The sequence below is a fragment of the Eucalyptus grandis genome, chromosome 3, assembly GCF_016545825.1.
Source record: "Eucalyptus grandis isolate ANBG69807.140 chromosome 3, ASM1654582v1, whole genome shotgun sequence".
Lineage (NCBI taxonomy): Eukaryota > Viridiplantae > Streptophyta > Magnoliopsida > Myrtales > Myrtaceae > Eucalyptus > Eucalyptus grandis.
In genome coordinates this window covers 2,319,339-2,387,585 of record NC_052614.1, presented here as the reverse complement: position 1 = coordinate 2,387,585, position 68,247 = coordinate 2,319,339, and the positions used below count along the sequence as shown (strand labels likewise).

Genomic DNA, 68,247 nt, shown 5'->3' with positions numbered 1-68,247 from the left:
ATGACGTCTTTCATGTGTTGATGTTGAGGACATAAGAGCCTGACACGACCCACGTGCTAAATCTTGAAAAATTAGGCGTGGACGATAGAGTGTCGTACATGAAAAGTTCGGTTCAGCTTATGGATCAGAAAGATCAAATTCGGTGTATCAAGAAGGTCCCTTTGGTCAAAGTGGTCTAACAATGCCACGGACCAAGAAACAACCAGGAAAGTGAGAGACTAGATGAGACGAGGATACCTCCACCTTTTTGTTTAAAGGATTGGTAAAGGTTTAAATTTTGAGAACGAAATTTTTATAAGAGGGGAAAAGTTTTGAGATCCCAGATTTTTAACCCTGTTTTCTACTGAATAAATCGGGCATTTCGTTGACGCATCTATAGGGCTGTTCTCAGAATTGATCATTTTAGAGATAACTAGATTATCTAGGGAAACCATTAAGGATTTTAAGGCAAATAGACTTGAGAACTTGACCAGGAATCGGCTTCTCGACCGTGCTCATCTGTCGAGATCATTATGGCACATATATAAATTGATTTGAGATTAGATACAGGTTGGTTCGATTGAGATGTGTGGCTAATCGTGTGTGACACCACTAAATTGGAAAATTCTCGTCGACCAACACTAGGGACGATTTTCTTATCGTTTTGACCCCACTGTGTTCGTACTTGAATTCTCGAGATTTTCATGACAATCGAAAGTCGCCAATGAGTCGAGTGGATTCATAGTGGCTCGAAGAAAATCGATCACGGGCCATTTGCATTGAAAAGTTCTTAAAGTTACCCAGTGGTCTAGGTCACGCTAAAAACACGTCGAATGGAAATTAACCGTTAATTCAAACCCGATTTCAGAAATTGAAAGTTCTGGTGTCACAAGCTATTCTAGGAACGTCGACTCGTCTCAAAAGCTTTTTAGAGATTCCGAGATTTTTATGGAAAAATTGAGTACGGACGTCAAAAATTAATGAAAATTCGGATGGACTCATTTGAAAGAAATTTGGACTTCCATACTTTTGGCTATGTCTGATAGGGATTTGTATAAATTCTATGGGCTTTTCCACGATGAAATGGACGTCGATTTGAGAAAATTCATGAAGATTTGAAGGCTCAAATTGTGAAATTCGTATGATAAGATGAGGGGCGAGCAATTTTGGACTTTAAATTGGTTTATTTGTGAGTTAATCAGCTTGAAAGTGATGGGGGGGACAAAGAGGATAACATTGTGGGTTTGTGGGGCCAAAGTATTAATGTATTGGTAGGATTGAAGATTTTTATTTCATCTTAGCTGGCTTCCTTCCATCGCACGCCCGTCCACCGTCTCCCTCCATTCGTGCGACTCTCTTGCTTCTGCCTCACTTTTCTTTTCATCTCGTCAAAGCAAACAGCTCCGGTTCCACAATCATTTCCTCTCCATCTCTTCTACCATCTACCGAAGCCTCCATATCCTCTGCATCTCCACGTTTCTCTACCCAAGCTTCGGTTTGTTGACCGAAGCTACCTGCCGCATCTTCGTGCAGCCACACGCCCACGGAAGAAGAAGCCCCATGTGTTCAGTCAAGGCCGCAAGACCCAACTTGCCGTTTGTTGATTGAAGCTCCTCACTGCTTCGTGCGTCCAGCGAAGCCACAATCCACTGAAGCCAGCCGATTTCCTATTTTGTTGACCTTGTGGCCGCGTGTCTTCAGCTCCATTGAACTCAACTGCAGCGACGTCCAAGCCTCCGCACGTCCGCGCCACTTGTCCTTGCACCGCGATTCTTTGGTCAATAGCCGCAAGTTGCTCCCATTTGGTTGACCACCGAGCGAAGTCGAAGCAGCTCCGTTCTTCACGGCATCTTCTTCAGCTTGTGCGAAGCGACCCAACCCAGCAACTTCACGTGCAACACCTCCTGCCGTTACCTCGAGCAGCACCGTTGGAAGACCACCCACCAGCTGCTTCCTCGTCCGTTGATCTTCGTGAAGCGGGCTCAACATCTTAGAGAATTCTAGCGCTCGCATGCCCTGATCCCAACTGCCAGCAATTGCGCGAAGCTGCACGCGTGCAATCGAGCGGCCCATCAGCCCAGCGTCTTCAGATTTCGGCCTAGCTCCTTCAGTCTCGCGGGCCCAAAGAATTGAGTCCATCCAGCCCATAAATCAGTGAAGTCAGTCCAAATTTGGCCCATCAATCCAGCAGCAAGTCTTTGAGGCCCAATTCAACAGCCCATTCTTGAAGCCCAAGCCCGCGAAGCAAGTCAGCCCAACTCAGGCCCAAGTTCAGTCTAGGCCTAGAATTTTCTGTGGGCTTTCGAGGCTTTTAGGCCCGGTCCGTGTGCTGTCGATGTCACCGAACACCCGAGTTTCGGCTGCTGTCGCGTTGCCATCGTGGTGATTCGGTCTCCGCTTTTACCAAGTGAGTTTTACTTACTAAAGCTTTCTTAGTTTGCTAATTATACTTAAGGTTGGTTAGATTTAATTAAATGCAATTAGGTGATTAGATTAGTTTAGATCAATGAAATTAGAGACTTAATGATGCATGTTAGGTGGTTAGAAATAAACATTAGCAAGTAGACATGCCATGTTATTTATGGGACGAGTCTCGGAAATTTTCCGGGCTCGTCTCGGCGTCAGTCGGCATTACGAAGCATAAATTGGATTTTTTATAATTATTTATTTAATTATTTATTTTTCTGGAAATTCAACCGGGATGGCCGGTGACCGGAATTTTATGCTGACTGTCGTGGTGCAGTCTGTTTATTTAATTGAGCTTTATTTCGTGCGGAAATGATTTATTTGTGAATTTAGGATTCATTCCCTAATTTCAATAATCTTGGAAAATTAATTGGAAATTAACCGGGCATTAGTTAATGATACCAAAACTGCTTTAGTGGACTACAGAAAATGGTGGGATTTATAAAAAGGAAATTATTATATTTTGGTTAAGGTCGATTGTGTACCCACACACGTCATTTTATCGGAAATGATAAAATTAGTTATTTGATTGTTTGCTTGGAATGGCATGTATACCGACTCGATGACTCCACGGAGCATCTTGAGACAGGACGATATGATCTACCGGCTCGATGACTCTACAGAGCATCTTGAGACAGTACGGTATGATAAATTGTATGATCTATCGGCTCGATGACTCTACGGAGCATTTGGAGACAGTATGGTATGATAAATTGTGTGTATACTGGCTCGGTAACTTTATATGTCATCTTGAGACAGGACGGTATGATATACCGGCTCGGTGACTCTATAGATTATCTTGAGATAGTACAATATGATATACCGGCTCGATAATCCTATAGATCATCTTGAGACAGTACGGTATGATTTGACAGCTCGATGACTCTATATGTCGTCTGGGGATTAGATAACATACTAGCTATATATCACTTAGGGTGAGTAGTCTTGGATGTTGATCAGACTCATAGAAAGTATGGAAGGGGTCGATCAAGAGATAATTTGGATGACATGTAATCGACTAGGTCGATTGATCGATGATTCGATCTGATTGGGTGAGGTGATGTGATGATGTATATTTGATATATATACTAACTTGCAGGAAGGAGCTGAGGCTAAGGTAAGTCCTTTGACTCGTGATATGCTTAAGCAGCTTAAGGTGTATTAGTTTACTAATCGAGTCTTAAGGGGTAGGACTCGCTGAGACGTGGTCTCATTGGTTATTGAATAACCATTTCAGGACCCTAAGGAGAAGCTGAGGAAGAGGAACCTTAAGGGAAGAAAGACTTTTGAAGAAGAAGATGATCCAAAGAGGGATTTTGAGTATAACCCGAATGTGGATTGAGATCCCATCCCTTTTGTAAACCCTGTCTTGGTGTAGATAGGTGTAAGACAAGTATGTTGTGAATAGTATTGTAAATATACTATAAGTGTTGTTAATAAAAGTGTGGTTGTGAATTTCAATATGAAAAATATGGCATGCTATACTATCCCATTATTTTATTGTGTGGGGATTTATAACTACTTTCGCATGCATAATAAAAAGAAAGGGTCGGCGATACTTAGTCCTAGGATATCGCACTTAAAAATCGACCAGGTAGAAGGATGGGCGCGTCCCCGAGGATCGGGGCTTGACACTGTTAACATTCTCAAATAGAACTAGAACAGATTTTAGAGAATCTTTATCAGCCCAATGCCTCCTTAAATTTTCAATCTCTTCTTGTCTACAATAAAAATGAATTTCATCAAGTTGCTTAACAGGGTTCTGGCATCGAAGATTTACTTAATGTCGTATGGACATCATTATCAGTCATGCAAAAGCAATGCGCTAATGCCATGAACATATTTCATGAGAAGTTTGATTTGTTGTGAAGCCTTATTAATGACCATGGTTAATGGTCCTGTTAATACATAGCAATAGATGGCTTTCAATTGTTCTTCATTTGACCGTTTCTGTTTGCTTATCTGGTTCTTGACTCTTCTCCTCAGGAGGAATTTTTTAGTCTTCTCAATGGTGCTAGTACTAGTCCTGCAGTCCATCAGTTTTCTTTGGGTGAAGTTGTATGGCTGCTTTTTTAAGCTCTGATGATGCTATAGGACTCTAGCTTTTTTGGTTGGTTTTTATGATCTTAGTCTGCTACTTTGTTCAATGATAGGGTATGAAGTGTGTATCAAAAGTTGTCTGCAGTGCGGGAAAACAACTTCAGCTGGTTGTCCTCGATCATCTGCAGGTGCACGTTATTACCTTTGCATTTGGCCTTTCTATCGGATAAATTTTTTATTTTTAAGCATCGCATGGAACAGTCTAGGAGGGTGATCAGATAGATATAGGAATTTGTTATAGTAAGTTATGCTTCACACATTATGAGACGCCATTTCTTTCAGAACATGCTGATATAAATTCTTATACAAACCTATCGTATGCAATGATATGGATTACTAATATTATATGGCTGGAAAGGGTGAGGTAAAATCTGATTTGATTCTAATTTAACAAGTTGGCAATCTCTACTATAAGCGTATAATTGAAATTATAGGTCATAATCATTGGTTTGAATCTAAACTTGATCCAAGTTTGGGCTTTCAGAATACTATAATTGGAGGTATGGATATCTCTCGTACGGTGGATGGTCACCAGATATCAAATAAGATAGAATTGTGTTGAGTTTTATATGTACGAGCAACCAAATGACGGGCATGAAACTTGCGAAACATATTTTGACAGGCCTCGAGAAGATTTGGGTTCTTCCGAAACGAATGCCCCTTAACAGGTATTATCATGCCCGGGAATTGAGTTAAATCCTTCTTTTCTTGCGGCACCGTAGACGAATGCCCTGCCAAGCGAGTTCTTGCTCCATAAAAGCTCCAATTACCCAAAGATCATTCGGTGCAAGCATCGAAAATTGTGCAAACCATTCTTGTCCATAAACGGGGAGGAGGAGATGCCGCACTGATTCTGCCTCCTCTCGCTGAGGAAACGTCTTTTTACCAGTATTTTGCGTTTGTTTTAGGTTATCTGAAGTGAAGATGATCACATTGCCTTTTCCAAATTACAATTTCAACAACTAATCCACCACCACATTCGCATCAATGTGATGTCCCATGAGTCCTCCGATGCTTCCGTACCAGCTCTGCTGGAACAGAGCCAAGCCTCCTCCTGTCAGACCACTTTATTTTGTTGGGGGTGTGCAAAGTTATTACAGTAGAACGTATTGACCTCAATTAAGCAATATTGTTTTTGCAAAGGATTTCAGCTGGCAATCCAATACGGATCACTATGCCGGAATTGATATTGGCTTTATCTTTTCAATTGGAAACTGAGTGATGGACATGTATAACCCTCACCAGTAAACAAAAGTGCAGCGGTTTGATCTGTCGTAGACCTTGGGTGTGTTTGGTTGGACTTTTGGAGAAAGTCTTTGGGAAAATGCAAAGAACCTTAAGTTAAAGGAGTTTTCTAAAATGTAAATTGCGTTTGGTAAGTTATAATCTAAAAGTCCATTGTGAAGTACCTTTAAGCAAAATAGTGTTTGAAAAAATTTACAATTACAAAGAACTTTTGTAATAATCTTTACCAAAAAAAAAAGAACTTTTGTAATAAAAAACAAGGAAAAATAAATGGTTGGCCGGCAAAGGGCAAGGGCCTGGCGATTGAAATTTGTCGCCGGTGGCCGACGTCTCAAGTTGCAAGACCTCACGTGGCCGCTGGAGACCACAAGTCCTTCTCCTTCATCTGTGGCTCCATCCACCGCCGTCGAGTCTCACCCCAACACCGCCACCCTCGACCTCTCCCTTTGCCCCTGCCTCACCGATGCGCCCTCACTGTCGTCGTCGTCGTCGCTTGCGGGAACGCCCTCTGCTACTGAGTTGCTGGGTTGCGGCAACTCTGGCGACCCAGTAATCGAAGATCGCGTGCAGCCTCGTAGTGACCCAGATTTGATTCGCCGGAGGTCGGGAGACCCAGAGATCCGGGTCGCCGCAACTCGAGACGACCCAGATCTGGGTCTTGGCGACTCAGGTGACCTAGAGTCGAAGGTCACACGACCTCACTGCGACCGAGATCTGGGTCGCCTGAGTCACTGTAACCCAGATCTGGGTCGCGAGACATCCGGCGACCCAGATCTGGGTTGCGCGACCTTTGGTGACCCAGATCTATGTTGCCAGAGGTTATGCGAACTCACCGCGACTCGTGGGGGTCACCGAGGTCATGCCACTAGCCGGCGACGGTTGCCGTGACTAGGTCGGCCTCACCCCGACCTCTGTTGAGCCCATCGTCGAGCTCGTCGTCGGCCCCTTGCAATCTTGCTTGCCAATCTCAACAAAGAAGAAGGTGAACAGTTATGAGGGAAAAACTAGAAAAACAAAATGTTAGTGAGGATATTTATGGGAGAAAATTTGTCATTTGTTGGCCTCTCAGCCTTCCAAAGGCCTGTTTTGCCTCAATCATCGTTGCAAAATAATTTCCCAAACACCAATTTTTAGCCCAAAGTGGCTTGGCAAAGCCACTCCTTGTATGATCTCAACATGCAAGCATACATGTGGACCATATGCAATATGGTGATGGAATATGAATGGGCAGACCACTCGATCCGCACTTTATCTTATAGATTTTCCTCTTTTCCTCTCAGTCAACAACAACGTATGTTAGTGTGCAAAAAGTGCATCGTTTTGTCGACAACAACAGAACCAAAAAAAAAAAAATGTAGAAAGCGGTAGGATTTCCACGAAATGCCTAGACACTTACTAAGCGACTATACAAAGGAAATTTACTTTCACTTTCATTTTTTCATTAGCTTTTCTTTTCGTGTTGCTGTGCTGCTCTGGTTGGATTTTTTTTTTTTTGGTTAATTTTGAAACTTTAACGAATTTATTTCTGGATAATTTGTAGAGCAATTAACGAAACAGGACTTGATGCTGGGGATCGCGGATCTTCATACCCCTGAAGCAGTAGCAGCTGCAGAATCTGCAGTGGCAAGTTGTTGACCTCTGAATCCGTTAGCTTCTAGCACTGGCGAAACAAACTCAGAAGATACTACCGGTGACGAGGATGACGATGAGCACGGTAATTGTCAAGCGGGAGTTCCCACTAAGCACGCAATGTCCGAGTCTGGCGAAGAGGATTCGTATGGAGGGATCAGAAACAAACAGTCGAAAAAGAAACCGAGAAAGCGTACCGAGATTGTTGAGTTATGATGATTTGAGTTTTGTTGTGTGACTTTCTATATGATAACAATAGAAATGCAAAGGCAGGAACTTCTTGGCAGGAAGTGTCGTCTGGTGACAGTAGACTTACGATATGTATGTCTCAAATAGGGAGTGGTGTGGTTTTGTAGAATCGTCTGAATCATAAGAGATTATTCAGAACTTATATAGACCGTTCAATACAGCCGCTCGCCGTCCATAATTGCTGGGAGGATCGTAGACCACCGCCAGTTATTGCACTTCACTCTAGCGCATCCTAGACGAACCGAGTTGCGCCCCTTGACTTGAGTGTAGTGTGGGCACTCGCCTCCCACGCACGAGTTCGAGCAGTAGTCGTAGTTGTCCTTCTCTCCCACCCACATCTTCACCGAGTCTCTGCTGCGCAGGACACCATAGCCCTTGACTAGGTTCTTGCCGTAGGGCCCTCCGGAGTGCTCGAGGTCGCAGTCACCTCTAGGCTCGTCCGCGTACTTTTGAGCGTAAGCCGCAACCGTACGACTCCAGGTTATTGGGCCGACCCCTACTTCAGCACGAGCAGCGGTTTGCCCGTCGATGAAGTCTTGGCAAGAGTCTTGCGCTGCCAAGACAACGGCGAGGGCACAGATTAGACCAATGATGGTTAGAAAATCCAATAGTATATGAAGAAAATTTACGATTTTTTTCAATGCACTGCTTTTTTCTTTCAATTTTTCGTCTTCCTTTTTTTTTTTTTTTCCTTTTTCGTGTTGCTGAGCTACTCTGTTTGGAGTTTTTCTTTTATTTTGTTCATTTTAAGAATTTTTGCGATTTTATTTCCGGATAATTTGTAGAGCAATTAACAAAAGTTGATATCGGGTATAAGCAACGCAAAACTAAATGAACGAAAGATAGACGATGACGTGTTCGTAGCATATGGTTTAGTCTCATCAGTCTTCATGTGCTCAGCAAAATGGAGACAAGGTAAAAAGGAATACCTCGATTCCATTGTTTTTGTAATGAATTTCAAAGAAGAAACCATTAGATACCCTTAACAAATTACCGACCATCAATTCAACCAATCTTTATCGTATCAAACATTACAAACTTTTTCCACCAGAACAACAAAAATTATAACAAAATTTGGTATTTTTCGAAACTAATTGGCAAATGTCATACGCGTTCTAAAGAACTCATGATCCATTTAACACGATAAAATTGAAGGTACAAAATAGAGAAAGGGAACGGAAAAATAAAATGAAATCAATAGGGGAATAGAGTCGAACGAGAGTTTATTTATTTCGCATTTGGCTGTGATTGTGAAAATTAACCTATTAATTAAGAAGATTCTTTACCACTAAATAAATAAAAAATCAAAATCAAAAGATTGATATTCCAATGTGAAATGAAACACATCCTTAAAATAAGCAAAAGAGAGGGAAAAGGAAAAGGATATTTCAATTTTCAATTTTCAATTTTCCAAAAAAAAAAAGGAAAAGATCTGCCCCTGCCCCTTTCCACCAGCTCTGTTCCAACAGCGCGCGCTTTCGTTTCAGCTTCAAGTTCCGACAGACCGCTTTGGCTTCTCAGGTTCGGCTCCCTTTCGGGCTTTCTTTCTGCGACCTCCAAATGGGCGGTGGCAATTCAATTGTTTTCCGATTCAGTTTTGTGAGGTTGTTGCTCGATTTCCTCCGATTGGCAGGTGAGGGTGGTGGAGTGGAATTTGGAGGAGGATTTGTTCTCGATTGTTTAAGGCTGCTTAGTTTTCTTTTCTTTTGGTAAAGAAAGGCTGCTTAGTTTTCGTCTTCATAGAAACTGTTTTCGATTTTATTTTATTTTTGACAAAATATTTATCAAGTGAAAATGATATATGTCATTAGGGATGAAAATTGAGAGAATATGCTCGGGTCACGTCACATTCCAAAAACAGGCTTAGTTATTCCAAATCTCCATGTTTGCATTTGGAATGAGAATACTAAAAAGTCATCTTCAGTTTGTGATTTTGATTCTGAGAATAGTTTTCCTTTTTATTCATCAGCTGCTTTCGGAGTGTCACCAAATGCATTTTATGGTTTGTGTTAAAATAACTAACTTTGGAGAATTTTTATTAGCCGAATGCCTCCTTAGATTATCAATCTCTCTGTCTGCAGAAAAAATAAACTTCATGAAGTTGCTCAACTGGCTTTGAACATTGAAGATTTTACTTCATGTCATCCGGACATCATTATTAGTCATGCATAAGCAGTGGGCTGATGCCATTAGCATATTCCATGAGAAGTTTGATTTGTTGTCAAACCTTATTAGTGACCATGGCAAGTGGTACAGTTAACACAAAGCATATGGCGTTTCAAATTTCTTCATTTAAGTGTTTTCGTCTTCTCATCTAGGTCTTGACGCTTCTTCTCAGAGGGAATTTTGAGTCTTCTTGATGGTGCTAGGACCAGTCCTGCAGGTTTCTTGTTAATTCTTTGGGTGAAGTGTTATGGCTCATTTTTGAAGCTTTGATGATGTTATAGCACTTTGGCTTTTTTGGTTGGCTTTTATAGTCTTAGTCAGTTAGTTTGTTCAGTGATAGGGTATGAAGCGTGTACCAAAAAGTTGTTTGTGGTGCTGGAAAAGAACTTCAGTTGGTCCTCAATTATTGTAGGTGCACATTATTATCTCGCATTTGGCCCTTTTCCCAAATAATTAAGTTTCATGCATCTCAGAGAATAGTCTTGGAGGTGATCAGAGAGAGATAGGAATTTGTTACAGGAAGTTATGCTTTTGCACATCTTGAAACACACCACATTTTTCATAACATCCTGATGTTGATTCTTCATATGAACATATTATATGCAATGATATGAATTACCAACATTAAGTGGCTGGAAAAGGTGAAGTAAATGAGAAGAAATCGAAGATAGAACAAGATCTATATATGAAAGAGGTTTAGATCTTGAACAATCAATGAAAATACCTCAGCTTTGATATATTTCTTCTTCAGAACTTCAAGTTCATCCTTTACACGATTTCACCATTTCCGGATACACAAGTAAGAGAGGAAGCTCAAGATGAATCAAGGAAAACCAGAGATTGAAAACCAAAAAATGAACTTCACTCTATCTTCTCTCATTCTCTTTTCCTTTTATACTCAATCACTAGCTCAACTGTTTCTGTTACAAAATTGTTACAACAGAATAATATGAAAACACACGTGCATTTCTTCTGGCTGTGCAGCTCCTTTAATTTGCTTGATCAGCTTCTGTGTTTCAGGTTTTGATGTCACAAATCGCCAGCTCATCAGTTCAATTGGATCGCCATCTCACGACCTTCCTCTGTTCCAGCTTCCTCTGCCTCAGTTACTTCTTCAAGTTTGGCTTTTCTACTTTCACTGACTTCTATGTGCATCTGTTCTTTTAATACCTGTTTAATTTCTCTAACATCCCCCCTCAAATTGGGAATGGAGAGAGTACAGATTCCCAATTTGGTTCGCATAGAAGAGTGTGCTTTTCTTGTCAATTGGTTTCTAAAAATATCAGCTAATTGATAAGAACTTGGAATGTATCTAACATGTAATGATCCTGAGGATACTTTTTCTCGAACAAAGTGAAAATCTACTTCAATATGTTTGGTTCGAGCGTGTAAGATAGGATTCAGAGTAAGAGAGATTGCTGACTTATTATCACAGTACAAATGAATAGGAGGAGTAAGAAAACAACCTATATCACGTAATACAAAACTGACCCATGTAAGATCGGCAGTGGCTGATGCAAGAGCACGGTATTCAGCTTCAGTGGAGGATCTGCTCACTGTAGGCTGTTTCTTTGCTGCCCAGGATATAAGATTGGATCCAATGTATATATAAAAACCAGTTGTTGATCTTCTAGTTTCTACACATCCTACCCAGTTTGCATATGAGTAACCATAGAGATGCATGGTACTGTGAGAGTGAAGAAATAGGCCAAGCTTTATAGTACCCTTTATATATCATAAGACTCTTTTTAATCTGTTGAAGTCTGCAATTGTGGGTTGCTGCATTCTTTAGCAGAGTATATTTGTGGCATAAGCAATGTCTGTTCTGGTTAATATGAGGTATTGCAGACCTCCAACTAGGCTTTTGTACTCAGTAGGATTGTTCAAAGGTAGAGAGTCATTGACTAAAATAGATGGTTTTAATGAAAGAGGAATTGAAAGTGGTTTGGAGTTTAGCATATGAGCTCAAGTGAGAAGGTCTAGAGCATATTTGGTTTGACAAAGGAATAGGTAATCCGAGGTTCGTGTAGCTTCAATGCTAAGAAAATAGTGTAAGGAACCTAGATCCTTCATATGAAAATGAATACTCAGTGAAGTAATAAGACTAGAAAGCATTTGAGGTGAACTTCCAGTGAGAATGATATCATCTACATACAGTAATAAGAGAATAGTTGATGTTTCAGTATGTAGGATGAATAGGGAAGGATCAGTAGAGCTACAGAAAAATCCATATTCAAGCAGGAAGCTGCTAAACCTATCAAACCAGGCTCGAGGAGCTTGTCGAAGTCCATAAAGAGATCTTCGAAGGAGACAAACATGGTGAGGCTTTTGTGAGTCTTTAAACCCTGGAGGCTGCTCCATATACACTGTTTCACTTAAGGTTCCATGTAAGAAGGCATTTTTGACATCTAATTGATGGATTTTCCATTGTTTCATCATAGCTACTGATAGGATTATTCGAATTGTTGCATGTTTCACTACAGGGCTGAAGGTTTCTGTGAAATCAAGACCTTCTTCTTGATGGAAGCCTTTAGCTACAAGCCTAGCTTTAAGTCTATCCAAGCTCCCATCAGGTGCGAGTTTTGTCTTGAACACCCATTTGCACCCGATTACATTCATGTGATCATCTCTAGGAACTAATTCCCAGGTTAGATTCTGATATAAGGCATCCATTTCTTCTTGCATTGCTTGATACCATCCTCGGTCTGCTAAGGCAGACTTTATTGATTTTGGTTCAACAAGAATCTTATACTCAACTAGACATGCATATTTAGGATTTGCTTTAACAATTCCAGATCGAAGTCTAGTTTGCATAGGATGAGTTGAAGATGTACCTTGTATATTTTCAGTTTCAGAACGGATTTGTATTTGTCCTGTATTAGAATTTGATGTTGAGACAGGCTCTTGATTTGTAGGTATTTGTTCCTCTATGTTTGGAGATGACTGATGTGATTCAATACTACTAGAGACATTATGAACATCACTCTGTATCTCAGCATCAGGTAACATCTGTATATGTGATCGACCTGCAGGATTACCTATACTGAGCTCATTGTCCTGTATTTCTGGAGCTATTTGAGTGAATCTGGTATGCGACAAATATCCCTTCGATATATTGTCTTGTGATTGAGCCTGCTTAATAGAGTTGGAACTAGAGGATAGTACTCCTTTTATCCACTATTTGTATAGGTCAGATCCCTGCTGATATTCAGTATTTAGTGTATGAGTAAAGGGAAAGACTTTCTCATCAAATATTACATGTCTGCTGATGTAGACTCTTCCATTTGTAGGCAAGAGACACCTGTATCCTTTATGCTTCTCACTATATCCAAGAAAGATACATGTGAGAGATCTTGGATCAAATTTATGCTTTGTGTAGTGCCTGAGACATGGATAACAGGCTGATCCAAAAACTCGAAGATAAGAATAGTCTGGTGTCTTATTGTAGAGCTTATAATGGGGTGAATGCATATGTAGTTTTGTTGTGGGAAGAAGATTGATAACATAAACTGTTGTTTTGAATGCATCTACCCAGTATTTCAGTGGTACTTTAGCATGATACATCATTGCTAGACCTAATTCAATCACATGTCGATGTTTTCTCTCCGAGACACCATTTTGCTCTGGTGTGTGAGGACAAGAGATATATTGCTTAATTCCACACTTTTGTAGATGGAGTTGGAGTTTATTACTAGTGAACTCACCCCCTCCATCACTCTGGAAGATTTTGATCTTGTGATTAAGCTGATTTTCTATAAGTCTTTGAAACATAACGAATATCTCATAGACTTCTGACTTCTGTCTCATTGGATATATCCAGCTATACCGAGAAAAATCATCCACAAAAATGACATAGTAGGAGAATTTCTGAACAGATTGAATTGGTGAAGGTCCCCATACATCACAATGTATTCTTTCTAATGGAACATTAGAGATATGGTCTGAAAAATGAAAAGATAAAGCTGAGCTTTTAGCAACTTGACAGCTGCTACATATATTCTGAGTCTTGGAACTAAACTGAATGAGATTTTGTTTCTGCAGAATCTTCACTGTTTTAAGATTGGTGTGAGCAAGTCTTTGATGCCAGATATCTTCTCCTACTTCTTGTTGAGTCTGTGTGAAGAAGGCTTCTGCAACTTTAGGTTCCACCTGGTATAGCCCCTTGACTTTCCTTCCTAGCTTCACTGTTGTATGATTGTGATTGTCCTTCATATATACCCCATGTTTATCAAAAATAAAAGAGCAGGGATAATCATTTGTTAGTTTTGATACAGATAGAAGATTCTTTTTGATTTCAGGGACTATTAATACATCATTCAGAGGTAATTTGCTATTTTATGTATTCAATATTCCATTACCAATGCATGAGATTGACAAATGAGATCCATCTCCTATCATGACAGTGTCATTACCACTATATGTATTGTAGTTTCGAATCATACCAGGTTCTGAGGTAATGTGTGATGTAGCCCCTGTATCTAGATACCATTTTGAACCATAGGGTTCTTCAATGTGTACTGCTGCCAATGCAGTTGGTATTTCATCTACCTGGTACGAGTTATCAAACCTATACCAACATCTAAGTGCTGTGTGACCTGATTTCTTACAAATCTGACATTGCAGAGGGCCATTACTTATAGGCTTTGTGATCTGTGTTTGTCTATCACCATTTGAACTTTGTGGTGGATAAGACCTAACACTTTGATACCTCTGTGCAGGATTTGAATATGGTCGAAATCCTTGTCCATAGTTAGACCAATTATCCTTATTAACCTGACCTTGCTGAGTTGGATTCAGGTTATTCATTTTATTTTGTTGATTCCTTCCTGCTTTCGCAAAATTATTTCCATATTCCCTTCTAATGAAAGATTGACCTCTGCCATAGCTAACTTCTCCTCGAAAATTTTCTCTTTGATTTCTGGGATTGACTCTTTGCTGACTTGTTCCAGCTCTTCTTTGCCCATAATAGGCCAAGTTAGGATTATACTCATTCACAGAATATGTTTGTAATCGGGTTTCAAACCTCTCAAGTTGTGAGATAACCTCATCATACTCTGGCTGAGGCTTAAGACAATACATGGTTGTCCTGAAAGTTTCATATTCAGAACCTAGCCCTTCAAGTATGCCAAACATTCTTGTTATATCATCAATAGGCTTTCTAATTGCATTTAATTGATCACAAATGGTTTTGAACTCTCGAAGATATTCGCTTAGTGATCTGTTTCTTTTCTTGCAGGCTTGAAGTTTTCCTCTTAACTCAAACTCCTTTGCAACGGATTTCTGTGTAAACCTATTTGTGAGAGCCTACCATACTTCGAGTGAGGTTTTCTAAGCCAATTATCAGACTTAGAATATTTTCTGATACTGCACCACTTATCCAAGAAGATATAAGCTGATCGGTTTTTATCCAATCCAGATGATCAGGGTTCATCATTTCTCCTGTCTCGGTTTGTATCATTCGATTTGGTGGTAATGTTTCACCATTAATAAAACCAATTAGATCTTGGATTTTCATAAATCTGTTGAATTGAGCTTGCCATAACAGAAAGTTTTCTTCATTCAACTTGATGGTAACGAAGTTAGCTATATTCACATGAATAGGGAAAGGGTACTTCTGCACTCTAGTTGCCATTCTTCTATGTTCAGAGACTTTGAAGATTCGAAGATAATCCAGTAAACTTTGAAGGTAAGCTACCTAAGAAATACCAGGATCTTTATAATATGTTGCAGTAAGAACATATCAGATCTATTATTCCCAGGCAATATGGCTCTGATACCATGAGAAGAAATCGAAGATAGAACAAGATCTATATATGAAAGAGGTTTAGATCTTGAACAATCAATGAAAATACCTCAGCTTTGATATATTTCTTCTTCAGAACTTCAAGTTCATCCTTTACACGATTTCACCATTTCCGAATACAGAAGTAAGAGAGGAAGCTCAAGATGAATCAAGGAAAACCAGAGATTGAAAACCAAAAAATGAACTTCACTCTATCTTCTCTCATTCTCTTTTCCTTTTATACTCAATCACTAGCTCAATCAAGCTTCATTACAATTGTTACAACAGAATAATATGAAAACACACGTGCATTTCTTCTGGCTGTGCAGCTCCTTTAATTTGCTTGATCGGCTTCGTGTTTCAGGTTTTGATGTCACGGATCGCCAGCTCATCAGTTCAATTGGATCGCCAGCTCACGACCTTCCTCTGCCTCAGTTACTTCTTCAAGTTTGGCTTTTCTACTATCACTGACTTCTATGTGCATCTGTTCTTTTAATACCTGTTTAATTTCTCTAACAGTAAAATTTGATTTGAGTCTGATCAACAAGTTGGCAATATCTTCTATAAGCTTATAATGGAAATTGTAGGTCATTAGTCATTGGTTTGAACTTGAACTTGATCTAAGTTTGAGATTTAAGTGTACTGTACATGGAGATTTGGATATAGAATGTTTATACAGTCACATTATAATTAGCAGGTGTAGAGATATGTTCTCAGTTTAAAAGGAAAGAGTTTATTGCCTGCTTTGATCTTAGCATATATCCCCTCATAATTGCGACAGTCAATTTTTGTACCAAATAATCATATTCAAATCTTTGTACCCATTGATATTACTATTGGAGCCTAAGGGAAGTTAGACTTATTTATATTTCCAAATTCCACTCATTGAACTCAATGTAGTTAGCGAAACTCTTATTTCCTGTGTTATGTTTACGGTCAACAAGCTAAGGATGAGAATGAAAACTCAGATCTTTGAAGAAAATGAGTAGAAAACTAACTGGTGGGTGCTCGGATGACAGTGAATCGAGCCTACATGGATCTAATCTGTGATGCTAACCATGGTTATGAGAGCCTTTGTTCACAATCATTTGTTTAGTACTTAGATGTGAGAATTGATTATTTTATATTATTTGTTTTATCATATCTTTAGATCACAATTTTATATCAACTCTTTTTTGGCAGAATAATACTGAGGATATTAAGTCCTAGTGTTGAGAATGGTTTTACTAAATCGCATGCCAAATAGATTCGTATTAGGTGTTTGTGACCTTCCGCATTATTTGCATTTTTCCTCTTCAAATGAGTTTTGTATACTACTCTTAGTCCCCAATATTGCTCCTTTTTGGTAGTGTGTTGGTAGCTCATTGGATCCAAAGTTTCTCTTGAACTTTTTTTATTTTGACTTTCAGTAGTAATGGCACCCTTTAGTCACGATGATGTTACTCACAAAGGGAATTACAACTGTGAGTTAATATAGTGTTTTTGGCTGATTAGCGCAAAATCATATGTGAGATGTTGATGTTGGTACTTGAAACTATATGATTAGATAACATGTGTTGGAATAAAGGGTAATTGGAACAACTTGAAATCCTCAGAAAAGTGTAAGTTTCTTTTTATAGATTATATAGTTCACCACTAGGGCACCAAGGGGGTGCAACCCATATAAAAAGGAGCCCAATTAACTATAGCCATATATGAAACAACTCCCAAAACCAAAAGGGAGCTCAAATACCAGATAAATCATTGACTGATCACCCATGGTATTTACATCCTTATGCAAGTTTGCACCATACCAAAAGTGTGTGACTTTAAGCCAAATTTCAATAAAATAGAATGGAAAATTTCTCTCCATCAAAAGCTCTCTCATTCCGCTCCTTCCAAATCAGCCAAAAGACACGGGGGAATTGAGTTTTTCCTACTTGTTGTGCTGTAAACGAGTGCCCTGCCATGCCCAAATTTCTTGCCCAATAAAACCTCTGATAACCCAAGATAACATGGTGAAAGCATAGGAAACTGTCCGAACCCTTCTTGTCCAAGAACAATGAAGGAGGAGTTGCTGCATTGCCTCCTTTTGCTGATAAAACACCTGTTAACCAGTATTTTGCCTCATTTCTAAATGAAGTATTTTTTTTCCGAGGTTGCTTTCCAAGCAAAAAGAGAAACTCTAATTGGAATCCTCACTTTCCAAATCGATTTTTGAGGAAAATCTGTTCTACCACGAATCTCCCTATCAAGTAGCTTGCAGTAATACTTTACTAAAGATATTACAAAAGGATCCTTAAACGCAACAAAAACCTTTGAATTATGCAAGACATTAAAGAAGGCAGGCAAAAGCTTCGAACTCCTAATGTTGGCTTGGTTCATGAACTCAATATCCCAAATGACCATTTAGTTGTTTAAATGTAAACAATCTGCTGCCAAAGATTCATTGGTTCTTAACATTTCACTCAAATGCTTACACATATAACACCAATATGTGAATCAAATTCCATTACTTGGGAGTGTAAGTTTTGTAGTAAATGCACACCCAATTAGAATAAGATTCTTACAATTGAGAATCTCAGGAAATGGAATTTGTTTTTCATAGAATGGTGTTGTGTGTGAGAGCATTTGAGGGAAAGTGTTGATATCTCTTTCTTCTTTCTGACTTCGCGCCCAAGCTTTTACATCAAAGTTCTGGCTTGTCTAAGGTGGTTTGGTTCTTGCCAAAAACATGCCATCCGGTTTTTTACTTGTTGGAATGCCTAATTAGGAGGATCAATTTCTAAGAAGTCCTGAAGCACAGCACCTTTGTCTCATGTGGTGCCTTAGGAAAGAAAGCAACAAAATGTAAGGTCTGGAATCTTTGGTTGCTTCTGCATTGTACATTTTAACTGGCTTTGAGCATCATGTACTGATTCTATATACTCTTCTAATGCTTCATTTTTGTTTGTTGTTCTTTTGTTTTGTTCTCATATATACGGATATACTGAAAATTTTTCTCTCAACAAAATCCTTTACTATCTAGAGAAAATATATTACCAGTTTATCCCCTTGCCGAATCTCTCTCTATTTATGTGGCCATTTTTGTGTGTGGTGAACATTTGCTTTGGCATGCACATGCATGTGATCATGTGCTTGCACAGGTGTGCAAGGGCTGTTGTCAATTAGATCAGATTCTGTGCTTCTCCTTGGTATAGTGACTCATGTACACGCTTCCTATTCTTCTTGATTACTACTATAGTGAGAAATGATGTTTCTAGTTACATTCTTTAAGATTATAGACTCTCCTGTTTTCTTTTTTTGAAAAGTGAGTCTGTCTATTAAGGAGCACCAAGGGGATGCCTCCTATTTACAAATTACCACCTATAAGCTCATATTTACCTTAAAAACTGAAAAAAAAAAAAAAAGACTTGGTGTCCAAAGAAGTGCCACCACAGTTGGAAAGCCAAATATCTTTTACAGCACCTATAGGATTTTCCCCATTTTTAAAAGCCTGCCTATTTCTTTATTACCAAGGCTTATGAACTTTCTTTAAGTCCATGGTACTGCCGATCAATGCTTTCGGGCTCCTTTCTCCTTTTATCTATTCAAAATGTGCATTCACGACGGTGTAGAATTTTGTGGAACAATTACCAAGTGATAAAAAAAGTAAGCTTTGAAATAAAGATGAGGTATACTATTTAACTGTTATAATAATCTGCCTCTCTTGTAAGCTGGGACTTCGCCTTAGATTGCAGTGTAAACGTTTGATAATTAGGGAGGTAAATAGGTAATAGGGAGAGTTTTTAATCAAGTACCTCCTACTCTGGAGATGCGGTCTGATATTTGAATGTTGTAAAGAAGTTACCCTTACCCAAGCTGTTGTATAGAGATGCGGATTGATATTTGAATATTGTAAAGAAGTTGCCCTTCCCCAAGCTAACAGTCGAAGGGCTAGGGCTTTGTCTCCTTGAAAACACTAGCATTTCCTGCCAATATTGTGCTTATAGCCCACAACTATCACATAAATGGCCTCTCTCTCTCTCTCTCTCTCTCTCTCTCTCTCTCTCGGTGACTTTGTGGCAGGACTTGATAATTTACATGAACATTCCAAACTCCTATCCTGCTTGCATGAATTGGATGGCAGAATAGGCTCCATTTCTTTAATGAATTTTCCAGCATAACTTTTATTTGTCAGAGACTCTAGAGTATGTTGTTTAGTTCAAACACAGTTTGCAGAGGATGAAGATGGCTTGTAATGACAATTTACTTTGTAAGACATTTTCTTTTGTAAACTTTTAACTTCGATGGTTCCAACAAGTAACTTATGTGGTCAATGCTATTTTTGTCCCTCATGAGTGTGTGTCAGTTTTCTTAATAAGAGATGATATTTGAATTATGGGGTTAAGTGATTTAAGTATTGTTATTTACTTAACAGCCTGCTGTAGAAATTATCGGCTTTAGAATGGGTGAGCTCAGGGGTCTTTCAAGATGGCGTTGTTGTTATCTAGTTATAGGTTTGGATGAGACACTGGTGGATAATCCAGTAGAAAAGGCTAGAATGCTGCTTGTACAGGTTGAGTGATTGATAAGGGTGCTCTCCTTTGTTGTGAAGCCAGTATGCCTGTTACAATCTTTCTTGTGATTTCTCTACCTTTCTTGATATATTCTGTTTGCAAATATTGTAATATCTTGCTTGTCTTTCATCATGTATGGTATCATGTATTTAGTGACACTAAATTACCAAATTTTAGACATGAAGTTGAACTATTTGTGGATAAGACATGATATGGGGTGCTTAGAATGACATATAGATGTAAGTCAAATGGCGTTTTAATTATTTTTGAAATGAGCTTGTTATCGACACTGTAAAGGAGTCATTGTTAGATGGTGGGCCTTTACACATGACTTGAACCTCTCCAACAAAGGTCCATTTAGTACCTGTTAAGTTCATTTAGGAATACTGACAATCACACATTGTTGTTTTGTTGATATCTGATATGACTAGTATAATTACCTAGAGGGGGGTGAATAGATATAAAAATATTTTTCTCGATAATTCCACAATACTAGACAGTTGATGGATTTGAGACAAACAATAATCAACGTAACACTGAGAGAAGGAAAGAGAAAATTAAACACGCGGATTATAGTGGTTCGGCTTATTTCAAGCCTACGTCCACTCTTCTGCACTGACAGCCTATTGGCTGGATTCCACTATGAACAAAGAGATGTTACAGCGTTGATCTTCCTTGATTTCTTGGTGTAAATGATCTACCACACTTGCTCAAGGTCTCACTAAGTATAAACACTCTTTGTGTATACAATTTCGCTTAGAATGTATCGACTAATAATCAAGGTGCTTCAGACTCTGGAATTTCTCTATCGATCACGCCCTAAAACAACTAAATCGTCTTCCTTTATACTCCTTTATGCCTTCATACCCGTTGGCACTTACCAAAGGAATTCCTCCAATCTACCCGTTGGACGGAATCAATTAAGAAGATCATTCGAGCTATTAAAGGAACCTGACGATAGCCCATCAATCTTGTTCGACCATACAATCAGGATCTTGGTTTCCAAGAATAGAACATTCCAAGTATATTTCGTCGACCATCGGATCTTCAAACGATCTAGATTACATATAAAAGAATCCGTCATTTTCTTTATCCAGCCAAGAGATCTTCTCCAGAGGATAGGATTAAATTCTCAACCATATACTTCGGCTCTGGATTTCCTTCGTCACTGGATTAGAAAGACTCTCAATGAGAATAGTCTTGAGTCTTGAGTCTTGAGTCTGGTGATCAGAAAGTCTTCAGACTCTAAATATCCAGACTAGACTGATAGAAACGTTTTGTTAGCTTCAAAATATTCTGGAAGATTTCTTCAACAATATCATCATGCTTTTGAAGGAGCAAAAAGAGAAATCACATGACTTTTTTGTATCTTTGCTTCCCATGCCTCGCACAACTTGGGGTTTGTCTGTAACTTTTCAATTCTCGCATGCTACCCTGAAGAAATGCAGTCTTATTAGTTTCAAAATGAAAAAAATTATAGTGTGATTGCTAAAATCTAGAGCAAGATCATAATATTGGTAGGATCCTATGGAATCCAACATCCTTGGCATGCTTGTGGTATTTGCCTTAGGGGTCCAAAGCATTTTGTATTGGTTAATAATGTGCATGTTGCTGAAGCTTTTGCTTTCATCTCTCTTTCAGTTTGCAAATTTCTTCGGATGGCTTCTGAAACGCATAAAGCGATTTATGTCAGAGCCAAGTGATCAACTTTGAAAATACAATAGATTTTGTCAATGAGGGTCCTTCCTTATGGTGCATTCCGATGGTAAACTTGTTGTCATGTATTTTTGCTAACTAGCTCTAGGTCATAATTATACATCCTTTACAATATGGCACCTGGAACCCCAGAATCTTTAGTTGTTATTTGTTCATACCTGATGGAGGTACCAAGTGGAATGTTTGGCATAACAATGTATAAAAAGCTTCCAGTAGAAATTCCTTGTGTATTTATCTTGAAAGTTAAACTTTTTCCTGTCATTGCAATTCACATATACATTTACTTGGGCTGAGTTGTGACATGTCATTATTGTTGATAGAATGACTAACCATTGAATAATAATTTTTTTCTCTTTGTGAACCATATGTGAGTTTTGCTCCTCCTTGGTTTTCTTAATGAATTTCATTCGGCTAATAAGAAAAGGTCAACCTGGCCCTAGTTATAGAATCATATGTATCATCCAGAGACATGAAGTGAGACGGGATTCATAGTTTATTCATAAGATGACCATATAATTCCAAGGGTGGTGGGTCATCTCTTCATCCTTTGTACCTGAAATTTGGTGAGGGCGGCTTGAATACTGCGAGGTTTGGTCAGCTTAGTATTGCCTTCATGTACTCTAGCGGCTAATTTTGTTGGCCTTTGCTAGGTTGTCCAATCCATTTATGTAGCAGAGAATTAGAATATAAGGGTGTAATGGAAATTGGTCATGCTTTAAATGTCAGAATGATATGCTGTCAAGCCTAGTATTGTTTTCATGTGCTCTAGCGGCTGACTCATGGTTTGAGGCAATGTACCAAATTAGTTGCCAAAACTAAGGATATGAAATTGCAAATGAACTGCTGGTTTGGGGGTTAGTTCTTCATTTCAGGTCATCTTGCCATCATCTTCATCTATATTCATATTTGAACCCACCAAAGCACGAAACCCAGGATCCTTCCCACAATAATACCTACAGGTTCTCCCAATTATGTTCCACGACTGGAACAAAAAATACTTAAGAGCACTTCCACTAGATGATGTTGACTTGAGCTAGGGTGGTTTGCTGGGCTTCAACCATGGTTATTGTTGGTCCAGCACTATTTTAAGTAACCACACACTAACAAGAGTTGAAATTGACGAGTTGATTGTTGTTTCTCATTGGATTGGAAGGTCTCATGTATCAAATGCAATTCCTTGTGCTTTTCTGCCATGAGATATCTTGTCAGGTTAGTAAGATGTCTTACCCTCATTATTGTCTCAGAGAAACAATGCAGAGAGTTAGAGAATTACTGCAGTTTGGAGGATTTGGGGGACACCAAATATTTGCGAAGGGCTCTTGTGAAGAAATTTCAATAGATGGAACGTAGTTATTAGCAAAAGAAAGAATCGTGTTCGTGTATAGGAGTTCTTACTTTAATATATTTTTTATTGCTTTTTCATTTTAAATTCTTCACATTAATGCTATATCTACTTTTTCCATTTATAAATGTTTTACACATGCTATAGTGGGAAAATATTAACTATGGGACAAATCATTGCTATCATCTGTTGTTTGAAGTGATTGCTTTTCTCCCCTTCAAGTCTGGTCCTCATTACTGATATGTGTACCAAATGTGAATTTGTGGACCTCTTTGTATGCATAACAGGAGTTTGCGTATGATACTTGGGCTAAAAAATTGGTTTATGTAAACATTGCAATCCTTTAGTTGAAAGCTTGTGCTTTTCGTTTTACCCAACTCATCAATTATTTGAGCTGAAATATTCATTTCTTGTTTAGCTGATTCGGGACTTTTGTTAATGGGGTTTGTCTGTAGATATTTCTATCCATATGCCTATTACCATGAATTTGCGCCTATATTTTCATTTCCTTGTCTGAGTGGCCAGAACCTTGAGACTATAATGAGAGGAGAGAAAAAAAAAAGGAAACCTTTGTGGGTTAGGGGTTGTCTTCTGGAGGTTGTCCTTAACAATGGTTTTTCATTTACCCTCTGTCTAATAATCTATTTTTTCGTATTTGATCTCAGGTTTAATTACTTGATAATATCTGTTCAAAAAAAAAAATACTTGATAATATACATGGAAGCTTTAGTTGGGTGATCTTATCGAACTGGGCTCTATGTTTAGCTTATGATCCTTGTGTATGGTAATGTCGTATCTCATGTTTCCTGATTAGGAGCTAATTTGATCATCAAATTTTCAAGGAAGCTGCCCAGATGCCTTTCTCTTCTATTTTGAAAAAGATACTTTGTAAGAATTTATTTGTACAATTCCCTCTTACGTCAATTTCGGCATCCACTAGATACATATTCCCAATTCACTATCCTTCTATGGGGTATATACCTATAATATGAAACTACAAATATTATCCAGAGATCCACATATGCAGAGGACAACTACTTTTTCATGCTAATCATTTCTCTGTATGGTATTGCAGGATGACTCTGAATTTGCTTCAGATTATGTTTCCTTTCAAATACCTGATGAATCTTTTTAAGATGCAACAAAGTATTACGGTGGTAATTGGACTTATGAATAATTCAAGCAATGTGAAGCAGGTAAGACCTTTGGAAGGATCTTGTTGTGCATGCTTCCTGGTCACTGTTGTGTAGATTTGGCTCTATTGAGGTAAAAGCTTTGTATATCATATTTTGTAGCCCAAATTGGCCAATGTGGCTAATATATTCTGTTGGAAATGGGAACATCAAATTGTTATGTTGCTAAATAAGATGAATGGCAGTTGTGAAAACTGTGGAGATGCTAGGATGACGATCCTATAGGCTAGTGACCTTCCATTTGTGCATATTGCAGGAACCACTTGTGCAAATAACTGGGATTTGTACCAATGGAAGGTAACTCATGGATATGGAGCTTGCATATTGATTTCTTACTCATGATATCTAGAGTTATATTCTGATCATGTCAATTCACTATTTATGACATTGACGGCAAAAGGAAAAGACTCGCATATTGTGCTTTTCTGTCGACTCCTATTCTTTCCACAGTTTTAAGAGGTGGCTCTAGCTAGACTGGTAACCAGACCTGTCCAGTCTGGTTTCTCAGCAGAAACAGTATTGGTCAAGAACTGGTGGTATTGAGCCTATTCAACTAGTAACCAGGTGTACCTATCAACTGGTACCCAGCAAACCTGTCAACTAGTCTGGACCAGCTCTGGGCCTTTTAAAGGAGAATTGTTGGACTTGGGTTGGGGTTTGACACTCCAGCTTCTTGTAACTAACAGGCATGCTAGCCATTTGCTCCAGTGTCTTTTTGCTACACTTTGTGGTGGATAACTTATACATCAACCGTGTTGGCCTAATCTATCGAAAATTGAGCAGGATGCTATTAAGATGACGTCAAGCTTGTGTAATATATTAAGATGCTATGGTGTCTGCTGACTCACTAGCTTCTTTCTTTTTGAAAGTGTGTAATCTAATATGTGCAAAGTATTCTATCAGATTATGTCACATGAAATTGGTTCAATTGGTCGAACTGGTGGAGCACGGTTCTACTAGTTTGTCCTGTTGAACCACTGGTCCGGTTTGAAAAACGTTTGTTCTTTTATTGTTCCTTTTTATTGTTTATCTGCTCTTCTCATTAGCATGAGTAGCAGCAGCTTAGTTTTTCCTCCTATGTGCATAATGCATATACATGCCATTATATGCTTGTGGTTTCAAAGGATGTTTTCCTTTCTTCCTTACTGTAACTGCAAAAGTGCCAACATATCTTGACAGCTGGAGCCTTGTACTTGTAGGTTAAGAAATGTGCATTTGATGGCCCCCAATGGGTTACTAGTGCCCTTTTTGCTTCTATTTTGTGAGGACATTTTGCTTGATTATATTATTCTCACATATGAAATGCTAACCAGTGAAACTACACATCTAGGACCCTATCTTACACCTGGAGATGGAGAATGAGAAGCTTTGCAGCATTCCCCATACTGTAGTTCCTCTATTGTCAGTTAGTGGTAAGAACATTTTGACACGGTCATACTATCAAGCTAAGGATCAATTCATGCTACGCCATCATTTGTATATTTTTGAAGATCTTTTCTTTGAGCTTCTTACTATGTCCATTGGCAGTGTTAGATGTCTGGAAACTTATTGTTGCCCACACTCTTTCCTTTGTTATCAATGTTCGATAAAATAGCCAATTTCAGTAACAAATTTATCTTGTTGGTGTATGGTGGAACTGAATTAATCATGTCCATGCTCCTTGCTACATTTCCATTTAGAACCTACTATTAAGTTTAAATGTGACTGGCATAGGTACGTTGTGCCTCTTCAATCGACCACTTCATGTTTGTTCCTACAGATTGAAGAAGTGCAAAAGTTTGCTTCAAAGAAGATTATGTTTTCAGTCGAATACTGAAGTATTAGTTTTTCCCCTAAATTTTTAATAAATTGAGAGGACAAAGTTCGAAAAGGATGAATCTATGGTCCCCAGACAAATATGAAAAGAAAAATCATCCTCTTATGGTAGGTGCATAGCAGTCTGAGTAACTGACTGAGAACTGCTATGTACAAGTTCATGATGATAGATACTATCATTGTTTCTAGTATAGCAAGATACTGGAGAGCATTGATAGTTACATGCATGCCATAGTCTCTTTAGGCACACAAGGATTACTTCGCACCTGTATTTTAGCATAATGCATGTGTTGTGCTTTTACTTTTACCCAACAAGGGTATCTAAACATCACGTTGGTTATGACCATATCCAAGGAATACCCGACTGAAATCAAGTTGATGCGTTTCTGGCAACAGCAAATAGAGGTGTGGCTTGTATTTTTTAGCTGCAAGAAAGCAGGCCCTGGTCTACATACTGGACGAGGATGAAGATGAAATCATTGATTCAGAATGACCGTCTGTTCAAGAATTTTGGTGGGTATGCTTGGGTGGCTGCTATGGGTGGACCTTTACTTCTTGAAGCTGCAGACGTAAGTGTGAGAAGCAATGCATGTGTACTTTCTGACTGAAGCTCTTCGACTCCACCCTTCTTGGAGAAGTCTTAATCTATACCTGCCATGTGATTTTTTTCTGCTGGGCGAGCATATGTCGAAGAAAAAAGTGGAGTAAAAGGTAACGATTTATCTATTGAGTATTGACCGAAAGATGCTGAGTCATGGCTACTATTTGGTGGTAACCGTCTTCATTGCATTGTTTTAAGCGCCAAGACCTGCTCGATAGTGCCAAGCTTTGGCTTCATATGTATATGTTCATTATTTTCATGTGTAAGAACCAAATATTTGGTTTGCATTATCTATACTTTGGGTTGAATGGTTCAGGCAGTGTACTTGACTGACGAACTCTCCATTTGAATATTGAAATCTCTCACCCGAGATTGACTTGCTTCTCCATATGTCATTGTTAAGTGATACATTCGATCTGATGTATAAAATACATTCTTGTGTGGAACATGATTAGCTAGATATATGGTTCAAGGTGGCAATAAAGAACATAAGCTATGCAGAGATTTGGAATCCTCAAATAAATGGTTGGTTTAAGATTGAGAGATTATGTATACAATATCATTAATGGATTTCGTATCCTTAATAAGGAGTGTCATGTGGTGTTTTAACTTAATGATGTACAAACATTCATGAATCTAAAATTGTTTAATTGCATTATTCTTTCTCCTGGAATTATTGCCAATCTCGAGGAGAGAATAAACAATGTAACATGTGCATGTGCGATACTTATTTTCTTTTCTTATGTTTATTATTTGTCGTAATGGTAGCTTTCTGTGAACTATAGCTAAATTTACTCCAAAATAAAATCCTTCTTTATTTGTCGCCCTTCCAAATATTCACGTCTTCAATGTATTCCCTCCCCCCCCACCCCGGGGGCCGGGCTCTCGTTAAAAAGAAGAAAAAACATGTATTCTTGCCTTATGCAAGTGTAGAAAATAGTGACAACGAACATTAATTGTAAGATGAGATAATAATATTATCAACAAAATAAATTATTCTTATCAGGGCCACTGTCAGTGGAAACTTCATATAAATTTTAAACTCCATGAGCCGCTTTACACAAGCTCGTTTTGGAGAAATTGCAATTAAAAGTTTTGAGGACCAAGAAAACAAGAAGAGAAAAATAGGAAAACAAATATGACTAGAGAAAATGGGGAGAAGCTTTACTATTGATATGGAAATGTCTAGAAGATGATGTGTGTCTATCGCACCAAACACCTTTGGCTAAACCCTCTATTTATAGCCGTTTAGAGCCTTATAAAATGTACTTCTGCTACTACATGGCGAATTGGATAAAGTGTATTGAATGATGCTCATTTTGAACTATCACAACTTATAAAATATATATTTTCATGTATAATTAGCATTAGATATTTAATGTTATCCACATTGCATGTCCTTATAGGTCATTGTGATGCTTCAACTCTTTTATTTCCCCAGTGTCCAATTTGAAATTGTATCTCATAAACTAAACCTTGATAAAAATGTAAGTACTTGAGAATGCCCTTTTGCCTTTGTACAGATAATCTATTAGATTACTACTTTCGGTAGCAGTCCGCAATAATCTAATCCTCTTGTTTGTTCATAATCAGTTATAACTGTTTCTCAGTATTTTCAGATGCAAGTTCAATTTAAGGACAGGTGGAATAAATGTGACATGAGGCAACAGTTTGGGATGTCCTAATATCAAACACAATTAATATAAACAATGTTAAGATGGATCATATGCCTCCTAATATCAAGCAAGAAACCAATTTAAAAGCAAACGATACATGTTTTTCTATGATTACAAAAAGGAGAGAGCATAGTTCATTTGTAGAATAGGCCTTCTTCAAAATTCCAAATCGATTAGCCTTGCTCGATTTGTAGGAAAAAATACACTCAATATTTAATTTGATTTGTCAATTGACCAGCTCTACTCAGCTTTTCAACATATGACGAAGCCCTCATCATCGCCGCCTCATGGATGGGTTAGTTAGAGGTCCAAAAAACCGTACAAGGATTTAAACTCTCATTTAAAATGCGACAAGTGTCGCACTACCAGAAGCAAAAACTCAGTCGAGCAATAATAAAGAACGAGCTGGGAACCCAGCAATCAATCACCAAACATCTTTGTTTAACTCTTTGATGCTAGTAGCTAGACCTTGATCTTAATAATAGTTAAAGACAACCAAGCTTTTTCAAAAACAATTCAGTATGGTAGAACCAGCTGTGGTAAAGGCTTGAGAGATTTCGATTGGCATCTTCCATTGCTCTTGACATTAATGACTATGCATCTCTTGGTAAAAGCAGGATTGACAAGGTGAGCTAACATCCATCATCATCGAAAGAACGAGCTGGGAACCCAGCAATCTCCACGCTCTCTAGATGCGGAGCCAAGCACGTGAAGTTCTGCGGTAGGCTGAATTCCTTTGCATTGTAGATATGAGGAATGGCCGGATCAAACATTCACCGCTTGACTAGAGAATGATTATGTACACTGAAGTTCAATATCCAATCACCCAAGTTAAAAAAGAAATGGTGCGCATAAAGCGGGTGGATTTTGGGTGACAATGACAATTGACTTGGTTGAGTAATCTGGCCGAGTTTTTGAAGCTCAGGTGGTGATGGCAAATGGCTCTATCGAGCTCGAGCTGGTCCGTCTTCTCGATACTTAAGCAGGCGATTATAAGATGCCAATTCGAGTAGCTCCTTAACATACTCTTCTAATTTAAAGTGAATGAGGATGATCTCACATTTTTCCCAATTACATTTCAATAATTAATCCACCGCTCCTACATGTGCCCGAAGGGGGCTCTTTGGGCGTTGTTTGACAAGGTAATATAGTCGTAAAATCCGGCCCGGCCCGGCCCAGTTGAGCCCTGGCGGCCCATTTCGAAATCACAGAAGTTTTCTCATGATCCGGAGAACAAGTTAAGTCTGACATATAGCCCAATTTGGATATTGCTAATAACGAATGATAAAGATACTTCACGTTTGACTGATGTTATTATTTCCAGACATGAGATATTGCTACAAATTATTTTTCTTTTGTCAAATACCCATTTGAATGCAAGGACACAAAGATTGTGTACATAGCATTGTAATTGGATTCTCATACATAGAATTTAGTATAAGACAATCAAACCATCCACTAAACTTGATGTAGCCACCAAAATCATGCAACGTGACTACCAAGTTTTTGGTGAAGATTGTGCAAATTATTTTATGGATGGTCCAATTTCAAAAGACAATTCAAAAGACAACAACTGCATTCATCATCATCATCATCATCATCATCATCATCATCATCATCATCATCATCATCATCATTGGGTTCCAACTAGATAGATGGCTGATGAACTTTGGTTTCATGCGACTTTTATTATCAGGAGTTCGTGAAATTTTTGCTCTTAATTTAGGGGGAGATTTTTTAAGGGCATCTTCGGTGGAAGAGGTGATGGGTATGGGATTCATATTCTTGTAAATCATATGTTGTCAGTGACGTCTTCTTTTTATAAGAAAGAAAGAAGACACCTTTACTAATGCATGCCATCTATTCTTGGCCTTTTTTTTTTTTTTCTTGCATTAATTTATAAGTGTTGATTTTTGAAAAAAATTATATTGAAGATTGAAAATAATAAACTTCCTTTATTTGAATATTAAGCGTGCTACAGATGTTTATTAAAAAGATCTAAATTATTCGATGGACAGTCCAATTTCAAATGGCAACAACTACAAATGATTCTAATTGGGTTCTTACTAGATAGATGGCCGGCAAACTTTTGTTTTATGCGACTTTTATTATAAGGAGTCATCGAAATTTTTGATCTTATTTTAGGGGGATATTTTTTAAGGGTCTTTTTGGTGGAACATGTGACAAGGATAGGATTCATATGCCCATAAATCATATGTTATCGGTGATGTCTCCTCCTTATAAGAAAGAAAGAAGACGCCTTGACTAATGCTTGCCATCTATTCTTGGCCTTTTTTTTTTGTATTAATTTATAAGTATTCACTTTCAAAAAAATCAGATTGAAGATTGAAAGTAATGAACTTTCTTAATTTGAATATTTAGCGTGCTACAGATGTTTACTAAAAAGATCTAAATTATTGATGGATGGTCCAATTTCATATGACAGCAACTACAAATGATTCTAATTGGGTTCCTACTAGATAGATGGCTGGCAAACTTTTGTTTTATGCGACTTTTATTATAAGGATTCGGTGAAATTTTTGCTCTTATTTTAGGGGGATATTTTTTAAGGGTCCTTTTGGGGGAACATGTGACAAGGATGGGATTCATATGCCCATAAATCATAGGTTATCAGTGACGTCTCCTTTTTATAAGAAATAAAGAAGACGCCTTGACTAACGTTGGCCATCTATCCTTGGACTTTTTTTTTTTGTATTAATTTATAAGTGCTGACTTTCGCAAAAATCAGATCGAAGATTGAAAATAATGAACTTTCTTTATTTGAATATTTAGCGTGCTACAGATGTTTATTAAAAAGATCTAAATTATTCGATGGACGGTCTAATTTCAGATGGCAACAACTACAAATGATTCTAATTGGGTTCCTACTAGATAGATGGCCGGCAAACTTTGATTTTATGCGACTTTTATTATAGGGAGTCATCGAAATTTTTGCTCTTATTTTAGGGGGATATTTTTTAAGGGTCTTTTTGGAGGAACATGTGACAAGGATGGGATTCATATGCCCATAAATCATATGTTATCAGTGACGTCTCCTTTTTATAAGAAATAAAGAAGACACCTTAACTAACGTTGGCCATCTATCCTTGGCCTTTTTTTTTTTTTTTGTATTAATTTATAAGTGCTGACTTTCGCAAAAATCAGATTGAAGATTGAAAATAATGAACTTTCTTTATTTGAATATTTAGCATGCTACAGATGTTTATTAAAAAGATCTAAATTATTCGATGAACGGTCTAATTTCAGACGACAACAACTACAAATGATTCTAATTGGGTTCCTACTAGATAGATGGCCGGCAAACTTTGATTTTATGCGACTTTTATTATAAGGAGTCGTAGAAATTTTTGCTCGTATTTTAAGGGGATATTTTTTTAAGGGTCCTTTTGGTGGAACATGTGACAAGGATGGGATTCATATGCCCATAAATCACATGTTATCAGTGATGTCTCATTTTTATAAGAAATAAAGAAGACGCCTTGACTAACGCTGGCCATCTATTCTTGGCCTTTTTTTTTTGTATTAATTTATAAGTGTTGACTTTCACAAAAATCAGATTGAAGATTGAAAATAATGAACTTTCTTTATTTGAATATTTAGCGTGCTATAGATGTTTATTAAAAAGATCTAAATTATTCGATGGATGGTCTAATTTCAGATGACAACAACTACAAATGATTCTAATTGGGTTCCTATTAGTCACTCTGGCCCGGAAAAAAAAAAGAAAGAAAAAAGGTAAAAATCGGTTGACAATCGAATATTGGAGAGATGTATGGACCGTCACTAAATGATTAAACCTGGAGATTAGATGGCCGGCAAACTTTGATTTTATGTGACTTTTATTATAAGGAGTCGTTGAAATTTTTGCTCTTATTTTAGGGGGATGTCTTTTAAGGGTGTTTTTGGCGGAACATGTGACAGCGATGAGATTCATATGCCCATAAATCATATGTTATCAGTGACATCTCCTCTTAATAAGAAAGAAAGAAGCCGCCTTGATTAATGCTTGCCATCTATTCTTGGCCTTCTTTTTTGTATTAATTTATAAGTGTTGATTTTGAAAAAAAAAAAATCAGATTGAAGTTTGAGAATAAACTTTCCTTATTTGAATATTAAGCGTGCTATAGATATCTATTAACAAAATCCAATCTGACTGCTATGGTTTTGTCATCTTGCGTTTGGGTCGAATATGTTTTTGTCATTGACTCCTGGACATTAGCACCTGGAGCATGTGAATATTTCTCGTCAGTTTTCTTTCCTTTTAAAAAAAAAAAATTTAATAGAAAGTGGCATAACATTTATGATGATCGACACACGTAAATAACATAATTTTTTAGAATAAGTGAATGTTATGATGCAATATTTCAGTTTTAAAAAGAAGTTTGTCGGTTTGACAGTGTAATATTTAAAAGGCTCAAATAAGAAGGGTAAATTCCATATGGGATTGCAACCAAAAAATTTCCAAAGTGGGATCAAGAGCTGAAATATAATTAACAAAAATACCTTCTCTTATGGAAAATAAATGAATAAAAGAAAAGGACAATTCGATGGTGCAAGCAGTGGACTCAGCAGGGGACTCTTTACTGTCCTGACGCTTTGATATCTTTATATGTTCCGAGCACTTGCTTGGAAAATATTGGACCGGACGAATCTCCATCTCTCTCTCTCCGCCAAACACCCCCCTCAAAAAAAAAAAAAATTCATCTTCTTCTGCAAATCCATGTCACAGTCTCGTCATAAGTCTCTCTACACTTTTCATCTTCCAAACAAATCTGCGGCTTCATGTGTATTGATATTTTAACAGACCACAATAGAAGAGGCAAGAAGGCATTTCCTGTTTTCCGAGGGGCATTCTGGTTTTTCTCCGTTAGGCTTGAAAGCTGAACTCAATGGCAGAGTCACAGGCCGAAATGCATCGTCCCATTAAGAAGAGGAAAACTAATGCGAGTAGAAATGCAGAAGATGTTGATACCGGTGCGTCTGGTTCGATGACTATGCTGACAGAAACTAATTCCGTTGGATCTAGTTTGTCTCCGACAGAAACTAACAACAATGCATCTAGTTCTTTGATGGTGTTTGGAAACTGCTACGAGGTGTTCTTGAGCTTCAGAGGTCCAGATACTCGACATGGCTTCACCGATCACCTCTATCATGGGCTCCTTGATGCCGGAATTGATGCCTTTAGAGACAATGACAAGCTCCGCGAAGGCAAGAACATCATACCAGAGCTTTTGGCAGCCATTAGGAACAGTAATATCTTGATCCCCATTCTCTCTATGACTTATGGTACAAGCAGTTGGTGCCTGGATGAACTAGTTCAGATAATGGAGTGCAAGAATAATAATGGGCACATAGTGTTGCCTATATTCTACAAAGTGAAACCAGCTGACGTCGGACATCAAAGGGGGAAATTTGGAGACGCATTTCATGAACATGAGAGGCGTTTGCGTGAGAGGTCTTCTTTCGACCCAAGGATTCTAGGAAAATGGAAGAAAGCACTCCATGACATCAGCACCTTGAAAGGATACGAAGCCGATGGGTAAAATTTTTCGCTAAGTGAAATTTTTCGCCAAAACATTCTATACTTTCTTTTACTATGTGTGGGTGTTTAGTGGCTGTTCTGATTCTACCTGCTTCATTTTCATCCCTTTTTTTTTATATGTAAAATAATAGTAAGATGTTGTTGGCAGTAAGATCCTACCGTGCATGAATTCTATAAGTTGTTCTTTTTTTAGTTTTTTGCTTCAATGATATTGACCAATTTTATTGTTATGATCCCATTCACTTGAATAATTTTTTTTTGAATGAATTTATACTCTTATATTCAAAGATTTTGTAATATTGTGCCATTTTTTTCATGTTTATAGTATATGTTACATTAATCTCTGTCACAAACTTCTCTCATTACTTATTTATTTGAGATTAATGGTACAACTTATTGGTGAATTTTATTTAAAGCTCATAACATCATAGCGTCCAAGCTTTGCCATAATTATTTATCTTCCCAAGCCACATTTATTAAATTATTGATATCGTTTATTAGTTGCTATTAAAATTATTTGGCAAAAGAAATGTTTCATTGGTTATGTAAGATGATGGTAAAAAAAGGATTATTTTTATTATATGTCTGTTTAAATAATTTTCAAAGCATTTCCAATCTTCAACAAGTAAGTTCTATCTCATGCACTTGCATATATTGAAGCAATTTTCTTATTTTGGGTAAAAATTATTCTTCTACTTCCCCATAAACTCAATATTAGATCAGTTAAAATCATAGAACATAGATACTCAAAAGGAAAATAAAGTATAACCCGTTATCATCCCTAGAGGCAATGAATACTGATAAGTGCACCAATCTAGAATGATTCTAAATCGACAACACTAGTAGAAACTTACAAGCCCATAGAAATGTGCAAACAAGAAGAAATCGCTTCAATTGCATTCAAGTAGTTCACAATATCACAATCTGAACAACTTTTAGGATTGGTATTACAGGACTTGAAATCATCTCATCAAAAGCTATGACTTGTTTATTGATTGATGGCTAACTCTCATCTTGGAAGGGCTTATTGATTTTTTGCTTATTCAAATGCTCGATAGAATTTTCAAAGTCACAGTCACATCATCCCTAATATTTTCAATAAACAACCAGTATAATATTTGGTTCAAATCCAAATTATATACAATATTTACAATTCATAAGTGATATCCTCCAATTTTTCCTAGCTTGATAAATTATGTTGGAGTAACAGTGGAATGGGCCATGTCATGTGAAGCAACCGCCATCATTTCCCACTTTAGACTTAGCATATATGATAATATAGGGAGGAATCACTGCAATGATTTTTAAAGTTTTTCAATCTATCTCTAGATTTATTGTGTTCTCTATAGATAAAACAATATAATATTATTGTTTCCACATATTTCAACTCTTGTCACGTTTGATAGGTATGAAGGAAAGTTGGTGAAGTTGATTGTCCGAAAAGTGTTGAACGAATTGAAGAAAAAGTTTGAGTTGGTCATCTCTGAGAATTTGGTTGGAATTGATGGTCATGTGAAGAAGGTTATGGAGTTTGTGGATAATAAATCTAATGACACCCTATATGTTGGCATCCATGGAATGGGAGGCATTGGTAAGACTACGCTTGCTAAAGCCATCTTCAACAAGTTCTCTAATCAATTTGAGCATCGTAGCTTCATTGCTGATATAAGGGAATCATGGAAGCGTAATGACGCACATTATTTACAGAATCAGTTAATCAATGATATATTGAAGCAAGAAAATGTAGTTTGTGATAAGGATGAAGGGACTAAGTTCATCTCCTCTAGGTTTAAAGGTAAAAAGGTCCTCGTTCTTCTTGATGATGTGGATAATGTTGTTCAATTGAAGTGTTTGGCTGGTAATCATGATTGGTTTTCTTCGGGAAGTAGGATCATTATTACTAGTAGAAACAAGAGGATTCTTGAGCAAGCTGAGGTGGATTACAACTATGAACATAAAGAAATGGATAAAAATCAATCTTTGATTTTGTTTAGCAAACATGCATTTCGAAGGGACTCTCCTCCTAGGGAATTTGAGGACCTCACTCTTGAAGTTGTATCCATTGCCAGAGGGCTTCCCTTATCCCTTGAGGTTTTTGGTTCATTATTGTGTGGAAAAGACTCAAAACAGTGGAGTACTATGATAAAGAAGTTAAAAAAAGTCCCAAATAGGGAAGTGCGAGAAAAATTAAGAATAAGTTACGAAGCATTGGACTATGAACAAAAACAAATTTTTTTGGATATTGCTTGCTTTTTTATTGGCATTGACAAGAAAATTGCATCCTACATGTGGGACGCTTGTAACTTTTTTCCAGAGGAGGAAATTGAAGTATTGATATTCATGTCATTAATAAAAGTTGGAAGTGATCATGAGTTCAGAATGCATGATCAATTGAGAGATCTTGGTAGGGAAATAGTTCGCGAAGAAAATCAACAGATGCCTTGGTGCCGTAGTAGGTTATGGGACTATGAGGAAGTCCAAGAAGTGCTAAAGGAAAGTAAGGTAACCATTTCGTTTTTTTTCTCGTTTATTCCATGTTCTACGATTAATAGTAATATTGGTCCACTACTTAATGCTTCCTCTAGTGGACTAACCTTCACTATTATTGCCCTCAAATATTTCGTTGACATGATTAGAAAGAAGGGAGGTTGCTCCCTATTAGAACGTATTTCTTTTTATGGTTTTTCTCTCATATATTAATATTCCCTATCATATGAAAGTAAGTGTATGTTGCTATATACACACACACACACTAATTAAATCTCTTGTTTGATTTATTAGTTAGCAAAATCTCGTATTTCACGTATCACTTTTCACTTAATAAATGGCCCTCTTCATTGAGAATTTTTTTTTCTTTTAAGATGACCATAGCGATTTCTTGTGTTATATTAAATCAATACTTTTAATAAAAACCAATTCATATAGAGTTTTTTTTTTCCAGCCAGGTTACTTAACACACGTTTTTCACGTTTTCATATTATGTTAAATCAGTACTTTTAATAAAAACCACTTCTTATAATTTATTTTTTCAGCCAGATCACTTAACAAGTACTTCCAAGATTCATTTAGACAAAATCTAATTGTCCTTCTTTGTCATTGGCAAGAAATAGACAGGCTTAAGCAGACGGCGAGATAGATTGCTCGCCGCAACTAATAAAAAACCAACAGGAAGTATCTTGCTCTCCCGTCAAAAGATAAAACATTGCTCAAATTCCAGAAAACTACGAAAAAACTCATTTAGGATTGGGCGTGTCGACAAGTTTCAGGTATATACCACTAAATAAAAATAGCCAGAGTGCATGCTCTTGAGAAAAAAACAAAAGATGAAGAGTAAAAGTTACTAGAAATAAGTCTTTTTAATAGTTATTTTAATTATCTGAATTGATGGCGAGAAATTAGTGTCTTTCATCAAAAACGGTTTGGCTGGGATCTCGTGGCCTCTTCAATTTCCCCCTTCCGTTCTGACTTTTGGAGTAGTTGGAACAGTTATGGAACATTTTGAAGTGTTATGAATGCGTCGAAATTAAAAAAAAAAAAAAAAATCGTTTTCTGACATTTTAACCTGAATTTTTTTGGGTAGAAGTCTCCTTAATAACGTCGAATCTGTGGTGAGGTAAGTTTTGCACGTCGACTCGCTGCTTCCGAGGTTTTTCAAGCTCTTACTTATCCTTTCACCCATGCCAATTTCGCTTGTTCTCTGATGAAGATACTTTTTCTAGGTGTGTAAAATGCGTTTTGGCTGTGGCAAGGGTGAATTTGTTGTCAGACTTCTGTGTTTTCTTTTTTCTCTTTTCTCCGCTGGTGCATCGTGCGATTCTGATGTTTTGATATATAAATCACAACTACTTAGGATGTATAAATCATAGAATTATATTCTCTAGATGCTAACATTAAGATAATAGGGCTAACGATGCCCGTATATCTCATGAAATTTTAGTCATTATTCCTTAGTGGCGAATTGAAGGGACACTAATTTTATGTAATATTACGTTAAGTATCCCATTTACCAATATTCATAGGACAAGGACTGATTTAAAACTTACCAAATAAGATAGGAACATAAATTCCTTAAATGTAATACATAGGCGTGTGTATACATGTATAGGTATAACATCAAGTGTACTTTACGCAATGACCATTGAAAAAAGAAATGTTTTACTCTATACGAGCCATTGCATCATAATTCTTTTTAAGATCCAAATGCTTATGGCCAAATTTCGAAATGGAAGTCGACATCATTCACTTTGTTAGCCTTTGTAAATATTGTTTATTGGCATAAAAGATAATCATATCTTCACATTGCTCGTCTCGTGAACCCATTAATGCACATCAATAGCAATATGAACAAATAATATTTGATTACTTTAGTTGGATATAGTACTAATGACCGTTGATTCTTACTTGTAGGGAACGGACAAGATTGAGGCGATTATTTTGAGTGAAGGTCACTCAGAAGGCTTCGACAGAATATTTGAGCTAGAAAAGGATAAAGAATATGGCATTTACACAGAAAAAAAAATTCAAGAATTTGATGAATCGAAAATATCTTCACATGAAAAGACACATCACATTTACACAGAAAAACAATTCAAGAATTTGACGAATCTAAGATATCTTCACATGAAAATGACACATCTCAATGGAGATTTTAAGGATTTGATGAAGGGGTTAAAATGGCTTAGTTTGACAAATTGTTCCATGAATTTTGAAGTAAACAATTTTCCCGTAAAGGAATTAGCTGTACTCCAATTGCAATATAGCGACATAAATGAGAAATGGAAAGGATGGAGTTTTTTCATGGTAAGAACTAAAGTCTTTTTTCTTTTTCCTTCACTTTTATGATTTCTTTTGAATCATAATCCCCTTAGACTCACCCTTTGACAATCATTATTTATTTTTTTTTACCAGATGGCAGGGAAGCTCAAATGTCTTGACCTTTCACGTTGTTCCTTGAAAGATACAGACTTCCTCTCAGCTTTCAAGAAGTTGGAGGTTCTCATCCTCAAATCGTGTTGGAGACTGAAGCGAATCGATGCTTCAATTGGTAAATTAAAAGCACTGCAGCAACTCAATCTATGCGATACTCGATCCCTTTTTGCATTACCAGATAGCATAGGGTCTTTAGAGAATCTAGAGATTCTAGACATTTCTCAGAGCAGTATAGAAGAATTACCCACCGGTATTGGGAGTTTGAGAAATCTTCGAGAGTTACATGCTTCTAATTGCGACAAGCTGAAAAGGATAATGGTAGAAAGCATGTGTAATCTTTCTTCTCTACGACACCTTAATTTTGCTGGCTGCAAGGAGCTCCAATCGCTACCGGTCCTTCCTTCCGGCTTAACAGAGTTACACTTCACCTGTCGAAGTTTGCCTTTGCTTTCCCACCTAACCCATCTCAAGAGACTGCGAGTTTGGGACTGAGGATTTCTCGAGTGGATCCCGTGCTTCCATCAATGCTATTAAAGAATTCCAAATGCTCCCAATCGACGGACGTTAAAGAACCGGAATCACCACAATGTTGGAAATTTCCTATAATATGGGCTTACATTAATTAATTGATTTTCTACTTTAAATAATTTGGTTAATGGATATTCCAATATTTGTTGAACCCTAAAGTGATCCGATTGAATTGGGTATTGGCATCTATTAATAATGGGCCTGGTTGAGCAGCAAAATGTAGGCAATTGTGTATGATTAAAGCCCATAATGGGAAGGGCCTAGTTGACACGATGTTGATTAAAGTTTGCTAGATGCCCTCTCTAGCCTATAAAGGGGTAGGTTATATCTATTAGTTACTTTAATCTCATTGAAAGCTGCTATATCGAAATAGGTCATAGAGAGGAAAATCTGGCATTCCAATAGATCCTTGATTATCATAATGATCTACTTTTCTTCAAGTGAAGCAATGGCTCAAACAGGTACACTTTAATTCCGTTGTGTTTACTGATCTTATTGTTTTATAATCATATATAAATATGTTTCTTCTTGATTGATTAGTTGTTTATGTGAATATTTTCTACATGTGGTATTAGAGCAAGTCATATATGATTGTAGAACCTTTTTTTTTTTTTTATGAACAAAATTCAAAATTTTCCTCTTTAAGCCGAATATGTGCATTATTTTTTCATGTGGATTTTTTGCTCGATTGATCCCGAAACCATAGGGCTTTTGTTTTACATGTCGAGATCTTTTCAACCATATATAATTTACATAATTTCGTTGAGAATTGAGAGAGAATTTGAAATTTGAAATTCTAGGGTTAATAATTCAAATTACTTGCAATTGATTGATGTTCATTGCAAATCGTTGCATGGGTATTGTTAGGCATCCTTTTGTTGTATTAAATTAAGCCTTTAGGGCTTAAATTTAAGAAAACCAAATTTCGGCCATAGAAGGCTTAGATCCAATCGTGTCCTCTTGATTCTTGGGGGTTAATTGAACGTGTCGTGGATTCGTCGTGAAGGGTCTCGAGGGTATGTCACGTGCTGGGTCAGCGATGGCTAGAATAGTCAGATTGGTTGTGGAGTTCATTAGATCTTGCAGCGTTTGTTCTGTCGTCCGGTTGTCACGATCGAGTTTGCCTCTTTTCGCGATCCTTTTTGGTAATCCGAGGGTTCTGTTCTTGTTATTTTTTATGTTTCACCCAGAACCTTGATTTTAATGTTTGTTTTGGGCTCACGTCCAAAACCAAGAATAATTTAAAATAGAATAAAAATAACAAAAAAGAAAAGGTTGGGTGTGAGCTAGACCCCACAACACCCATCTGCTAAGTGTGCTTAATAATCGCGCCAAAATCGTGCAGTTATTCGAGCACCCGCACAAAGGCCAATTTAAAGGGTTTCAGGTATTTGACTGTGAATCAAAGTCCAGTTTCAAACTCTACAAGAAAAGTAAGAAGGGAAAAGTAAAAAGTGAAGCCAGTCCCTATTCTGGAAATCGATTTTCTAATTGATGGTTCTTTACCCTAGAAGGAAATAGAAATCGTAACAATTCATTTGTTCATTATTGGTAAACTAGTCATGGAAATTAGTGTATGTGCCTTTCTTTTGTCCAGAAATTTAGTATTTACTATTACTATCACTTATTTTGTTGTAAGTGCTCAATTGGGTGAAGCATTCTACTATCTTATCTAGTGAAGGTTCTTGGATGGTAATATTCGCATAAGTTGGTGATTCTCTTGGTCTTTGTGTTGACTCTCCAGCTAGTCTTAGAAATAAGGAGAATAACTATCTCATGCTGAAAATTATTGCCCACTGACCGCAACATAGAAATCTATTTATTCAAAAAAACTTGGCTAGCTGGATGATACACTGTTTATGATATAGCTCTTGGAAATTTGTTTTTTGAGTGCACCTCATTGGAACCTCTATTATGCTATTACATAGTGGTACCTTTTCTGCAAACTAATTCGAATTGATGGAAGTTGAAATTCAGCATTTGATTGATCAAAGAATTTGATCAATATCCCAAGCTTTCATGGTTTACTATTTTGCTCGAGTATCTTGTTAAACAATTGCACACAATATCATTAGTGTACCAGTGGCGGTCTTGAACAGGGTAACAAGTTCTTTGGATTATTTGCCGCAAGAAAGCATTAGATCGAGGGAAAGTATTCTACCGGCTATGCATGTAAGGTCTTAGGGTGCCAAGGCATTATGCGATATGTGTGTGGTGGCAATCGCCGGAAATCATAGTTGATGTGATCATATTTCTTGATGGGGTCAAAGAATGAATCTTGTAAAATTGTCTAGATTATGTTGACCTTCTCGAGTTGATTGTCATTTGGGCATGAAGATTTTTAAGAACTCTTCTCTGCCTTCAAATGTACATGAACGTTTCTTCCCACTCAGAGTACAAATTAGAGTAGTGAGTAAAAAAAAAAAAAAAAAAATAATGGCAAAAATTGTTGCTTGATAAATGCAATATATCTTGGGAAGCACATGTTGTAAAGTGCTTCATATTGTTTGATGAATTTTTGGGCATTGATTAAATGGAACATTATTTACAAATTGTTAAAGTTTGTAAATTGTTGAAATTCCCTATTGATAAAAAATAGTATATATAATTATCTGCCCAAAGGGGATTATTGTGTATATTAATTTGAAAATTGCATGAAGATGAATTGCAAAATTAAAAGATGGGGATGTATGACTCAAAAAGATTTTCTGCCCAAATGGGATAATTTTTTTGAAAGTTATGTGTAATTCCCCTCTATATTGATATATTAGAGATGAATGATGGGAATGTGTACTCAAAAGGTTTATCTGTCTAAAGGGGATAAATTTTTTAGAGTAATTTCTCTCTATTTTGAGATAATGGAGATGTATAATTTAAAGGATTTGTCTACTCAAAGGGGATTGATCCTTGAAGATTATATGTAATTCTCCTTTCATAATCTATATATTGGTAAAATCATCGTCTCTATAAATTGATATCATGGAGATGTATAATTTAGATGATTTGTCTGCCCAAAGGGGATGGATCATTGACAATTATGTGTAATTCTCCTTGTTATCATTTCATAATCTTCATGTTGTGGAAAATAATGGTGCATTATACACTCTGCCCAAAGGGCAGTTTGTGATGTGCTAATTATTTTATTGAATTGCTCATTGCCCAAATTGATCTTATTGCATTATATGTGACAACGCTACAACTGTGTTTTATTTTAGAATGACAAGATTATCAATGCGTCCAAACACATGGAGATAAAATATTATAATGTTAAGGATTTGGTCAAAAAAGGAGATATTATGATTGATAATATTAGAAATAAGTCCATGTTAGCTGATCATTCAACAAAAGATTTACGACCCATTTTGTTTAAAGACCATGTATGAGAGTATGGGTGCTTTAGACTCTTTTAACCTTTTTTGTTAGTGGGAGCTATGTATAGTTTGTTTTTCTGGATATTATAGTTATATGCTGACTGATAATACTTTTATGATGTCTATGATTGTTGTTATTGATTCTATTGTTATCTTTTCACTTGTTGACTGAGAAATGGAAGTATAAAACAATATCTTTAAACAAATTTTAGTTTAAAGATGACTAGATATCATTGATTAGAGATCTCATGTTGGATTGTGACATAATTGTGCAATTTCATGTTGTTTAGAAATAGCACTGAGGCAATTTCATGTTGTTTAGAAATTGCGTTAATACAGTTTCATGTCATTGAGAAATTGCATTAAGGATCGATAAGAAATAATGTATATTTTGATCACATGTTGGCGCTACTTTTTACTACACTATTAGGCCCATGACAATATAATGCTTATTATATGTGATTATGGAAGGTCTTGTTTTGTGGCATTTTCTTAATACATTAATCTCCATAGTCCTATACTAAGGTTATATATGATTGGATTGATTTTGAGATGCTGTTATTGGAATATTATTTTTAAAGTTGTAGCCACACAAAACAAAATTTTCAGTTATTAACCTGATAATGTCGTTTTCAATATATAATCTTTTGCAAAATAAAATAAGTTAATTAATATAGCCTAAGTGGGAGAATGTTGAAAATTTCCTATAATATGGGCTTACATTAATTAATTAATTTTCTATTTTAAATAATCGGGTTAATGAATATTCCAATATTTGTTGAACCCTAAAGTGATCCGATTGAATTGGGTATTGTCATTTATTAATAACGGGCCTGGTTGAGCAGCAAAGTGTATGCAATTGTGTTTGATTGAAGCTCATAATGGGAATGGCCAAATTGACACGCTGTTGATTAGGGTTTGCTAGGTCCCATCTCTAGCTTATAATACCTATCAGTTGCTTTAATCCCATTGAAAGCTGCTATATCGAAATAGGTCATAGAGAGAAAGATCTATCATTCCAATAGATCACTGATTATTAAAGTGGTCTACTTTTGTTCAAGTGAAGCAATGGCTCAAACAGATACGCTTTAATTCCGCTGTATTTATTGATCTCGGTGTTTTACAATCATATATGAATATGTTTCTTCTTGCTTGATTAGTTGTTTATGTGAATAATTTTCTACACACAATCCCTAAATACACCCTCCAAGTTGAAATGCTTGAAAGTTGAGGATTGTGGATTTATTGAAACACTTGATGTTTCATGGTTTATCCATCTAAGGACATTATCCACTAAACGTTGCAAGAATCTACTTAAAGTTTGAGGTCTTGACAAATTGATATATTTGGAAAGCTCAATTGTCTTATTCTGCAATTCAATCAAATGGTTGGACCTTCCAAAGTTCGAGTGTCTGAAGAAATTGAATGTTGAAGGCCACTACAAATTAGCTAAAATTCGAGACCTTGATAAGTCGGAGTATTTGGAAAGTTTAGATATCGACTTGTGCACTTCAATTGGAAGGCTAGACCTTCCAAAATGCAGGAGGCTAAAGAAATTACTTACTATAGGTTGCGAAAACTTAGCCGAAATTGAAGGCCTCGATTGGTCGGAGTATTTGGAAAGTCTAGATATCAATGGATGCACTTCAATTAAAAGGCTAGACCTTCCAAAATCTGCGAGGTTAAAGATATTATACGTTGGAGACTTCAAAATCTTAGCCAAAATTCAAGGTCTTGATGGGTCGGAGTATTTGGAAAGGCTAAATACCAAAAAGTGCACTTCAATGGAAAGGCTATCCCCTCCATAATCTAGGAGGCCGAAAGAATTACAAGCTAGAGGATGCAAAAACTTAGCTGAAATTGAAGACCTCCATAAGTCAGAGTATTTGGAAAGTCTAGTTATCGAAAGATGCACTTTAATGGAAATGATATACTTTCTAAAATCCAAGAGGCTGAAAGAATTAAAAGTTGGAGGCTCCAAAAACTTAGCCGAAATTTAAGGTCTCAATAGGTTGGAGCATTTGGAATGGCTAGATATCAAATGGTGCACTTCAATGGAAAGGCTATACCTTCGAAAATCCAGGAGTTGAAGAAATTTAAAGCTATAGTTAGACGAAATTCAAGGTCTCGATAGGTCAGAGTATTTGGAAAATCTAGATATCAGATATTGGACTTCAATTGAAAGGCCAGACCTTCCAAAATTTGGGAGGCTGAAGGAATTAGATGCTAGAGGCTGCAAAAACTTAGCTGAAATTCAAGGTCTTGATAGTTTGGAGTATTTGGAAAGTCTAGATATCTTTAGGTGCACTTCAATTGGAAGGCTAGACCTTCAAAAATCCAGAAGTCTGAATATGTTATATGCTAATTCGTGCAAGAAATTAGCTGAAATTCAAGGCCTCGATAGGTTGGAGTCCTTGGAAAGACTGGATATCTCTGGGTGCACTTCAATTGAAAGGCTACTCCTTCCAAAATCTGAGAGTCTGAAGAAATTACAAGCTAGAGACTGCGATAACTTGGTTGAAATTCGAGGCCTCGATAGGTTAGAGTTTTTGGAAGAATCGAATATCATTGGATGCAAATCGCTCAAAACAATTCCAAAATCATCTAGAACGCGGATTTATCGATATTATGAGATTACATATGGCAAAACAAGAGGATTAAGATCATAGCATATGGACGACTCATATGAGGAATATATTGGAAGGATCTACATTTTCTAATGAAGGTACATAAAATAGGTAATCCTCGACTTATGCTCTTTTGAGATCTACTACCCAATTTTCATTTGTATTTTCTGCTTGCAATATCTTTCAAGATGTATGGTCTTGTCATTATTATTTCTTGGTTGATAGTGTCACCATCGTTTTCTTACTTGAATTCAAGGAATCCAAGGGAGATGTTCATGGAAGTTAATGTGTGCAAAATGGTTCTGCCTGTCATGTCAGTAGCGGAAATAGATGATAAGGCTTTCTAAGCACATCATTTGTCATTAGTTTTCAAGTAAGATCCTTCATCCTATGTAGGAAAATAGAGATTCTCGACATTGAATCTTGGAAGTACTGAAAGACTGATGTGTATAGGCTTTTGATAGCATGCCAAAGGTCATTGTATAGGTAGAAGAAAATTCTAAATGAAGGACCCTATATGGTGGTCCTTCTAATGTTAGGTTTTAGTTTGCTCTATGCTCATCATGTAGTTCATGACTGCATATTTCTAAGGTACACTTGAGAGTGAATTTCAATGCAAAAGGAGTATGTTGATAGGGCATCCCTTACTATGCATATGCTACTGACTTGGGATAAAATTTGTATGACCATTGAGTTTCATGCATTTTATCTCACAGAATTGTCTGTGTTAGTAGATTTAGATAATCATCTCAATCTAGAAATGCCAAATGCAAGCACAAACTCTTCTCCTAGTGGTGTGGCTGTGAGTGAACTAGCAAACAAGGTGGAAGCAAGAGCATCATGAATTATTTGGATCGATTGAGAAAATTGCAATTCAATTTTTTTTGGCTATGGATCTATGTTCATTTGGTTTGAGCCCGGGGTATACCTACTCCAAGGCTTCCAAAGAATGCATCTCTATGTTTGTAGAGTTGGTAAAGCCATCTGTTGTGTACCTAAACTATTGAACCAGACAAGACATTAACTAGAATATCCTTTGACATAATTGGCTGTAATGTGTAATAATTCCTTATATTGTGCATAAGCTCTCGTTAGTTCATATACGTGCTGAAAAAAAAAAGCACAGGAAGCATTTCCATAAGTTTCTTGAGGAGAATTTTTAATATCCTATATTCCATTTGAAAACTGTCTTGCATTAATTCTAATGCATGAATAGCACATAATGATAAGGAAAAGAATCATACTATGTCCCACAAAACAACCATCTTGAGTTAAATACACTATATTAATTTGATCAAAGCTTCTATGTTGATGACGTTAGAAGCCCCATTAGTTGGATCCAAAGAGTTCAAAAAGAATATCGAGTTTGACAAAGCGAGTTCCCGTAAACTTTGGAGTATTATTCGTAGTTTGTTGATGTTAGTTGCTGGATTGATTTCATCTTACTCACTTACAGGATTCAGTTATTATTCCACTAGTTAATGTAAATGCTGAAATACCCAAGAGAGCTTTTGCAATGCGCTTCTAAAAGAAATGAAATCATAGAAGGATCAGGAGCTCGATGTTTCTTGAGCTTCTCCAAGCCCTAACAATGCATCCTTGGAATGGTAAAAGGTTGTTTGCATGTTGTCATCCCACGTTTCCTCTAGTTTTTGTAAGCTCTATCCTTCACAAGCCCTCTTTCGGCTCGCATCCTTGTGATTTGTTCCACACTAGTGCTGCGTTTTTGGCTTAGCTATGGAGACTAGCAAAGGGCCACTGTGCGTCAAGCTTCCGTTTCAGCTCTAGTTTGAAAAACCACTAGCTCTTAGGTTTGGCTCCCAACATTCCTTTACGACCTAATGGCTGGTTGTCTCAATTGTTCCAACTCGATTTTGTGAAGTTTGCTCGATTTTTGATTGGCAAGTGAAGATGACGAAGTGGAATCCAGAGAAGTGTTGGCTGGTGATGGTCACAGAGGACTCAAAGTTGGTGCTTCATCACTTCAATTGGTGAGGGCTATGAAAAACTCTCCTTGTAATTGCTTTGAAGTGAGAAAGTTGGTTAGCTTAGTATTCCTTGGATACTGCGGAGTATGGTCAGCTTAGTATTGCCTTCATGTACTCCAGCTGCTATTTTGGTAGGCCTTCATTGGGTTGTGCTACCCCTTTGTGTGCTAGAGAATTCTAATACCATGGTGTAATGGAAGTTGGTCATGCATTAAAGGTCAAAATAATATGCTGTCAAGCCTAGTATTGTTTTCATGTGCTCTAACAGTTGAATCATGCTTAATCCAATGTGACCAAATTACTTGCTAAACTGATGATATGCACCTGTAAATAACTCCTGGGTTTTAAGTTGGTTCTTCATTTCATGTCATCTTGCTACGGTCTCCATAAATACTTAGAGCACTTCAACTAGATAAGGTTGACTCAAGTTACGGTCATTTGCTGGTGGTCAATTGTGGCTTTTGTGGGTCCAGCATTATTTTAATTATCCGCATGGTAACAAGGGTTAAAATTGACGGATTGATTGTTGTTTCTCATTGGATTGGAAGGTTCTCACTTTTTGAAGGATCAATTGTAATTTCTTGCACTTTTTTGCCTTTGATGTATTTTGCCAAGTCAGGTCAGCAAGATTTCATACATGCATTAGTATGCCAGAGAATTACTACAACATGGAGGATTTGGGGACAGTGAATATCTGCAAAGGACACTTGTGAGGAATTTCAACATATGGAACATTGGTATTGACAAAAGAATTAGAAACACGAAATGTACTAGAATCTTGTTAGTGCATAGAAGTTTTTTTTTTGGTAAAGTTGTTAGTGCATAGAAGTTCTTACCTGAATGTGTCGTTAATTGCTCTTTCATGGTAGATTCTTCTTATTAATGCTATATCTAGTTTTCCATGTATAGGTTTTCTTACACATGCCACCTTTATGGGAGAAATAAGAATTATGGGACAAAACATTGATGTTATCTATTGGTTGAAGTAATTGCCTTTTTCCCCCTTTCAAGTCTAGTCCTCATGGCTGATATGTGTACCAAATGTGAAATTCTTGATCTCTTTGTATGCATAACAGGAGATTGAATGTGATTACCAGGGTTCTAAATTGGTTTGTGTTAACATCACAATCCTTTACTTAAGAGCTTGTGCTTTTCCGTTACCTACATCTATTTTAGCATCCACCAGATACCTTCCCATTTTCCTGTCCTTCCATGAGGTATATACCTTTAATCTGAAACTATGATTTTCTCCGGAGATCTAGATGTGCAAAGTACAAACTGCTTTTTCTTGCTAATTTTTCTCTATATGACTTTGCAGGATGCCTCTGACTTTGCTTCATCTAATTGAACCTGTGAAATTGGATTTACAAATTATATCTATTTCCAAATAGTCTTTTTTAGATGTTACAAATGGTATAATAGTGGTAAGGTGATTTATAAATAATTCAAGCTATGTGAAGCATCAGATTAGATCTTGTTGTGCATCCCTCTTGGTTAGTATCGTGTGGATTTGGCTCTATAAAAGGTGAAAGTAAGGTATATCATATGTTAAATCCCTTATTTGCAGATGTGGCTAATATATTACGTTGGAAACAGGAACTTCAAATTGTTATGCTACTAAATAAGATAAATGATGCTTGTGAAACTTGGGAGATGCCTAGATGATGATCTTGCAGACCAGTGACCTTCCATTTATGCATATTTCAGCAACCTATTGTGCAATTAATTGGGAGTTAGACCAATTGAAGGTAACATGTGGATCCAGAAATTTTGTAATGATTCCTTACTAGTGAGAAGTATAGGATGCTCTTGAGTTCTATTTGTTCCTATACATGTCAATTCCCTATTTAAGACATTGATGGGAAAAAGAAAAAGAAAAAAAAAAACTAGGACATTCTGCTTTTCTTTCAAGTCTGGTTTCACAGCAAAAACAGTAGTGGTCAACAATTGGTGGTATCGACCCTGTCAAACCAGTAAGCATGTGTATCTATCAATTGGTAACCCAACAAGCTTGTTAACTAGTTTAGATCAGTTCTAGGCCTTCCAAAAACTTTAAGGAAGAGTGTTGAAGTTGGGTTGGGGTTTGGAACTCCAACCTCTTGTTAACTAAAAGGCATGCCAACCATCTGCTTCGGTGTCTTCTTGCTTCATTTTGTGGTGGATTACTTATTTGTTGACTGTATTGGCTTAGTCTATTAAAAATTTGAATGATTCTATCGAGGACACGAATCCTATCTTTTGTGCTCAAGCAGCTTTGCCGAGTGACCTGGGCTTCTTTTGTTTTGGACATGTGTATTCTATTTGACAACGTTACGTGCAATTGGCTCAAGTGGTCGAACTATTAGAGCATGGTCCTACCAGTTTGATTGGTTGAACCACTAGTCCACTTTTAAAAATGTTTATTCTTTTGTTCTTTCTATTATGTATTTGCTCTCCTCATTAGCGCAAGGAGTAGCAGCTTAGTTTTTCCTCCATATGCATATACATCCTATTCCATGCCTGCAATTTTAATGGATGTCATACTTTCTGCCTTAACATAACTGCAAAAGAAGTGTTGACAGTTGGAGCCTCGTACTTGAATATATGTTAAGGAATGTGCATTTGATGACCCTAATGGGCTAGTAGTGCCACTTTTGCTTCTATTTTGTGAGAACACTTTTGCTTGGTTGTCTCATTCTTACTTCTAGAACACTAACCCAGTGAAATTACACATCTTGGACTCTATCTTACACCTAGAGATGGAGCATGAGAAGATTTGCTGCATTCCCCATACTGTAGTTCCTCCTTGTTAGTGGTAAAAAGAAATTTACACCACCATACATTTGAGCTAAGGATCAACTCATTGCGATGCCATCAATTGTATACTCTGAAAACTATTTTCCTTGAGCTTCTTACCGTGTCCATTTGCAGTTTGGATTATTGGAAACTTATTATTGCTCATGGCCTTTCATTTATGTATCATTGTTTGATAAGCTTGCCAGTATCAGTAACAAATTTACTTCATTGACTAGGTGGAGCTAAATTATCCTGTCCATGCTCCTCACTAAATTTCCACTTTTACAACCTACTCTTAAGTTTAGATATGACTGGCATAGGTACATTGTGCCTCTCTAATGGACAATTTCATGTTTGTTCCGATGGTTGAAAATGTGCAAATTTATGCTCATAAGAATATATATGTATATATATATATTCATTTGAAGAAGAAAATACTTAAGTATTAGGTTTTCCTGTAAATTTTGGATCAATTGGGAGGTCACAGTGCGAAAAAGATGAATCTTTCATGGCCAAACAAATACAGCAAGAATAATTATCTTCTTATGGTAGGTTCATTGCAGTCTGAGTTACTGACTAAGAACTAGTACATACATGTTCATGATGATAGATACTATCAGGGTCTTTAGTATAGAAAGATACTGTAGAGCATTTATGGTTCACATGCATTCATCTTCAGGTACACAAGTATTGCTTCCACCTATGTTTTAGCGTGATGCAAGTATTGCACTTATTACTTTACCCAACAGAGGTATCAAAACATCACATTAGTCATGGCCATATTATAGGAGCATTGGAGTGAAGTCTAGTTGAATTATTTATTCAAGGCTACAACTAGTAGTGGTGTGGCTTGTGTTTTGGCTGCAAGAAAGCTGGCCCTAGTCTACATACTTGGACGAGGATGAAGATGAAATCTCAGATTCAGAACAAACGTCTATTGTGGGTGGACCTCTAATGTTGGGATAGTCTCTCCTGGTAATTGCTTCGAATTGAGAAAGCTCTCTCTTTTTTCTATTCAATGTGTGAAGTGCTTGAATGTCTTCATTGAGAACATGATGTTGAACTGAGGAGTTGGCGTTTTATAGAAAAAACCTAGTGTGAGTGAAGGTGATCTGAGTGCAAATGTAGATTTTGTTATAGTTTATGTGGTGGTGATTGTACTTGATATTGCGATTATATTATGGTTGTTTATGTGCACTAATATTTGGTTCGTTGGCATCTAACTTAGTTTGGTCATAAGGAATGTGACATCCTGGATTTTTGACTCTGCTTTCAATTCAATAAATTGGGCATTTCATCAACGTGTCTATAGAGCTATTCTCAGAGCTGATCACTCGTGACATAACTAGACTACCTATGGAAGCTATTAAGGATTTTAAAGGCAAATAGACTTGAGAATTCGACTAGAAATCGGCTGTTCGATCGTGTTCATCTACCGAGATCATTACGGCACAGACGTAAATTGATTAGAGATCAGAGATAGGTTGGTTCGACTAAGATGAGTGGTTAAATGTGGGTGATCCCATTAAATTGTAAAATTCTTATCGATCGACACTAGTTTGATTTTTTAATCGTTTTGGTACTCTGTGTCCGTATTTGAAATCTCGATATTTTCACGACAACCGAGAGTCGCCAATGTGTCAAGTGGGTTCATTGTGGCTCGAAGAAAATTGACCACGGGTCATTTGCACTAAAAAGTTTTGAAAGCTACCCAATAGCTTAGGTCACGCTAAAAACGTGTCGGATTGAAATTAATCGTAAATTTGAATCCGATTTTAGAAATTGAAGGTTCTGTCACGTCATAATAAATTTTAAGAATGTTAACTCAGTTTCATAAAATTTTTCTACAGCTCGAGACTTTTTGGGAAAAAGTCGTCCTAAAGCCATTTTTGCCTAGAAAAAATCATGGACCGTGTTTTATCGCAAATTTGGGAAGTAAGTGAGATTAAATGATGAGGAAAAATATCAATTAGATCGTCAAGGTGTCGGATGATTTTATTGAAGTCGAGTGGTGTTGAATAAGGAAGAATTGATGGCCAATTGAGAGGAAACCAAAGGAAACTCGTACGCCCCCTTACCTAGCCCATTTTGGACCATTTCAAATATCTTAAGAAGAACCTTATTGGCTGAATTTGAGCCATGGAAGACAGCCTTGGCTGTGGTTGAGTCAATAGAACAAATTGGTGGAATAACAAGGCGAGTGGCCCCTATAGTTGGCTCATCTCTTCCCTCTCTCTCAGCTGGCTGGTCCATACCCATTTCCCCTCCTCCTTGTTGAGTTCGAACACCACCAATAGCTAGAGGGACCACCAGAGCAGCCATGCCACTACCAGACCGTACACCGTCGCCATACGCCATCTCACACATCGCTGTTGCCCCGCGCTTGCCTGTGTGTGCTTGTAGCTTCAGTTGAGTCTTCACCTCTGTTCATGCATCCCAGCAGCTATCCTAGCTCGTGTCAGAGTCGTTTGGCCCGCCTTCAACCTCTGTGAGTCCCCGTTTAGGCCTGGTTTAGCCCTTTAAATCTTTCTCGGTCCATTCCCGCCTAAACCGAGCCATCCTCTTGCCTTTGCAGCCACCGAACAGCCAAGAACTGAGAGGAAAATAATGGGTTTTCCAGCAACTTTGTGATCAGTTTTGAGGATGTTCCAGGCCTCGAAAGTTTGGCCCGCTTTGGAAAAAGTTGGTCATTGTTGTATTCCCAATGTTTTGAACTAGACAGATCGCGAATCAAGTGAATTTAACTCACTAATCCTTGCTTAGTATGTTAATTGTGCTTAGGAATTGATTAGTTTAGGCTATGATGGATTATGTAGTTAGATTAGATTAGATTAGTGAATTTAATTAATTGCCGATGCATGTTAGGTGGTTAGTTAGTGTATTTAGCGGTTATACACGTTTTAATATTTATTTAATGAACCTTGAAATTTTCTAGGTCCGTTTCGGCGTATAATTAGGTATTACAGGCATAAGTTGGATTTATCGGTATTTATTTAATATTTTATGTAATTATTTAATTATTTAATTATTTTCTAAAAATTAGGCTAGGATAACCGACAATCGGAATTTTATGTCGGTTATTGTGATGTAGTCTATTTATTTATTTGAACTTTAATTTGTACTGAATTGATTTAATTGTGATTTTAGGATTTTATTCCTAAATTAATTAATTTTGGTAATTAATTGGAAAGTTACCGGGCGTCGGTCTACAACGCTAAAAATCTATTTTGGGACTGTTGAAAATAGTGGGAGGTTTAAAAGTGAAAACCTTGTATTTTGGCTAAAGCTAGCCGTGTACCCACACACATGTATTTTTATCAAGTATGATAAAAATGGTAAATCGATTGTGTTTTCAAAACAAAAATACTATAACGGCTCAATGATTCGTATGTCATATGGATAATGGATGTTATACTATTATAACTTGATGACTCTCTTGTCATCTTGAGAAATAATTGCATGTATACCGGCTCGGTGACTCTATATGTCTTCTTGGGATAGGGCGGTATGATTTAACAGCTCGATAACTCTCATGTCATCTTGAGAATGAATTGCTTGTATATCGGCTCAGTGACTATATGTCATCTTGGAGAAAGGACGATATGATTAACCTTTTTAGTCGGGTTTTAGGGGGTGAACTTGCTGAAAAGTTGTCTCACCCCGTCGTGGGCTTAACCTTTTCAGGTTCTTAGATGGTGGTCCCTCTGGTTCGTTTTGGACAGCCTCGAGGGATTACTGAGTGGAGTATAGACATCCCTGTCCCTGAGAGTCGTTAGGTTCATGAGCTTGTTGTGACCACTATTTGGGTCAATAAGGGCCTACCTCAGAGGGTACCTCATCGATTCAGGGCGTGGTTTCACCATGGGCTCAATGGGTATAGGGAAGGTCCCCTTCAAGGTTTTGATATCCCCGCTGTTGTGGTCAACGCTGCTCCAGGTAAGGGTGCAGCTAACCCTCTTGATAGGGTTGTGGAGGACCTGAAGCCCCCGGAGCCTATGGAGGTGGAGTTCGAAGGATCGATGAATGTGTTCGACTAGTAGGTTGTAGGACAGCTTGTTTTTGAAAGCCGATCTTCTTGTAGACAAACTAATTTGTTTATAAGAGTGTTTTGTAAAAATTTGTATCCTGTTTTTCTATCCCATATCTGTGTTGTCTGGGGATTATTTATTCGCTTCCGCGTGTGCATTAAAATGAATGGGTCGGCGACGCATCTTAAGATGTCGCATTCTTTATCGACCACCAAGGGATGTGCGAGCGCTCGAGGTTCGGGGCGTGACAACGTTTATGCATCTCTGACTCATAGTCGACTCTCGGTTGTCATAAAAATCATAAAGTTTCAATCACGAGCACTAAGTATAAAATCGATAGAAAACCGACTTAGTGCCATTCGACGCGAATTTTGTAATCATGCATAATCACCCGCAATTCACTTACATGATTCCGTCTAATCGACCTTTATCCGATCACATTACAATTATAATGGTGTTGTATTGACCCTCGTCAATTATCACGATCAAGCAATCGATTTCCGATCGAATTCTCAAGTCTGCCATGTTTATATCTCTTAACGACTTCACATAATAGATTAAGTAATTCATGAGTGATCAGCTCAGAGAAAAAGAACCATAAGCGTGTCAATGAAAAGCCCATTGCATATAATCAAGACAAAGTCGAATTTCAGGATGTCACAGAATTTGTTATGGGAAGTTATGCTTCTGCACATCTTGAGACATGCTATAATTTTCAGAACATCCTAATGTTGATTCTTCATACGAAGATATCATATGCAATGACATGGATTATTAACATTAAGTGGCTGGAAAGGGTGAAGTAATATCTAATTTGAGTATGATTCCATTATATGCGTATAATGGAAATTGTAGGTCATTAATCATTGGTTTGAACTTGAACTTGATCTAAGTTTGAGCTTTGAGTGTATTGTACATGGAGGTTTGGATATAGAATGTTTATACATTCACGTTATAATTAGCAGGTGTAGAGATATGTTCTCAATTTAAATGGAAAGAAATTATTGCCCACTTCGATCTTAGCATATATCCCCTCACAATTGTTAGAGTCAATTTTTGTACCAAATAGTCATATTCAACTCTTTGTACCCGTCGATATTGTTGGAATATAATACGCGGAAACGATAAGATTTTACAATTTACGTTAACACGAAATCGCCAGAGAAATAAACGAGAAAAATAAGGACACCATAAATTTACATGATTCAGTCCGAGTGTCAGTACTTACGTCCACTGGAAGAGCCGACAGCAAATAATCCACTATAATCGGAGAATTAGAGTTTACAATCGTTCACACGCTCAAGTGTTTCCCACACCTAAATTTAACCCCAAACCCAAAGTGTTTATAAATAAACAACTTACTTAAACATAAACTCACGGCACAAAATTACCGCACGTTCAAGCTCGAAACAAAGACGCTCTACGTATGGCTTCGCATTCTTAATCAAAGCTTCACACAGCTTCAAGGACTTGCGGCTTCAAAATCCTCGCAGATCGTGGATGTGCGGCTGCGTAGGTTTTTGAGCAGCTCCATGCACACACAAAGGACTTTCTTCTACGGAGGGCTCACCTTCTACGTAAAGTTTCAATCGGTACACATACACACGAAAAAGGAAACTAGTATTCTTTCTTATATAAATGTTCCTAGAGTCAAAATTTGACTTTGGGCCCCACACTTATTGATTCCTTCTTCGGTGACGTCTAGGACGCTGCAGGTAAGCTGAAGAACCCCTCCTTTTTTTCTTCCGTTTTGTTTTTTCTCTTATTTCCTCTTTTGTCTTGTTTTGCACATCAAAAAGAGAAAGTCCAAGAAAGGAAATTGTTACTTCTTTCTTCATCCAATTTCCAATCCTTCGAAGAAAAAAAACTTTATCGACAAATTCAGTTTAACAAATCATTATCCGAATTCAAATTCGAGACATTAATTTAACAGATATTACTATTAGAGCCCAGGGAAGTTAGACTTATTTATATTGCCAAATTCCACCCATTGAACTCAATGTAGTTACTGAAACTCTTCTTTCCTGTGTTATATTTATGGTCAACAAGCAAAGGATGAGAATGAAAACTCAGATCTTTGAAGAAAATGAGGAGAAACTGGGGGGTGCTTGGATGATAGTGAATCAATTCTACATGAATCTAATCTATGATGCTTAACCATAGTTATGAGAGCCTCTGTTCTTAATCATTTGTTTAGTACTTAGATGTCAGAATTTATTATTTTATATTATTATTTTTTATCATATCTTTGGATCACGATTTTTTATATACCACCTCTTTTTTGGCAGACCAATGCTGAGGATGTCAACTCCTAGTATTGAAATAGGTTTTACTAAGTTGCATGCTAGATAGATTTGTATTAGGTGTTTGAGACCTACTTACGCATTATACTCACATTTTTCCTCTTTAAATCAGTTTTGTATACTACTCTTAGTCCATAGTATTTCTCTTTTTTTTGGTAGTGTGTTGGTAGCTCTTTGGATCCAACGTTTCCCTTGAACTTTTTTTATCTTGACTTTCAGTAGTCGTGGCACCCTTTTGTCACGATGAAATTACTCGCAAAAAAGTGACATGTTGATGTTGGTACTTGAAACTATATGATGAGATAACATGTGTTGGAATAAAGGGTAATTGGAATAACCTAAAATCCTAAAAAAAAGTGTGAAGTTCCTCTTTATATATTATGTAGTCCACCTGTAGGGCACCTAGGGTTGCAACCCACATACAAAAAGGAACCCAAAAAACTAAAGCCATATACAAGACAACTCCCAAAACCAAAAGGGAGCTCAAATACTAGATCAATCATTGACTAATCAACCGGGGCATTTACATTGATAAGCAAGTTTGCACTCTAACAAAAGTGTGTGACTTTAAGCCAAATTTCAATAAAATAAAATAGGAGATTTCTCTCCATCAAAAGTTGTCATACCCCAAATCCCGGGTACGCACACATCCCTCAGCGGTCGATCTAAAAATGCGACGTCTCAGGACGCATCATTGACTCATTCTTTTTATCTTTTGATTAAGTACATGTGGAAGCAAATAAAATAAACACCTAGCCATCAATCAAACACAGGGATAGTAAAACATGCTAGTAAATTTCTTTTCACAAACTACACTTTATATACATATCAGAATAACCCTATGAGTTCATATTTACTAGTCTATAAAAAACAAACGCCTGTACGACTGACTAACAAAAAGGGTTGAGGTTGGGCTTAACTTCCATCTGTCTTAATAACCAAGCCCAGGTTCCAGCAAGATGTTGGGTAGGTCATCAATAGAACATGGCTCCTCAACCCTATTGGCTCGGTATCTAGATCTACCACGACATCTTTCGGGACGTCTATATCTATGGGGTCGGTGTCCTGCTCAACCCCATTCCCTACACACGGGCCATCAAAACCATGCATAGGACCCTCCCGATCACAAGTCGAATTCGTAAAATACCAAGCCTGAAAACGGTGGGGCACGTCATAGCCCAAACCCTCGTTGACCCACACCGTAGTCACAACTCGCTCACGGAACCAATTGGTCCCGGGGATAGGATAGAAGGTATTAATTACTTTCATATCTCACGAAACTCCAAACCATGCCGGATGCACCTCCATACTAAGGACCTGAAAATGGTTAACCACGATGAGGTGAGATAAATCTCAGTGAGTCAAAACCCTAAACCCTAGTTAAGACGTAAATTCATCTCGAAGGCAGTCCTAAGCATGCAACAAACAAAACTCACCTCGCCTCGTTGTATACCTGCATGTCAGCTCAACACATATGCTATTATCAATGCAGCAAGCATAATTTAATAGCTGGAACACATGTTTCACTTTTCAAACATTCACATGGGTCCCGACTATAAGGTAAAATCGTTATGACATGTCTCATACCGTGTTACACAATTTTTTCCCATAATCAGGTGCAATAATCACAACCATTTAGGCATGTTCCAGTTATTACAACCCAACGGCGACGGCTAACTCAGTAGTCGGCGTTCATCCGGTGTAACTAGGCATCGTCCCGCTTCGTCGGGCACGGCATCATCCCGCGTATTCATACGCATCAGGACGGCATTCCGATAAGGAGCATCGGCCCGGCCTCTACCACGATTGACATCCATTGATGTTGGCATCCAAACTTAATCGGGCATCATCCCGCATATTCATACACATGAGGACAGATTCATTACCCTGCATATTCATACGCATAAGGGCATTTAGGTGATCACACGAGCACACCATCAATCAAACCAATTTTTATCTTCTGTCAATTAGCCCAAAACACCAAAATCCTTTTTCAAATAAGAAACCTTGCAACTCCTTTTTTTTTTCTTTAAAACTTTCGGAGATAAATTCATATGGGGTCACGTATTTGAAATCAACCCGCCAAACTTTGCATGCATCTAATTTGAAACCTCACAGTTCTATCGAGCACATAAAACTTGGCATCTAAACCTAACACCATATATCTTTTCTAATCTTTATCCAACCACCCTTTTTGAAAACAATCCTTTGTAACCCCCCCTTTTTTTGTTCAAAACGTTTAGAAATTAATTCGTAGGTGCTCATGTACTCAAAATTAATCTATAAAACTTTGCACGCACCTAGTTTAAAACCTCAAATAAGTTTTGGTATCCAAACCCAATACCTCATTGTTTTTTTCTAATTAATTGCCCATAAGGCCACCTTTTGCAACCATAATAAACAATCATCGTGGAACAACCACTCTCATAACATCACGCATGAGTTCTCAGCATGCCAACAATCAACCAAATCATAAAATATACATTTTCTAGCAAGCAAAACACCAAGAGCAACTACAAACCACAACCGGCCCTTATTGGCGTAAACTCGGACCACTCGAACGTCTCCAAAATTAATTCCAAAAATATAACTAAACAAGTTCAGAAAATTCTCAAATTTAAATATGTTATAAAAGACACTTAAAAAAACATTTTTATGGAGGCATCGTTACCCAAATATTCCTAGATTAAGAGAAGTAAATCGCTCAAATTGGAGACGCGAACCCCTAGAGTGCCATAACTTGGTAGGAATGGACACTTAAATGCCATAACTTACGAAATGTACACTTAAGTGCCAAAATCGGAGTAAAAGGATCACTTGAGTACCAATTCGGCCAAAATCCGGTCAAATTGCATACGTGGCATTTTTTCGACAAAATAGTGCAAAACGACATCGTTTGCACGCTAATGTAGCCAAATAATGCAAAAACAGCATCATTTTGGGTTAGCGTGGTAAAAAAATAATATAAAAATTAATTAAATTTAATTTAAAATTAATTTTAGTTAAAATATTTAAAATTAATAATTTTAAAAAGGGGGGCGGCGCCACTACCACCACCTCCCTACCGTCGCTGAGAAGGGTCAATGTCGGAGGAGGGAGGGTTTGTTGGGGTCCCCGGGCCCTAGCTAGGGGCTGACGACCTCGGCCAACCAGCGGTGAGGACTTGCGAGCTCTCGCCCAGATCCGGCGAGGGTCGGTGGCCCTCACTGGCCGGGCCAAGGGTTGTTGCCTACCAGCCACTAACCCTCGTTGGATCTGGGCGAGGGCTGCAAGCGCTCGCCACTAGCCACAGATCTGGGAGAGAGTCGGCAGCCCTTGCCCGGCCGGGCCAAGGGCCGCCACTTGCTAGGGGTCGCCTCGGTGGGTGGCGACCTTTGGCTGGCCCGATGAGGGCCGCCGACTCTTGTCGGATCTAGGTGAGGGCTGCGACCTCGCCCTGATTTGGGGCAAGGGCTCGCGAGCCCTCCCGCTGCCTCCCCGCCTTTAGCCCAAAACAACACTATTTTTGCATTATTTTGTCACGTCAGCGTGCAAAACGGTTTAAAACGTTAGAGTTTTTTTGCCCGCTTCAATCTTAGCATATATGCCCCCATAATTGCAAGAGTCAGTTTTTGTACCAAATAATCATAGCTACTCTTTTTACCTGCCAATATTATTGTTAGAGCCTAGGGGAAGTTAGACTTATTTATATTACCAAATTCTACTCATTGAACTCAATGTAGTGAAACTCTTCTTTCCTGTGTTATATTTACTATCAACAAGCTAAGGCTAAGATTGAAAGCTTAGTTATCTGAAGAAAATGCTCGGAAAACTAACTGGTGGGTGCTCGGATGATAGTGAATCAAGCCTAGATGGATTTAATCTATGATGCTTAACCATGGTTATGAGAGCCTTTGTTCGCAATCATTTGTTTGGTACTTAGATGTGAGAATTGATTATTTTATATTATTATTTTTTATCATATCTTTAGATCACGATTTTTGATATACCGCAGAATAACGCTGAGGATGTTAAGCCCTAGTATTAAAATTGGTTTTACCAAGTTGCATGCCAAATAGATTCGTGTTAGATGTTTGTGACCTACTTACGCATTATACTCGCATTTTTCCTCTTCAAATCAGTTTTGTATACTACTCTTAGTCCTTAATATTGCTCCTTTCTTGGCAGTGTGTTGGTAGCTCTTCGGACCAAAGTTTCTCTTGAACTTTTTCGATCTTGACTTTTGGTAGTAGCAGCACCTTTTTGTCACAATGATTTTATTTGCAGAAGGAATTACAATTGTGAGTTAATAGTGTTTTTTCCCACGTGGATGATGGTTATACTGATTAGTACAAAATCATTTATGAGATGTTGATGTTGGTACTTGAAACTACATGATTAGATAACAAGTGTTGGAATAAATGGTAATTGGAATGCCAAATAAATCATTGACTAATCAACCAAGGCATTTACATCCATATGCAAGTTTGCACTATACCAAAAGTGTGCAACTTTAAGCCAAATTTCAATAAAATAGAATGGTTCATTTCTCTTCATCAGAAGCTCTCTTGTTCCACTCCTTCCAAATCAGCCAAAAGACATGGTAATTGAGTAATCCTACTTGTTATGCTGTAAACAAATGCCCTGCCATGCCCAAAGTTCTTGCTTAATAAAACCTTTGAGAACCGAAGATAACATGGTGCAAGCATAGGAAATTGTCCAAACCATTCTCGTCTAGGAACAATGAAGGAGAGATGCAACATGGACTCTGCCTCCTTTTGCTGAGGAAATACCTGATAACCAGTAGCTTGCCACATTTCTTAGGTAAGGATTTGTTCCCAGGTTTTGCTTCCCTAGCAAAAAAAGAAACTCTAATTGGAATTCTCACTTTCCAAATCGATTTTTGAGGAAAATTTGTTCTACCATGAATCTCCCAATTGAGTAGCTTGTAGTAAGACTTTACAGAAAAGATTCCGATCTCTTCAGCTGTTCCACACAAAAGCATCCTTAAAAGATTCCATCTCTTCAGTTGTTCCACACAAAAAATTTCATCAATTTCCAAATCGATTTCTGGGAGATGCCGAGATAATGATCTTGTAGGCTAGTGACCTTCCATTTATGCATATTGCAGGAACCACTTGTGCTAATAACTGGGATTTGCACCTGTTGAAGGTAACTCATGGATCTGGAGATTGCATATTGATTTCTTACTCCTGATATCTAGGGTGTGCATGACAAAATTTTTGGAACAGAAATTAATTTCTAGCTAGAAATTAATTTTTCAATTTCTATTTCAGAAATTGAGAAATTAAAAATTTTAACTTCTAATTTCTTCTTCAAATCTATTTCTAGAATGGAAATCTATTCTAGAAATAGAAAAATCAAATTGTGTTACTAAATGAATTTCTGTTCCAAACTTGTTCCGAGGAAACGAGAGAAACGAGAAATAAAGAAGTAGAAATTTTATCATGCTCGCCCCTAGAGTTCTATTTTGATCATGTCAATTCACTATTTAAGACATTGATGGAAAAAGGAAAGAACTAGCATATTATGCTTTTCTGTCGACTCTTGTTCTTTTCAAAGTTTTAAGAAGTGGCTTTGGTTGGACGGAACCAGACCTATCCAGTTTGGTTTCCCAGAAGAAATAGTATTGGTCAAGAACTGGTGGTATTGACCCTGTTCAACCAGTAACTAGGTCTACCTATCAGCTGGTATCCAGCAATCCTCTCAACTAACCTAGACCAGTGTCCGGCCTTAACAAAGTAGTATTGGAAGTGGGTTGGGGTTTGAAACTCCATCCTCTTGTAATCAACAAGCATGCCAACCATTTGCTCCTTTGTCTTCTTTCTTCAATTTGTGGTGGATAGTTTATTTATTGATCGTTTTGGCCCAATCTATTAGAAAATTGAATAGGATGCTATTAAGATGACATTAAGCATGAGTAATCTATTCAAATGCTACAGTGTTTGCCGACTCACTAGGCTTCTTTTCTTCTGAACATGTCTAATCTAATTTATGCATCGTGTTCAATCGGATAACATCACATGCAATCAGTTCAAGCGGTCAAGCTGGTAGAGCATAGTGCAACCAGTCTATCCAGTTGAACAAATATTCCAGCTTTAAAAACACTTGTTCTTTTGTCATTTCTATTTATTATTTTTTTGCTCTCCTCATCAGCATAAGTAGCAGTAGCTTTGTTTTTCCTCTTATGTGCATAATGCATATACATGCTATTACATGCTTATGATTTTGAACGATGTTTTACTTTCTGCCTTATCGTTACTGCAAAAGTTCCAACATATCTTGACATCTAGAGTCTTGTACTTGTATGTAGGCTAAGAAATGTGCATTTGATGGCCCTAATGGGTTAGTTATGCCATTTTTGCTTCTATTTTGTGTGGACATTTGCATGGTTATAGTGTTCTCACGTTTAAAACACTAACCCAATGAAACTACACATCTAGGACCCTCTATTAAACTTGGAGACCGGGAATGAGAAGCTTTGTAGCATTCCCCATGCTGTAGTTCCTCCCTTGTCAGTTAGTGGTAAGAACATTTTGACGCTATCATATTATCGGCCTAAGAATCAATTCATTGTGATGCCATCAATTGTATAGTTTTGAAGATTTTATTCTTTGAGCTTCTTACCATGTCCATTTGTAGTTGTAGATGTCTGGAAACTTATTGCGGCCCTACTCTTTCCTTTGTGTATCAATGTTTGATAAACTTGCTAGTGTCAATGACAGTTTGTCTCGTTGCCTGGGTAGTAGAACTAAATTAATTCTGTCCATGCTCCTTACTACATTTCCACTAAGAACCTACTCATAAGTTTAAATGTGACTAGCATAGGTACATTGTACCTCTTTAATAGACCACTTCATGTTTGTTCCTGTAGATTGAAGAAGTGCAAAAGCATCCTCCAAAGAAGAATATTTTTCTGTTGAAGAAGTAAAATGCTGAAGTATGAGGTTTCCCCTTAAATCAATTGAGAGGACAAAGTGTGAAAAGGATGAATCTATAATTGCCAGACAAATACAGAAAGAATAATCTCTCTTATGGTCGGTGCATAACAGTCTGAGTTACGGACTGAGAACCACTATCTATAAGTTCATGATGATAGATACTATCATGGTATCTAGTATAGCAAGATACTATAGAGCATTCATAGTTATATGCATGCCACGGCCTCTTTAGGCACACAAGGTTTGCTTCCCGCCGGTGTTTTAGCATAATTCATGTGTTGTACTTTTACATTTACCCAACAAAGGTATCTGAACATCATGTTAGTTATGGCCATATATCTAAGGAACACTGGACTGAAATCAAGTCGACTTTTTTTTGGCAACAGCAATTAGAGGTGTGGCTTGTGTTTTAGCTGCAAGAAAGCAAGCCCTGATCTGCATACTGGATGAGTATGAAGAAGAATCTATGATTCAGAATGACTGTTTGTTCAAGAGTTTGTGATGGTTATGCTTGAGTTGCTGCTGTGGGTGGGCCTCTAATACTTGAAGCTGCAAACATCGGTGTGAGAAGCAATGCATGTGGGCTTTTTGACTGAAGCTTTTTGACTCCACCCTTCTTCTCGAGAAGTCCTAACCTATACTTGCTGTGTGCCTCTTCTGCTAGGCAAGCATTTGTTGAAGGAAAAAGTGGAGTAAAAGGTAACAATTTATCTATTGATTTGGATAGAATTGACCGAAAGATGGCAAGTCATGGCTTCTATCCAGTGGTAACCGCCTTCATGGTATTGCTGTAAGCTTTGAGACCTGCTTGATAGTGCCAAGCTTTTGCTTCATCTGTATATGTTCATTATTTTTATGTGTAAGAAAACCAAATATTTGGTTGGGATTATCTATACTTCGGGTTTAGTGGTTCGGGCAGTGTGCTCGGCTAACGAACTCTGCATTTGAATATTGAAATATCTCTCTCGAGATTGACTCACTCCTCCACAAGTCATTGTTAAGTGATGCATCCGATCCGATGTACAAAATACATTCCTATGTGGAACATGACTAGCCAGATATATGGTTTTAAGGTGGCAATAAAGAACATAGGCTATATTCCAAACTTAGAGATTTGGAATCCTCAAATAAATGGTGGGTTTAAGGTCATGAGATTATGTCTGCAATATTGTTAATGGATTTCGTACCCTTAATAAAGAGTATCATGTAGCCTTTTAACTTAATGATGTACGAACGTTAAGGAATCTAAAATTGTTTAATTGTATTATTCTTTCTTTTGGAAAAATTGCCAATCTCGAGGAAAGAGTACGTATGAATGTAACATGTGCACACGAGATATTTATTTTCTTATGTTTATTATCTGTCATAATGATAGCTTTTTGTGAACTTTAGCTGAGTTTACTCTAAAATTAAATCCTCTTTTATTTATTGCCTTCCAAATATTCTCGTTTTCAATGTATTCTTCCCCTCTCTTCCCAGAAAATAATATATATTTTTACTTGATGCAAGTGCAGAAACACTGATGTCAAACATTAATAAGAAGATGAGATAATAATATTACCAACAAAACAAATGATTGTTATGAGGTCCTCTGTCGGTGCAAACCTCATGTAAATTTTTAATTCCATGAGCCATTTTACACAAGCTCGTCTTGGAGAAATTGCAATTAAAAGTTTTTGAGGATCGAGAAAACAAGAGAAGGCTAGTAAAACAAATATTACTAGAGAAAATGGGGAGAAGCTTTACTATTGATAGGAAATGTCTAGAAGACAACTTGTCTATCACACCAAACATCTTTGGGTAAACCCACTATTTATGGCCGTTTAGAGCTTATAAAATTTACTTTTGCTACTCTATGGCGAATTGGATAAAGTATATTAAATGAGGCTCATTTTGCAAAATTACAATTAATAGAATATATCTTTTCGTGTATAATTAGCATTGGATGTTGAATGTTCAGCACATTGAATATCCTTATAGGTCATTATGATACATCAACTCTTAAATCTTTCATGTCCAAATTGATGTTGTATCTCACAAACTAAACCTTGATAAAATGCAAGTACTTGATGATAGCCTTTTTGCCTTTGTATAGATAATCTATTAGATTACCGCTTTCGGTAGTGGCTTACGGTAACCTAATCCTCTTGTTTGTTCATATCATTTAAAGCTATTTCTCAGCACTTTCATATGCAAGTTCAATTTAAGGATAGTTGGAATAAATGTGACATGAGGCAACAATTTGGGATTTTTAATGGCATCAAACCTAATATCAACCACAATCAAAATAAACAATGTTAGATGGATTATATGCCTCCTAATATCAAGCAAAAAACCAATCTCAAGGCAAACGATATATGTTTGTTAATGATTGCAAAGGAGGGAGAGAGAGAGAGAGAGAGCATAGTTCATGTATAGACTAGGCCTTCTTCAAAATTCCAAATTGATCGGCGTTGCTCAATTTGAAGGGAAAAAAACACTCAATTTATTGATTTGATTCGTCAATTGACCAGCTCTACTCAGTTTTTCAACATGAGCAAGCCCTGGTCAGTTTTTCAATAGAAGTCCAAAAATTCGCACTACTGGAAGCCAAGACTCAGTCCAGCAATAATAACACTAAATTCGGAGGCTCTCCTTCCAGTTTTTGAAAGGTTTGATGTCATTGGTGCAGTCTTCTTTTGTAAAGATATTCTCTAGCTTCCGAGGATGCTTGGGAAATAAAGTCAGCTTCAAATTTCTTCATAGTTCATTGCAGGTTACAATATAACTTTTATTTTGGTAAAAACTTCAAAATGGTGCTCATTTGACTTCTTATCTTTGCAATTTGAGCAGAGGAACCCCATGTGAAGGACTAGTAGACTTAGGAACTAGGATTCAGTACATTCCTCACCCAGGACAGTCTCACTGGGGTTGTTCTTAAGTTTTTTTAACTCTTTGATGCTGCTAGCAAGAACTCGCTTTTAACAATAGTTAAAGACAACCTAGCTTTTTCAAAAGCAACTCAGTAGGGTAGAGCCAGCTATGGCAAAGACTCGAAAGATTTCAATTGGCGTCTTCCATTACTCTTGACGTTAATGACCATCTTCTCCAGCAGGAGTGCATCATTTGGTAAAAGCAGGATTGACAAGGTGAGCTAACATTTTCCGTCATCGAAAGAACGAGCTAGGAACTAGGCAATCTCCACGCTCTTCAGATGCAGAGCCAAGCACTTGAAGTACTGCAGCAAGCCGAATTCGTTTGCATTGCACATATGAGGAATGGCCGGATCAAACATTGACGTTCGCCGCTTGACTAGAGAATGATCATATGCAATTGAGTTTGATATTCAATCATCCCAAGTTAAAAAAGAAATGGTGCAAAAAAAGGGGTGGATTTCAGGTGGTAATGACAAATGACTTGGTCAACTAATCCGGCCGAGTGTTCGAAGCTTGCGTGGTGATGGCAAATGGCTCGATCGAGGTGGAGCTAGTCCGTCTTCTCGACACTTAAGCAGCCGATTGTAAGATGCCAATTCAAATAGCTCCTTAACATACTTTTCTAATTTAAAGTGAATGAGGATGATATCACATTGCTTTTTCCCAATTACATTTCAATAATTAATCCACCACTCCTATATGTGCCCAAAGGGGGCACTTATGGGCGTCGTTTGACAAGGTAATATAGTCGCCGGCCCAGCCCAGCTCGGCCCCGTTGAGCCCTTGGAGGCCCGTTTTGAAATCACAAAGGTTTTCTCATAATACGGAGAACAGGTTAAGTCCGACATATAGCCCAATCTGGATATTACTAGTAACTAATGATAAAGATGCTTCACGTTCGACAAATGTTATTATTTCTAGACATGAGATATTGCTACTAACTATTTTTCTTTTGTCAAATAACCCATTTGACTGCGAGGACACAAAGAGTGCGTACATAATATTGTAATTGGATTCCCATTCATAGAATTTAATATAAGACAATCAAACCATTTACTAAACCTGATGCAGCCAACAAAACCATGCAACATGACTACCAAGTTTTTGGTGAAGATGGTGCAAATTATTCGATGGACAGTCCAATCTCAGAAGACAACAACTATTAAGCCGTCGAAACTATCATTTATTATTATTATTATTATTATTATTATTATTATTATTATTATTATTATTATTATTATTATTATTATTATTATTAATTGGGTTCCAACTAGATAATAGCTGGTCAACTTTAATTTCATGCGACTTTTATTATGAGAAGTCCGTGAAATTTTTTTGCTCTTATTTTAGCAGGAGATTTTTTAAGGGTGTCTTTGGTGGAAGATGTGACGGGGATGGGATTCATATGCCCGTAAATCATATGTCATCAGTGACGTCTTCTCTTTATAAGAAAGAAAGAAGACACCTTAACTAATGCTTGCCATCTATTCTTGGCTTCTTCTTTTCTTTTTTTGTATTAATTTATAAGTGTTGATTTTTCAAAAAAATCAGATTGAAGATTGTAAATAATAAACCTTATTTGAATATTAAGCGTGCTACAGATGTTTATTAAAAAGATCCAAGTTATTCGGTGGACGGTCCATTTCAGATGACAACAACCACAAATGATTCTAATTGGATTCCTGCTAGATAGATGGCTGGTTTGGTTTTATGCGACTTTTTTTATCAGAAGTCGGTGAAATTATTGCTCTTATTTTAGGGGGAGATTTTTCAACAATGTTT

General features: G+C 37.3%; 1 protein-coding gene and 1 long non-coding RNA gene across 2 annotated transcripts; both read left to right on the top strand.

The window, feature by feature from the left end:
- The first annotated feature begins 1,303 nt into the window (after nt 1–1,303).
- LOC120292124 lies at nt 1,304–3,906 on the top strand. The gene is made up of 2 exons (XR_005549775.1): nt 1,304–2,386; nt 3,683–3,906. It is a non-coding gene; the product is annotated as an uncharacterized LOC120292124 (long non-coding RNA).
- A 29,501-nt stretch (nt 3,907–33,407) lies between these two features.
- On the top strand, nt 33,408–54,315 carry LOC108957041 (disease resistance protein RPV1-like). The gene is made up of 3 exons (XM_039308598.1): nt 33,408–34,057; nt 35,467–36,151; nt 54,055–54,315. Exons 1-3 carry the CDS (start codon nt 33,408–33,410, stop codon nt 54,313–54,315), a joined length of 1,596 nt encoding a protein of 531 aa, XP_039164532.1.
- The last annotated feature ends 13,932 nt before the right edge of the window (nt 54,316–68,247 follow it).

Coding starts and splice junctions, on each gene's coding strand:
- LOC108957041 (XM_039308598.1), top strand. CDS start 33,408: ATGGCAGAGTCACAGGCCGAAATGCATCGTCCCATTAAGAAGAGGAAA. Junction 34,058..35,466: donor AAAGGATACGAAGCCGATGG/GTAAAATTTTTC, acceptor CACGTTTGATAG/GTATGAAGGAAAGTTGGTGA. Junction 36,152..54,054: donor GGCTTCCCTTATCCCTTGAG/GTTTTTGGTTCA, acceptor GAGAGTCGTTAG/GTTCATGAGCTTGTTGTGAC.